At 33.9% G+C, this 71,683-nt stretch overlaps 4 protein-coding genes and 2 long non-coding RNA genes across 10 annotated transcripts; 5 read left to right on the plus strand and 1 right to left on the minus strand.

Annotated features, from left to right (window-relative positions):
- The first annotated feature begins 16,846 nt into the window (after positions 1–16,846).
- LOC131637664 (lysine-specific demethylase JMJ17-like) lies at positions 16,847–38,995 on the plus strand. Of its 3 annotated transcripts, XM_058908267.1 has the most exons (33): positions 16,847–18,397; positions 19,667–19,724; positions 20,949–21,071; positions 21,749–21,806; positions 21,888–22,024; positions 22,937–23,098; positions 23,175–23,261; positions 24,277–24,450; positions 24,681–24,833; positions 24,922–25,113; positions 25,199–25,264; positions 25,839–25,934; positions 26,566–26,652; positions 27,680–27,796; positions 27,875–28,082; positions 28,177–28,241; positions 28,412–28,470; positions 28,562–28,693; positions 28,791–28,938; positions 29,025–29,360; positions 30,069–30,242; positions 30,890–30,951; positions 31,315–31,393; positions 32,182–32,331; positions 32,415–32,548; positions 33,287–33,404; positions 33,497–33,567; positions 36,280–36,424; positions 36,534–36,683; positions 36,834–36,929; positions 37,008–37,103; positions 37,483–37,667; positions 38,636–38,995. In XM_058908267.1, the coding sequence occupies exons 1-33, from the start codon at positions 17,034–17,036 to the stop codon at positions 38,883–38,885; spliced, it is 5,532 nt and encodes a 1,843-aa protein (XP_058764250.1). In that variant the 5' UTR covers positions 16,847–17,033; the 3' UTR covers positions 38,886–38,995. The 3 variants fall into 3 exon arrangements, 2 of the variants coding, with proteins under 2 accessions (XP_058764250.1, XP_058764251.1); XM_058908268.1 differs by lacking the exons at positions 36,834–36,929; positions 37,008–37,103; positions 37,483–37,667; positions 38,636–38,995 and having other exon boundaries at positions 36,280–36,428; positions 36,534–36,661; XR_009294386.1 differs by lacking the exons at positions 36,280–36,424; positions 36,534–36,683; positions 36,834–36,929; ... (1 more) ...; positions 37,483–37,667; positions 38,636–38,995 and having other exon boundaries at positions 32,415–32,538.
- An 11,917-nt stretch (positions 38,996–50,912) lies between these two features.
- On the minus strand, positions 50,913–52,413 carry LOC131637659 (protein MAINTENANCE OF MERISTEMS-like). The gene is made up of 4 exons (XM_058908265.1): positions 52,080–52,413; positions 51,851–52,002; positions 51,460–51,739; positions 50,913–51,247 (listed from the first exon to the last, which is right to left on the minus strand). Exons 1-4 carry the CDS (start codon positions 52,411–52,413, stop codon positions 50,913–50,915), a joined length of 1,101 nt encoding a protein of 366 aa, XP_058764248.1.
- Positions 52,414–53,743: 1,330 nt separating this feature from the next.
- Positions 53,744–56,328, plus strand: LOC131637627 (uncharacterized). 3 transcript variants are annotated; one of them, XM_058908237.1, is made up of 8 exons: positions 53,744–53,899; positions 54,072–54,253; positions 54,330–54,387; positions 54,469–54,537; positions 54,623–54,718; positions 54,936–55,028; positions 55,751–55,837; positions 55,934–56,328. In XM_058908237.1, exons 2-7 carry the CDS (start codon positions 54,105–54,107, stop codon positions 55,799–55,801), a joined length of 516 nt encoding a protein of 171 aa, XP_058764220.1. In that variant the 5' UTR covers positions 53,744–53,899; positions 54,072–54,104; the 3' UTR covers positions 55,802–55,837; positions 55,934–56,328. The 3 variants fall into 3 exon arrangements, with proteins under 3 accessions (XP_058764220.1, XP_058764218.1, XP_058764219.1); XM_058908235.1 differs by having other exon boundaries at positions 55,751–55,815; XM_058908236.1 differs by having other exon boundaries at positions 55,751–55,797.
- Positions 56,329–58,792: 2,464 nt separating this feature from the next.
- LOC131637650 (uncharacterized) lies at positions 58,793–60,938 on the plus strand. Its single transcript, XR_009294385.1, has 4 exons — positions 58,793–59,234; positions 59,484–59,776; positions 59,884–59,957; positions 60,399–60,938. It is a non-coding gene; the product is annotated as an uncharacterized LOC131637650 (long non-coding RNA).
- A 4,363-nt stretch (positions 60,939–65,301) lies between these two features.
- Positions 65,302–67,113, plus strand: LOC131637638 (uncharacterized). Its single transcript, XR_009294378.1, has 2 exons — positions 65,302–66,239; positions 66,410–67,113. It is a non-coding gene; the product is annotated as an uncharacterized LOC131637638 (long non-coding RNA).
- A 1,663-nt stretch (positions 67,114–68,776) lies between these two features.
- On the plus strand, positions 68,777–71,636 carry LOC131637666 (AT-hook motif nuclear-localized protein 5-like). Its single transcript, XM_058908270.1, has 5 exons — positions 68,777–69,825; positions 70,446–70,513; positions 70,609–70,740; positions 70,931–71,089; positions 71,206–71,636. Exons 1-5 carry the CDS (start codon positions 69,390–69,392, stop codon positions 71,434–71,436), a joined length of 1,026 nt encoding a protein of 341 aa, XP_058764253.1. The 5' UTR covers positions 68,777–69,389; the 3' UTR covers positions 71,437–71,636.
- The last annotated feature ends 47 nt before the right edge of the window (positions 71,637–71,683 follow it).

Below are 71,683 nucleotides of genomic sequence, written 5' to 3' on the forward strand. Positions count from 1 at the left end.
TGGAAGATCTCCAAGAACAATTCAATAAGATACAGCTAGAAGTCAAAGCTATTCGTGGGAAAGATTTGTTTGGAAAGAATGCCCAGGAGCTATGTTTAGTTCCCAGTGTACAAATACCTGCTAAATTCAAGGTCCCTGACTTTGAGAAGTACAAAGGTAGTTCTTGTCCACAAAGCCATCTCGTGATGTATGCTAGGAAGATGTCTACTTATGCAGATAATCATCAGTTGCTTATCCATTACTTTCAAGACAGTTTGACTGGTGCCGCACTGAAGTGGTACACAGGATTGGATAACACTAACATTCGAACTTTCAACGACCTAGGTGAGGCCTTTGTCCGACAATACAAATACAACTCGGATATGGCTCCAGACAGAGATCGGCTTCGATCCATGGCTCAGAAAGACCATGAAGCTTTCAAAGAGTATGCCCAACGATGGAGAGAAACTGCTGCTCAGATTAATCCACTTTTAAAAGAGAAAGAGATGACAAAGATCTTCTTGAATACTCTTGGCCCGTTTTATTATGAATGCATGATTGCTAGTGCTCCAAGTGATTTCACCGAAATGGTAAACATGGGGATGCGTCTAGAAGAAGGAGTCCGAACCGGACGTCTAACTAAAGAAGGTGGATCTTCAAGCGGAACCAAAAAGTTTGGAAGTGGTTTCCCAAAGAAGAAAGAACAAAGTGTTGACATGGTATCCCAAGGGAGGCCAAGAGGAAATGTCAATCGTCAACGACAGACTGTTGCTATCACGCCAACCGTTAATACAACACCTAATCCGGGATTTACCCCGCAGTTTCAACAACAACAGCCTCGACAACAGGCTCAGCAGTTTAACAACAATCAGAATCGTGTACAAAGAGCTCCACAGTTTGATCCAATTCCAATGACCTACACAGAATTATACCCTGTTTTGATTGAAAGAGGTTTTGTTCAAACTAAAGCACCACCACCAGTACCTGAGAAACTTCCATGGTGGTACAAAGCTGAGGTCTCATGCCCTTATCATCAAGGAGCACCTGGCCATGATCTCGAGCATTGCATAGCTTTGAAATATGAAGTTCAGAGGTTGGTTAGATCTAATCTTCTCTCTTTCAGAAATTTGAATCCTAATGTGCAAGCAAATCCGCTGCCCAATCATGGAGGGCGTGTTGTAAACATGGTGTATGGATGTCCTGGTCCATATCGAGTCTATAACATCAATTTCTCAAGAGCAAATTTGGTACAAATGCACGCTACTCTCTGTCAAGGGCAGAATTTTCGCCAGCATCACTACGGTTCCTGTAGCATATGTTGTGTAGATCCTCATGGATGTTCGATTGTGAGAAGAGATCTCCAAGTTCTGTTGGATAATGGTACTATTCAGATCTACAGAAATAGGAATGAAGATACGATTTTTCCCGCGACATAGGGGAAATTCAAAAAGCCACCCAAATGAAAATAACACTCCTTTTACCGCATGCATCTCTCAGAATGTCAGTTTCCTTCTATATCTTCATCTCCATATTGCCTCCTTCTCATCTCTCTTTCCTTTCCCAAACCCTAACTCGCCGCAACCCCTTTCTCCAGTCTATATACTACCATCACCACCTTCGATTGAGAAAACAAACTCATATTAGTTATCCCTATCTCAAGATCTTCCTAATAAACCGATTTGATTATTTTTTTCGACGAACCTTGCTGTTTAGTTAATACTGTAAATTTCAAAGAAAAGGTTAACCATGAAAATATGTTCCCAATTGAAAGTGACACTGATATTACTGTCTTTAATTCTTTTGATCTGAGGGCATTTCTTACACGACATAAGATGGAAAATGGATAATACTAGACCAATGGATTTTGTGAATTATGTGGCTATGTCAAAAGAAGATGTTGCATCCCATGTTTATGATACTGAACCCATCCCAACATCACCCTTTGTATTCTTAAGAGGTGTTATCTTGAGCTTTTTGTGGAATGACTCAACCATGATGTTGGTTGATGTAATAAATACATTGTTGACTTGGGTACTTGGAGGACTTTATTCAAGCGATGTGTTTTTTAATGTTACCCATGTTTGATTTTGATCCATTGAAATCGTACAATTTTTTTCTTGGTTTTTTCCTGATTTTTTTTCAAACAGTTGGTGATGCTTTTGTTGATAACACTGTTTAATTCAATATGTTAATTTTTAGGTGTTCGTGGGGGATTTGATAACAATGATGTTGAATATGGAGAAACTCATAATATAGTTATATTACCTGACTATGTTTCTCTTTCATTTACTTATATGGAATTGTCGGAGAAGTTATTTGTTAACTGGTGTTCTCGGTTCTTTTTTGTTTATTGATAGCGGGATTTGATTCGTAGAGATAGTCTTGTGATGTGGAGAAGTTTAATATCTGTATATCATTTGTTGGAAAAAATTCAGGTAAGGTTAGCTGCTGATGCTTTATTGCGGGATGCGAGTGCTGAACGGAAGGAGCAAGTCTCAACATGGGTTTTAAAAAGTAGCGTCGAAGGGTGGTGGACAAAAGAAAATCGTGGCCTGAGGTAGTGGTTGTAATATTCAATTGATTGGATTTGTTACGTGTCTTAAACTTTCAGGGCTTAGCAAACGTACTACAACGGAATGACTGCGAGAAAAGTTTCAAAAGTTTGGTGAAGTGGTTGATGGTTTGTTCTTCATCCCTTATTTCATTTTAACATTTTATTTGTTCAATGGTTCATGATTTATTGTTTATTGTCTCTGACTTTGGATCGGGTAAAGACTTTTGAGACAATTATGCCAGCACGACATGTATCATAGTTGACAGACATGAAGCTATATGAGTATGAGGAGATAACACTTCATAATGTCAACATGGAAGAAAAGAACAGAAGGAAGCAACAAGCTCAGCAAGATATTCGCGGTGTTGTTGTGAAACTATAGCCTACCGGTATCCAATTTTAGTGAGTTATCTAATTGAAACTGAAATTATTAAAACTACATTGCCTCAGTTGATTTTTCATCACAGTTTTTGTACTCTATCAACCATCTAAGGATGCTTTTGTACAAAATGTTTTCCTTTTGAATGAAAGTTGAACTGAACATATGTGAAATCACAATGGCCTTATTAACATTTTATGCAATTCATATAGCACGCCAGGCGGGAAAAACCAATGTTTAACGGCTCTATAGACTGATAGAGCCTAAATTTTAGTAGTTGTGTTTGGTTCTAGGTTCCTCATCTAAGGCTCTCTTTATAACCATATGTGTGTGATCTTTGTGTTGAAATTTTAAAAGGGTCAATTTCTAATTTGTTGCTTCATGTGTTTGAGGTTTTAGAGGTGGTGAAAGTGTTGAAGGTAAAGAAGCATGGAAAGAGTAAGAAGACACAAGAAGATGCAGTGTTGTTAGAAAAGAAAGGTTCTAGTTATGAGACAAAGAAAGGAGAGGCATCAAACCGAGGAAACACATATTAGGTGTATCTCATATTCTATAATATAAATAGTCCTTTTCTTCCATGAATAATAATATAATAAGAAGTTGTTTTTTCAATCTGTATAAATTGTGAATCCATTCAAAAAATTGATTTTTCTACCAACTCTTATGATCTCACATGGCACATGGTCTGTAAGGGATGTGAACCATGGTAGATGTATCTCATATTGATACCAATATGATATGCAATTATTGTCATCCTTATCTAAGTAATGGTTTTTGGTCATGAATTTCATGAAACTCTAGCCAAATGGTTATAAATTGCAACTGCAATTTAACTGGTTATTTATAAGCTATTTATGTAAGTGGTTATTTATAAGTTATTTCTATAACAAAAGATAAAGGATATTCAAACTGTTTTCACTTAATAAGTTATTATGATAAGCTACCCGGAGTGCTTATTAAAATAAGTTGAAAACAACTTATGAACAATTAACATGTCGTACCTGTTTAAAGTCCAAAAATGATTATGTCACTATTGAACTATTGATGCTAAAGTACATAATGAATTACAGGGAGGTAGAGCAAAGAGACACAAGCAAAGATGAGGGTCTACAAATCCTGTTGTTGTACAGAGGTCAAAATTTGGGCACCCCTATTTACAAAGCATCACAGAGTCACCAAAAGTTCAATAATGAAAATAATTGTTGGAACATTATGCATATATTCCAATATAGTGAGATGAATTGAAAAAGTTCATTAAGTCAAGTCCCACATTGTATGTTAGTTGTAAAAAACTCCTTAGTCCCACATTGCTTAGATTATAAGTCTTGGCTAGTTTATTTCATTATATAAGGAAGTCACTTGTTTCTTTCCAAAATACACCAAAAACTTATTTTGAGTTTTCCCTTCCTCATTCTCATAACTCTGCGTCTTTCGAATTGTCCAAGCGCCAACTTCTCCCCCTTTCTTTCTACTCGTTGAATTTTCCGAGTATTTTCTTGAATTCTCCTTAGAGAATAATGTTAATTTCTCCTCGTTTGAGTTGAGAAATTTTCAAGTATAACTTTTCTTGGATTCTCTTTAGAGAATTATTGAGATTTCTCTTGGTTTGAGAAATTACTACGACTGGTCAAACCAGATACTAAGATGGTATTTTCGTATAGTATAGAACTGGGTTGTTTTATCCTGGAGGCGTCGTGGTTATTAAGAGCTGCTTTGCATAATTTGGGCAGTACTGCAAAACGTCTTAAAGAAAGTGTACCGATCTGCGACTCGACCCGGTAATTTCTTCGGTGGCAAACTTTTTAGAACCGTGATCCAACAATTTTAAGACGTTTTAAATTGCCATGGCTACTGAAGAAATTATTGGTACTTTTGCGGATACTTTCTTTGAAAAACTGTTGATGTTTGAGAAATGTCACTTCAAATGTTAGCAAAACAAATGATGATTTTCTTCATAATGTTGAAAAATATAGCTAACATTCTGACCGAGGACATTTTGTTGCTCCTTGTGGATCAACCGAACGAACTAACTGTAAGAATCTGAGCATTCAAAAAGAACACGTAATAGTGTTGAAGTTGAGTTTGTTGCACAGATTAAAGCGAACAATTTATAGCTTAGGAAAGAAATCACCTTATAGAAAGAATGATTATAATATTCTGAATGGAATCACAAATGATCTGTATGACTATTACAGTAACTGCGATACTTCAAAATATGTTTAAGAGGCTCTGAAAAACAAGTATGACATTGAAGAAGCTGGAGAACAGAAGAATGATTTTAGCAACTACGTGAAGTATCAGATTGTAGTTGAAAGGTCCATAGAAACTCAAAGTCACGAACTTCAAAAGATTGCTCATAAGGTATGTATTTATAAGCAATTAGAATTTCTTTTATTATTGACAAACTGCCCCTAGTTTGAAAGTTTTTAAGAATTATGTTTTGTTACAAAATAAAATTATTTTTTTAGAGACTGATTATTCTCATTAAAGAAGAATATCACAGACATGATTAAATAGAAAAGTCTTGGTTGTTTTAAACAACAAAAAGAAATTCGGTGTGGTTCTGAAGTCATATGGCAAATCATTAAAGAATTAGAACCACAATATTGTGAACCGAATTAAGAATGGGAACCCTTTTATGTCCCTAGTTGCTCCAACTAGATAACAACCACCACCTCAAAGAAATGACGTTGTTTTCCTTTTGTTTCAACTGTGGAAAACTAAGTCATGGCTAAGAAATGTATCTTGTAATGCTTGAACTTGGTGTAGCCCGTAATGCACGAGTTAACCGGGCTAATGGAAAACTTATTCATATGATCATTGAAATCAACACGGTTGATAGATTTGATGGTTGGTGGATAAACACAGGCGTCTCTCGTCGTGTTTGTTATGATCGTGTTATGTTTAAAACATACACGAATACTAAATATAAGAAAGTGTTGTTGGGAGATGCCCACAACACTAATGTTGTCGATATTGGAGAAGTGGAACATGGTCCACCTATGAAAAGACTTTAATCTTTAAGAATGTCATGTATACTTATGATATTATAAAGAATCATGTTTATGTTTTGTCTTCTTCTTATAAATAAGGAAATATTTAGTCAATTTATTGGGGTAGATTTGTACGCCATCATCATAAAGAATGATATTTTTGTGAATGAAATTGATAAGTTTAAAAACTTTGTAAAGAATTTGAAAATGATTTAGTAAGAATTTGTAGTGATAGGTAATATGTATGATTCTAGTTTATTTAATAATTTTTATAAACAACATTGAATTGTACATGAAACGACTGCTCCATATTCCCCTGAAATAAATGGTAAAGCAGAAACAAAGAATAGAACTCTTACTGAATTTTTTGTTGCAATTATGATGTATTCTGGTGCTGCACCTCACTAGTGGGGGGAAATTTTATTAACTGTTTGTTATGTCCTGAATAGAGTTCCCAAGTCAAAGAGTAATATATCTCCTTATGATATATTAAAGAAAATACAACCAATCTTGTCTTATTTGAGAACTTGGGGATGTCTGGCTTATGTCAGAAATCCGGATCCGAAACGAGTTAAACTCGCTAGTAGAGCATATGAATATGTATTCATTAGATATGCAGCAAACAGTAAGGCATATAGGTTTTATGACCTAAATGCAAAAGCGATCATAGAATCAAATGATGTTGATTTCTATGAATACGAATTTCCCTTCAAATTGAGAAATAGTGGGGGCACTCAATCGAGTCACATTCTTGTGATAAGAAGCACAGAAAGCAACAAAAATGTTGAAATAGAACTTCAACGAAGTAAAAGAGTAAGAGTTTCTAAAGATTATGGGCCCGATTATGCGGCTTATAATGTAGAAGAAGATCCAATAAATCTTCAAGAAGTCTTGTCATCTCTAGATGTAGATTTATGGCAAGAAACTATTAATGATGAGGTAGAATCTCTAGAATCTAAAAATATCCGACACTTAGTAGACTTGCCTCCTTGTTGCAAACCAATCAGTTGTAAATGAGTTTTTGAAAAATAAACTAAAACCCGATGGAATTATTGTGAATACAAGGCTCGCCTTGTAGCCAAAGGTATTTAAACAAAAATATATATATATTTCTTTGACACCTTCTCTCTAGTCACCAGGTTTACATCCATTAGAGTACTTATTTCAATAACTGCTATTTATATCTCAATAGTATACCAAATGGATGTTAAAACAACCTTTCTAAATGGTGACTTAGAAGAGGAAATCTATATGGAACAACCGGAAGGTTTGTGATACACGGACAAGAAAACAAGGTCTGTAAGTTAGACAAGTCTCTGTATGGATTAAAACAAGCTCTTAAACAATGGCATGAAAAGTTTGATAACTTAATGACATCGAATGGGTATAAAGTGAATGAAAGTGACAAATGCGTTTATTACAAATTTAAGAATCGCATCTGCACTATCATATGTTTATTTGTAGACGATCTACTCATATTTGAATCAAACATTCAAGTCGTTAATGCTGTGAAATCATTGTTGTGCAACAACTTTGATATGAAAGACCTCGGAAAAACAAGTGTGATTCTTGGAATCAAGATCACGAGATCCGTGCAAGAAATTTCTTATGATCAATCATACTATGTGGAGAAGATCTTAAAGAAATGTAAATACTTTGCTTGTAAACCTATATGCACGCCATATGATCCAAGTGTGAAATTGTTTAAGAACACTTGTGAAAGTGTCAGACAAACAAAGTATACGAGCATCATTGGCAGTCTTAAGTATGCCACTGATTGTACTAGATCCGACATTGCATATGTCGTAGAATTGATATGCAGATTTACGAGTAGACCGAGTAACGAGCAATGTCAAGCTATTGAGCGAGTCATGAGGTAACTTAAAAGGACCATAAATATCAGCCTACTTTATCAGAGATTTCCTGCTGTACTTGAAGGATACAGTGATGCATATTGGAATACCTTGTCAGGTGATTCCAAAGCTACTAGTGGCTATGTATTCAACATAGTTGGAGGAACTATATCTTGGAAATCAAAGAAGCAGACTATCCTGGCTCAGTCCACGATGGAGTCTGAAATGATCGCATTAGCAAATGCTAGTGAAGAAGCAAGTTGGTTAAGATGCTTGCTAGCTGAGATTCCTTTATGGGAAAAACCTATGTCAGTTGTATTGATCCACTGCGATAGTACCGCGGCTATTGCAAAAATTGAGAACCATTATTATAATGGTAAAAGATGTCAAATAAGAAGAAAGCACAACGCCTTTAGAGATTGTATCTCTAAAGGAGCTGTAAGAGTGGATCATGTACGCACTGATGAAAACTTAGCAGATCCTTTGACGAAAGAATTAGCTAGAGAGAAAGTCCATAATACATCCAAAAAGATGGGTCTAATGCCTATACATAAATGAGTTGCTCATGATGGTAACCCGACCTAAATGACTGGAGATCCCAAGAAATAAGTTCAATGGGTAATAACAAGTTGTGAGTAATATGAGGCGATCATGCTAGAATAAATAAAAGAAGTATGAATCCTGAAGTAATAAGAGGATGAGATAATAGAAACTCTTAATGAGATCTATACTCTGTATGAGGGAGTACCTAGGCTACAGGAGTACTCTTGATAGACTCACCTATGTGATTGTGGAACTGAGGCCGGTTCCTGTGGAGTTTCGAGGCAGAATTCCTAGAGCCTTCGCTAAACCGGGATACACGTGCAGGGCCATTAAAAGCACGGGCTATTAAGAATACACCTTAAGAAAAGGTTGTGTGCGAGTCTGATGTCTGAGATATAGTTCAAGACAATAGTGTCACTCTTAGTGAATCGGATTCCTACTTGCTACGCAAAGGTTCAAGTCGTAGACACCTCTGCTTATGCACAATCTTAGAAACGTCTGGCGTTATTTCTGAAACACTATTTTAAATTCAAGTGGGGGATTGTTGGAACATTATGCATATATTCCAATATAGTGAGATGAATTGAAAAAGTTCATTAAGTCAAGTCCCACATTGTATGTTAGTTGCAAAAAACTCCTTAGTCCCACATTGCTTAGATTATAAGTCTTGGCTAGTTTATTTCATTATATAAGGAAGTCACTTGTTTCTTTCCAAAATACACCAAAAACTTATTTTGAGTTTTTCCTTCCTCATTCTCATAACTCAGCGTCTTTCGAATTGTCGAAGGGCCAACTTCTCCCCCTTTCTTTCTACTCGTTGAATTTTCCGAGTATTTTCTTGAATTCTCCTTAGAGAATAATGTTAATTTCTCCTCGTTTGAGTTGAGAAATTTTCAAGTATAATTTTTCTTGGATTCTCTTTAGAGAATTATTGAGATTTCTCTTGGTTTGAGAAATTACTACGACTGGTCAAACCAGATACTAAGATGGTATTTATACCATAATTGAATGGTTTTAGTACCATCTGAGGGTGTATTTCTAGACCGATTATCTACCGTGCAAGTAGTAATCGTATAGTATAGAACTTGGTTGTTTTATCCTAGAGGCGTCGTGGTTATTAAGAGCTGCTTTGCATAATTTGGGTAGTACTGCGAAACGTCTTAAAGAAAGCGTACCGATCCGCGACTCGACCCAGTAATTTCTTTGGTGGCAAACTTTTTAGAACCGTGATCCAACAATAATTGATATGGATAATGACAGATATAGCATTAATTAACTTCTTCTATAATGTTTTGAAGTAGATTTCATAAAATTTCTACATTTTTTGTTCAACATATACAAGACTATTAAATAATAGGTGTTGGACTACATTATTCTTCAAATTGTGTGCTAAACTTATGTTTGTTTCCCTACATGTTTCCTTCATATACATTTGATATTATGATATTGGTATTTTTTAGTTTTACATGTCTTTCTACCTGGATTATATACATCTTTAAAGAAGTGCAAAATATGTTGGTAAAACAATGTTACAGTTTCACCATTCACTATATTCCCTGTTTATACACTTAATAGTGAAAACCATAAGTGTTACTGGTTGAGACTTTGACTATATATTTGAAATTCATTTGTTTAATGTTGTCAAGATTGATTCTAACAAATCAACATGATAAATACGAATGTATTTTTTTGATTTAAACTGTAGGATTTCCTTCAAAAGAAAATCAGTTAGAACTTGTGATAATTTACTTGAGAATGTACTTATCATACATACCTCACGGCTTCATATTAGCTGGTTTTGGTGTCACACGAAGGTATGTACTTATCATGAGCAATGGTGGAAAATAGTTTGTGAACAAAATATTAAGCCAAAATGTTAGTCAAATGTTGTTATTATTAGAATTATGTAAACACATGTTTTGCTTGCTTGTGTAAGTTTATTGAGTTTTATAAATTTTGCATATGAATTTTTGTACAGGACTGGATTACATTTGCACTGTGGTCTGTTAGTCATTTTCACATAAGTAATACATTTTGTAACTTTATATGTGTATCTATTCTGCAGAATTTTTTTGCAGAAGTTCTTCAAACAACTGAAGTTGATGAAAGAAAGTATAACTTAGTTGGTATCACTAGTAAAAGTAATACTGCTGGTGTAGTTATGCATGCCATGGATATTGTTGTTGCCACTTGTAGGACTATGACAACAACAAGTGAATTGACAATGACATGTTGTATTCAATGATTTTTATGTATGAATCTATTTTAGTTAATTTTATAATGTAAAAATAGTTTTGCTTTTTAAAACTTGAGCAGAGTTACATATCAGTTATTACGGATGTTTAGCATACCGATTTTTTATCTGTTAAAAAGACGACTATATTACCTTTTTTATATGGAAAAACCATTATCTTACTTATAGTGTATAAAGTATGTTTTCTAAGGTATGGATAGTAGTTATGTATCATTATATGTAATGTTTTTTTTTTTATGGCATTATATGTAATGTAATTGTAAAGTCAATGAGACAAATATGTATGATGTAATCAATCTTTTTTATATGTGTATAAACTCAAACTTATTGTCATCTGAATCTTAACTTTATTTTTCTTCTTGTTTTCGGAAGTTGTCCTCAATTCACACAAATAAGTATGCAGACTCGTACCCGTGTACGAGGAATCCATAAGTAGTAACGACCGGTCTACCTAGGCTGCACCACACACCCTCGGTGAGTCAGTCGCCAAGTGCCTGTCGTCAAACAGACTCGCACAAGACCATCGCTAGATGAATCAGATGAGTCCTATATGGAATTTCATCTGTGACGAGTTACAACGGTGTCATTGCCTATGTGGTGTCACGACCCCATCATCATCCATATGCAATATGGTTTCCGCAAGTGAGAAGACGCCTAATTGACTGTACAAGCCCATTCGGATAGAAGCCTATTGATGTAGCCTACGTGGCACCACTAGAGGTGAGTTATCCATGTGATATCGCCTAAGTGGCATCACTACTCCACCATACCAAGAACGCCAAGTGTATTCCGCAAGTGAGACACGCCATAAAGACTCTCACAAGTACACTTGCAATGATAGCTCAGGTGTGTTTATCATACCAAGAACGCCTGATGTATTGCGCAAGTGAGACACGCCCTATAGACTCTCACAAGTACATCCAGAATGGTATCTTTGGAAACCAGTCCACCGATAATGGCGCCTTACCACCTAGTAGTTTGGCCTACTTCGATTCAAGCATACATCACACCATGCCATACGCATTAGCACACATAGGGGTGTTATAGGATCTGCAAAACCGAGAACCGGTAGACCTGTACCAATGGACCGACCGAAATAAAATTGGACCAGTACTGGATAAAAAAATTATTCGTTGCCCGAAGCAAGAACCGGAACGTTTATCCAACGAGTACCCGGTAGCTACTCCTATTTAAAGTTATTTTCATTCATTTTGTCAAATTTTTCTCTCACTCCCTTTCAGTCACTCTCTACACTCTCTCGTCTTTCCCCCTCTCTCCCACTTCCTTATCCATCTGTCTCCTTTCCTAACCGGCTAACCCTATATGATTTTACATTGTTGATTGTTATTACTTAGTGTTTCTTTGTTAGAAACTTTGATTCTTAGGTTGAATCATTGAACTTGAAGCCATTCATGTAATGTATTCTAAAATTCCTTCCATTTTATTTCTGTATTTGTATGTATATTTATTTTGCTTGCATGTTTATATCTTACTGAGATTATATGTTTGCTTGCATGTTTGATATACAAATCAATGTTTCAATTTTGACCTAAATGGAAGAGTTCAAGGAATTTGACCTATATTTTGCCCTAATTTTTGTTGCGATAACAATAATTCTCTTGTTGCGATTTGAGATTGTTCTGTGTTGCTAAGGATTTTGATTTTGATCTAGGGTTTTTGAGTAATTGATTTTGAACATTATTTTGATTTGATTCAATTATTCTTATCGAAGAGGTTGTATACTTGAACATGATTTTGATTTGATTCTTAGTAAATACTTTGGATTCTTTTATGTTGCTGAGGTTGTCTTTGACCTGTTATTAATTTTGTTGCTGAGATTATTGTATTGTTTGATTGATATTTTATTTTATGCCATGTCTTTTCAAGATTCTTCACTGACTCCTCCTCAAACCATGGCTGATCTTATTGATGTTAATATGTTGCTTGATTTGGATGGGGAAGAGGAGACCATAGGGGCAACCCCTCCAGTTGACCTAGAACAGAATTCTCAGAGTCATTTAAATTATGCTGGTAAGGCCCCTCGTCCCAAGAAATCTGTTGTTCATACTGAAATGGTTCTTGTTGAAATGCCAGATGGTGCCAAGAAGTGGAAATGCAGATGGTGTGGCAAGTTGTACACCTATGATGCGAGATGGAAAAGCACTTATAATGGTAAGAAGCACTAGAGGCTTGTGTCCAAAGAAAGCTGAGGTTGAAAGGTAGTATTGATAAAGACGTGGTACAATTTAGGTTAAATATAGGTGGTAGTAGTGATGATAGTACACCTAGTATTGCAACTTGGACTTATAATCATGCTAGGGTTAGAGAAGTTGCTGCACATATGATTTTAGGTCATGAATTTCCTTTTTCTGTTATGGATGGTGTTATCTTTAATGAGTTTCTTAGAGAAATTTACCATTGGTATAAAAAGATCACTAGACAACGGGTGAAATTTGACTGTGAGACATTTTATGAGGCTGACAGAGCTAAGATGAAAAAGTCTGTCTTTGATTAATAGAATTAGTCTTACAACTGACCTTTGGTGGTCTGGTGAGCAGAAAATTGGATACATAACTGTGACTGGTCATTTTATTGATTCAAAATGGCAGCTTCACAGAAGAGTTTTGTCTTTTAAGAATGTGCCACCACCACATTCTGAGGAGGTTCTTTGTAGGGAGTTGATTAATGTGATGGATGTAACACCCCCTAAAAATAAAAGGCGCACGTCCCTCTCTGTTGAGCCGCCCATCCCTAAGTAAATGTGGGTTCTCCCATTCACACATTTGGGACGTCCGTCCCCGCCACTTGGGGGCCCCGTCTCCTAATCTTTTCTTCCAGTTTCTAGTTTTACGTATTAATACGATTATTTTTCCAGTTTCATCCAACAAATTTAATCGTTATCAACACAAAATTTATAACCCATCACATACATAATTTCATAACATTAGCGATCATTCCAAATCAAACAATTTCGGCATCACAAATTTAACATAGTAAATCATGCAAATTTTTTCAAACATAACATTGAATTCAATCGAAAACATATAGACAATTAAAATTTCCCAAACCCACATACAATCCATCATGTCCCTATTTATAGAGCAAGAACCCCACCCTTACTTTTGGATCGAAGGTTACTCTAAATCGTCCCGACCGAAAATCCCCAAAATCTCTTCCTCATATACTGCTATGTTCTCCTAATTTTCCTCTTCTGCTAGTTTGCTCTCTCTCAATTTTGTGTTATGCACTGAATGTTTCTAAACCCTATAGTATTACCTCACTAAATCCACACTTGGGCCATAACTCTATCACACAAGCAACACTCTTACAGTAAGCCCAAATAAATTTTATTTTATTAAAACTCCCTATTTACTTATCACCTCATATTTTACGGTCTAATTTAATTTGTTATGAAAATTCCCAAAATAATACATGACACTCTAATAATATTTCTAATACTAAAAATATTAAAAGTCTCAATTAGTCATCGATCCGCTATCCCGAACTAATACCGACTAAATCATCCCAAAATATGGAAATTTCCCTAAACACTCCAAACATCTAGATTAAGCGAGTAGTCAAATTTCCGGGCGTTACAATGGATGATTGGGGAATAAGGGATAAAGTTGTATCAATTTCTATTGATAATGCTAGTGCAAATGATAATTGTATTGCTAGGTTGAAGAGATATTATTTATGGTAGGAGAAATCTACCACTGAATGGAAAGTTGTTTCATGTGAGATGTTGTGCACACATCTTGAATTTGCTGGTTCAAGATGGTCTTGATATGATTAAGGAGACTGTTGATAAAATAAGAAATGGTGTCAAATACTTATTAAATTCTGAAACTAGATGCAAAGCTTTCAAGAAATTCATTGATGAGTTGCAACTTGAAGGCAGAAAATAGGTGTTGGATACTAAGACTAGGTGAAACTCCACTTGGTTGATGTTGTCCACTTCATACCATTGCAGAGATGTCTGGCCTAGATATGTTGAAGAAAATAATGCATTTCTAAATTTTTTGCCTGATGCAAATGATTGGGAAGATGTTTATGATATTTGCAAGTTTTTGGAAGTTTTTGCTGATGTTACTTCTATTATTAGTGGCACATCTTACCCTACTGCTAACTTGTTTTTGGCTGAGCAGTACAGGGTTAAGGTTTTACTTGATAAACCTGCAAGTATATCTAATAATTCTCAGCTACACGCTCTTGCTAATGAGATGAAGGTGAAATATGACAAATATTGGTCCGAGTCTAACACATTGATTTCTATTGGTGCTATTCTAGATCCAAGGTATGATGATTTCTATTGGTGCCTGTCTCTGTCTGTGATGAATTTTGAGGCAATTAGGTTGCTTAATTATGTTGCTTAATTATGTTGTTTAATTAGGTTGCTTAATTATCTTGCTTAATTAGGTAGCCTAATTAGGTTACAACTTTATGTGATGATTTATGAGGCCAATTTTGTGTGACTGAATTGTGTCTTGATTCAATTCTGATGCCTGTCTGCCTATGATGATTTATGAGGCAAATTTTGTGTGACTGAATTGTTTCTGATTCAATTATTTTGCCTGTCTTCCTGTGATGATTTATGAGGCCAATTCTGTGTGACTGAATTGTGTCTGATTCAATTCTGATGCCTGTCTGCCTACGATGATTTTCTGAGGCCAATTTAATGTGACTCAATTGTTTCTGATTCAATTATTTTGCATGTCTTCCTGTGATGATTTATGAGGCCAGTTTGCTGTGACTCAATTGTATCTTGACTCAATTATGTTGCCTGTCTGCCTGTGATGATTTCTGAGGCTTATTTTGTGTGACTGACAACTAAATATAAACAAGAGTTGGCAACTAACTTGAATTCTCTCTTCAAATTGTATCATGATACCTATGGAATAACATATGATATATCCCCTGTATCTGGAACCCTTGAAGTAGGTTCTAGTTATGGGTTGAAAAGGAGGAGCTTTGAGATGATTTTAGAAACCATTGTGAGTAGTAATTCAAAATCGGATCTGGAATTGTATCTTGAGGAGCCTCCATTGAAAGTTCCACAAAAATCAAAGTTTGATGCATTAACTTGGTGGATGGGGAATGAAGCCAAGTATCCTGTTCTTAGTAAATTGGCAAAGGATATCCTAACTGTTCCAGTGACCACTGTTTCTTCTGAAGCAACTTTTAATGCTGGTAAGAGGATTATTGATCCTAAACGATCTTCGATGAAAACTAAGACGGTTGAAATGGTAGTTTGTGGGGGTGATTGGGTGAAAGAGAGGTATGGAATCAAAAAGGGTTGCACTGCTAGTATTCTTGAAGAACCACAAGACGAACCTTTATTGTATCATTTGGGTGAAGATCCGAATGTCGCTGCTTCTACAACTGCAGCTTGAAAATATTTGATGCCAATGATGACATTGTTCTGAGGCAAGAAAAAATGTAATCTTATTTTGTAGTTCTTTTAAAAATAATGCTCGAAGAATATTTGTGGGTGGCAAATTTTATTTTGAACAATATTCTGTAATCCTTTTTTGAACATCTTATTTTGAAGTGTAATGTTAATATGCTATGTTATTTATTTGGTATGTATTCAGTATTTTATTTTGCAACATTATTATATTAAAACTAAAAGTGAATATAATTTAAGAAAAATTGGAATTACGGAAATATTTAAAAAATTCAATTATTTCGGGTGGACTGGGTATCCATCCGATTAAAATCGGTTCGGTCTCGGTTCCACAAGACTTTCATCCAATAATTCGTTCCGATTTCGGTCTACCCGAATGATTCGGTCCGATTTCGGTTCCTTTTTTTGGACCATCACTGTTATGGTCCGGTCCCGGTTTACCCGATAAGGATTTCGGTACGACTCTCGGGACCCTTGATATCCGAACCGGCCCAGACCGATAACAGCCCTAGTGGTGACGACAGTGGACCGTGTTTCCAAACACACAATTAATTCTACTTGAAGCTAGAATTTGTAACTTTTGCCTTCAGAATTGATCCTGGATGATTTTTATATCATAATTTATTATTCAAATTCCTTTTACATAAAATGTATCCAAACATAAATCAATTCTAGTATACTCAATTCTGATAAAATTAATTATACCATAGTCAATTCTCTATACAACCAATCCAAACACACCGTTACACTAACTATTAAACTCTATTATAATATTATTATTATTTTCTTTTCCATGAAGCTTTCTCACACGAAGTCTTCATTTTCTTTTTTTGACAAAAAATAAAAAAAAGTCGTTTTAGTATTAGCATTTTCCGTTTATTAATAGAAAAGAAGTTGAGAGTTTACTACTACTCCAAAATATCCACATATCCATCTTCTCCACCCTCATTGACTCATCCTCGTGCCACGGAAAGGTAACAAACTCCAATATCTCTCTCTGCTATTTACTTCCATGCTTTACCATTTCCCTCACATCCATGATTTCGCTTTAGAATTCTACTAGTAACAGTTATGGGAAAGGGTAAACCTAGGGCTGTTGAAAAAGGCGTAGTAGGTCCAAATTTGAGTGTTTCATCCACTACTATACCACCCGCTCCCGTGTTTTACCCAACCGAAGATGAATTCAAAGATCCTCTGGAGTTTATTTACAAGATTAGACCCGTAGCTGAACCGTTTGGGATTTGTAGAATCGTTCCTCCTAGCAACTGGAAACCCCCTTTTGCATTGGATCTAGATTCTTTCACTTTTCCGACTAAGACACAGGCTATTCATAAGCTTCAGGTTCGTCCTGCTGCTTCTGATTCCAAGACTTTTGAGTTGGAGTATTCTAGGTTTTTGAAGGATCATTGTAGTAAGAAGCTTAAGAAGAAGATTGTGTTTGAAGGGGAGGATTTGGATTTGTGTAAGCTTTTTAATGGTGTGAAGAGGTTTGGGGGGTATGATAAGGTTGTGGATGGAAAGAAATGGGGTGAGGTTGCTAGGTTTGTGAAATCTTCGGGGAAGATTTCGGATTGTGCTAAGCATGTCTTGTGTCAGTTGTATAGGGAGCATCTTTATGATTATGAAATTTATTGTAACCGGATTAATAAAGGAATGACCGCCAGCACTTGTAAGACAAGTGTGGAGGTGGAGGAAGATTGTAAGAGTGATCACGGGGTACAGGTACAGGTACAAGCTTCGGTGTCGAAGAAGCATCACGGAGTTGTAGATGGTTTGAAAGTTAAGGATCGGAAAGTAAAGGAAGAAAATCGGAAAGTAAAGGAAGTAAACCGTGATCAGAGTTGTGAGCAATGTAAAAGTGGGTTGCATGGAGATGTGATGCTTTTGTGTGATAGGTGTGATAAAGGGTGGCATATTTATTGTCTTTCACCGCCGTTGAAGCAAATCCCTCTTGGAAACTGGTATTGTTTCAACTGCTTGAGTTCTGATAGGGACAGTTTTGGTTTTGTGCCCGGGAAGCAATATTCGTTGGAAACTTTTAAACGCATTGCGGATAGGTCGAGGAGGAGATGGTTTGGACAGGGACCTGTTTCCAGGGTGCAAATAGAGAAAAAATTCTGGGAGATAGTGGAAGGTTCAGTTGGTGAGGTCGAGGTCATGTATGGAAATGATTTGGATACATCTATCTATGGGAGTGGTTTCCCAAATGAAACTAATCAGAAACCGCAATCTATTGATGATAAGTTATGGGAAGAATACTCTACTAATCCATGGAATCTTAATAACTTGCCTAAGTTGAAAGGCTCAATGCTTCGAGCTGTTCATCACAATATCACTGGTGTTATGGTACCCTGGCTGTATATAGGAATGCTATTCTCATCCTTTTGCTGGCATTTTGAGGATCACTGCTTTTATTCGATGAATTATCTACACTGGTATGCTCTAATTTTATTTTATCCTTGTTTCAATTTTTAATTCATTTTATTTTCTGTCATACGTATTCATTATGAACACCATCAATTCATACTTTTGTTTTAGCAAAACCTTTTTTGCCTGGAATTATGTCTGTTTTTATTGTATGTAAATAGGAAAAATTGAAGGGATGTAGTAGTGGAATCCCAACTATTAATGAAGTGGACATATTCAATTATAATAACATGATCACAGGAGTTAGATTTGTTTGTCTTTCCAAAAAATTTACTGTGTTAAACTTGTTGGTCCCCGTGTACTTCTGATGTACAATCTGAACTTGTTGATTCAATAGCATAAATATTAGGTACCCAACTGGTTAATGAACTTCAGCTCAGGTCGAATCGTTCGGGGTGGTACTGTAGTGTAATCCTTTGCTGGGGCAATTCTTGTCAAGTCTTTCCTTACCTTCCTACTGAACCCCATATTAATTTGGGCCCCTTTCCCTCGAGGAACTGAAGGGTTAATACAAAAGACTAGCATAAGTATTAGGCAAAGAAGCACAAGGTCTGAAATATCTATGAGATACTCTCCATCTAAGAAGACAAAAGCTTACCTTGCAAAACTGGGAGCCAAAAAATACCCTTGATATTTGATATCACTATGAAATTAAAAAGGCAGTAGCAGTCCTCCTAATTTCCCCCGACCCTTTCCACTCAGTCTTGGTTTTGAAGCTATGCTGTAATATTTACACTTTTTAAGCATGAATCATTTCATATAAAAATATCTAATCATCAACTGAAACTTTTATTGAGGTTACATTGATGTCTAGTTTCTATGAAGCCAAAATAGAAAGAAAGAAGCAAATGATTTCTTATGACATCCTTATATCCCCTTTAATTTCAAATTGTGTTGGAACTTGGAAGGTTTTCTCCTCCCTCAGAAATATACTATTCTGGTTTTGGTTTGTATTGCTTCTACTGTTCTACATTTTGATGGCAAATTCTAATTATTGAGCGACCATTTGGTTAAGATTTTGGCCTCCGCAAATGTAAATATTTATTTCTCCATGGCACATTTTTAAAAAGAGTCTGTGACCCATAATATTATTTTTGCACATCTCAATTTTCACTAATTTTTGTCTTCTCTGCGTTTCTTTAAATTTGCTTATCCTTGGGACATAATGTGGAAATAAACTTTTTTAGGATTTTCTGAAATATATTCAGATTCTAGATTGCTACTGCCACGCCATTTTATCTGCCTTGTAATGTTGATTCTAATTTCTTTTGTTCTAGGGGAGAGCCAAAGTGCTGGTACAGTGTTCCTGGTAGTCAAGCCAGGGCATTTGAGAAGGTAGGTCTTGGGTTCTTGTTCTATCTTTACACCAATACTTTTTCTAATTTATTTCCCCACCCAATAGCATGTAATTTTCTCTTAATTTTGTTTGTTTTTCAACCTCGTACTTTTCGGAATAAAGATTTACGTAGTAACCATCCAAACTTATTTTATATAGAACCCCAGCTAGTGTCTTTTTGAACAGACATGTGTATTCACTCAGTAGCCGTGGGTGCACATGATGGATGTTCATGACAAGGAAAGTAAGTGAAGTAGTTAAGATAGAAAGGTAATTTTATCCAATGGATTATACTCATCCATTAAAATCATTTAATTTTTTATGTAGAACAAAACAAGAGGTGGAATAACCATGACATGCACCTTTTTCCCTAATAACAATGAATATAGCTAGTAGTTATACACAGTATAGGGGATTTTTTAAATTTAAAATAATTGTATTCAGGTGAGAATCAAAAGTGTTGTCAATTTTCCTCCATGGCATCATGGCTTGGCAGATTATGTGCCATCCCTTGCTGATACGTCATTTAATCTTACCTAACTTTACAATGATATTAAAATTACAGATGTACAATTACAAGCAAGCTTATACAGATATTCAATTGAAATTATTTAAATTTGGACAGTTGCATTTTGCCAAAAATTATTTATATCTAGCCTGTCCTGTAAAATAAAATATATTGCTAAATGTGAAACTATTTTAGCTTACATGTTTATAGAAAATGAATCTTTTGATTATCATTGCTTGAAATTACGAGGACATCATAATTAGTACTGCCCACATTTCATTTTATGTGAACTAGTTCCTTTATTGTGTCTTATATGTAAAATCTCCCACTTTAAATTCCAAAATGTGGAAAACAATCTCAGGGATTTATATAATGCTCATATGCTGCTGGGTTTGTCTGTTTTATTTGAGAAAACATTTTTTCTTTCCATTTCTAATTACAAATCTCCAACCTTGTTTTCATTTTGGTTCCTGAAGTGAACCATTTTCATTTCTGTTTTTGCTGTTTCCTATAAAAATTTTAAACAGAAAGTAAAGTGAAAGGTATCACTTTTCTAATTAAATTATATTTATTTAAAAAAAAAATCAATTTTTTTGAAACCAAACAGGCCCTGAATTTTCAATTTTAATTTAAGGACATGTTAGTTAATGTTTGTACATGTTTGAGTGGACACATATATGTTGACCGTGTCATAAAATAATCAATTTCCTTGCAGGTGATGAGAAGAAGCCTTCCTGACCTTTTCGATGCACAACCTGATCTGCTTTTTCAGCTTGTTACCATGTTAAACCCATCTGTCTTGCAAGAAAATGGTGTTCCTGTCTACAGCGTACTTCAGGTTTCATATACCTAGCTTATCATCGTTGAATCTATAGTTTGCTGTTGTAAATACGTGATTCCATTCAAATGATATAATTAGAAGAAACATGCATTACATTGATGTGAATTATTCCCTACCCGGTCCTTTTTTACAAGAAGCAATTGAGCTATTTACTTTGTCCTAATTATAAGAAACAGAGACAAATTTTCTAGAGTATTTATTGTTGGAATTACTTTTATGCCCTATGTCTTGTTAACTAAAAATCCCCTTATTTCCTGTGTTAGTGGATGCAATTAATAAGCACTGTGGGTATTTTTCGAAAAACATTTAATATGAACTCTTTCAAATACCATTCTTTTCTCATGATCATTTGGTTTTTTGTTCTTCATGAAAAAAGACTTGAGGTAGTATTATGTTGTATGGAATATAATTATAAACAAGTACTTCACAGCTAGTTGAAGTTTATAATTTAATCTGTGGGACTATTATGAGTTGCTATTTAGTTACTATGCATTAAAATTTCAACTAAAACAGACGCTATGATAGCTCATTTTCGGTAAAAACTTATGATAGCTCATTATGTACCTTGTTGCATGTTTTCCAGGAAATCTACACTGCAGAATTACTGCTTTTGTTTATCACTGTCTTCTCTATGTATGTATTAAAATCTTTAACCCATTTCTTTTACTTGCCAGGAGCCTGGAAATTTTGTCATTACTTTCCCCAGATCTTACCATGGTGGTTTCAATCTTGGTATGTGGTTACATTCTACCAGCATCCAAAATTGCCAGCTTAAATACAATCTAAAGCATGCCAATTGTATTGTGTTCTCAGGTCTAAATTGTGCAGAGGCAGTCAATTTTGCTCCAGCTGACTGGCTACCATACGGTGCATTTGGAGCTGATCTCTATAAGCGGTATCACAAAACAGCTGTCTTGTCTCACGAGGAGCTTCTTTGTGTAGTAGCCCAGGTTTACACATGTTTTTAGTATGTTGCATTTTTTGAAATAATAATATCTTAATGAGACTTAAAAAACAGAGACGGTCTGCAGTATGTATTCATTATGATCACTAAAATGCTGTTTTGCTATCCTTTCTCCAATATTTTCTGAAGTTTTCGTTTCCACATTTCCTTCCACAATTTGGGAAACATGTTCCATTTTTATAATTTATAGTTATAATGAAATCATACTAGAAAACTAACCTACTCCCAGCATAAGTCTGTTCAATGTCTTTTTGCTCATGTAAAGGAATAACTGTGACAGATCACTGCAACCAGCGCTGTGCATGTTTTTGTGAAAATGTGTTTAAAGGGGATTTCTTACCTCCTCCGACCAATACTTAGACAGAGTGCACTAATACTTTCATATTATTATTATTATTATTATTATTATTATTATTATTATTATTATTATTATTATTATTATTGTTAGGGTCTTGCTAACTTGTGTCCTAAGGGAAGAAGTTAGGAAATCTAAAAGTAAAACTTTACCATTGAAAAAACAATATTTTGACTTCAAAAAATTGAATGCTCGACTTGTAAGAATATTACAATGTTGAGTTGCTTAGCTTGTGCTCTAAGGGAACAAGATAGCTTTCTCCTCCTCATTATTATTGTTATTATTATTATTATTATTATTATTATTATTATTATTGTTGTTGTTGTTGTTGTTGTTGTTGTTATTGTTATTGTTATTGTTATTGTTATTGTTATTGTTGGTGTTGTTGTTCTTGTTTTTATTATTATTATTATTATTATTATTATTATTATTATTATTATTATTATTATTATTATTATTATTATTATTATTATTATTATTATTATGAATAGTTTAGTTTTGGTCAATGTTGCAGACTCTAATGTGTTGATTTTTAATGTTCAGTATGGTGATGTTGACAGCAGAGGGTCATCTTATTTGAAAATTGAATTGCTGAAAATACTCGATAGAGAAAAATCCTGGAGGGAGAAACTTTGGAAAAATGGTATTGTTAAATCTTCTCGTTTAGCTCCTCGGAAGTGTCCCCAATATGTAGGAACTGAAGAGGTACTGATTGTTTAAACATGCAAGAATAATTCATGATTTTGATCATTTTGGTCTTATTTACTGGTGTCTTTTACAGGATCCAGCATGCATCATTTGCCAGCAATATCTCTATCTCTCTGCAGTTGTATGCAGTTGCAGGCCATCATCTTTTGTGTGTCTGGAGGTGAATGAATGTGATTTTGAGGTTATTGATATTGTGTTTGATTGCCGTGAAGCATTCATCTTCCTCTATTGACACCAATGTCAGGATTTTGGGAAACTTTTTTACATACGAATTGGCATATAAAATGTGTGTCTATCCATTTTTGCTGTTCAGTATTCACATTAGCAGTTTCAACTTGTCATTGGAGGATGAAATAGATATTTTAGCACCTTTATGAGGGTGCTCAACTGCAGCGTTTTCTCTTTAATATTCTGCCTTATGTGAGCTGCTAACGTATCAGAAAACTGATATCTATCCAGGAAAGAGGTTGTGGTTGTGTGTTCACATCTCATGTAAATGAAGATGATTGTTATTTAGTGCTTGTATTTTTTTCAAATTTGAAAGTCATGCTGATTAGCACTAATACATCATAAGAATTCATGGAGTCGGTTGGTTAGCGTAGCCGGCCTACCCAGCACGAGAATGCTTGACTGGTGTTGTTGAACTAGTGCCGATCAGGGATAAGATTACCAATACGAGGATCCCTATTATTTTTCTGGATTAGCGTAATTAGGAACCTTGTAGTTCTTAATTTGGCTTTACAAACACATATATCTTTGTAATTCCCAATTAGTTAAATTTTCAAGTAAAATTAAGAGTTTTAAGCAGATAAATTTTTTTTTTCTGATAAGCTTTTTCTAATTGTTTCATTAGAAGAGCGTGTGATCTAAAATAATAAACAGAATATTCTAAAAAATGAAACTACCCTTGTCAATTTCTCCAATTATGATCAACGGTTCCTTCCATAAATACAAAATAAGACTGAATTTAATCTCTTAGTGATGTGTATTAATCTCATATGTACAAGGAAATATACTGTTACTGGTATTCTGAGAAAAGTATTTGAAATGTTGATATTGTAATGTCTGGAAGTCATTTGGACAGATTAAGATATCTAGGATTTGAATAATCTTGGTTTTTTCACTTACAGATGTTTTTTTGTTTTATATGCTGAATTCAGTTTTCTCTTGTGCAGCATTGGGAACACCTTTGTGAGTGCAAAACTGCTAAACTCCGTCTTCTCTATCGTCATTCACTTGGTGAATTGAATGACTTGGCATTTTCAATTGACAAATATATTTCTGAAGAAAAAGCTGAGAGTAGAAGTGCAAAAAAGCAGTCTTCATGTCTGAGTGCTTTGACAAAAAAGGTCATATATTTCTTTCACCCCCACCAAATTACAATATTGTTTCCAATACTTAAGTTTGCTTATCTTTCTTAAATCAACTTCTATATTTTGCCTGTGCTGCTCTCCTAGTAGTGGTTTGCTGTGTTACATTTTATGGAATAATATAATATAATGCTGGTATTGTTATGGATATACTTTGTATTTATTTAAAACATGTAATATAGTCTTCTGAGACTCCTGGTTGTGTATAGGTGAAAGGTAGCTCCATTACGTTCACTCAACTTGCTACAGAATGGCTTCTGCAATCTAGTACTATTCTTCAGAATGTTTTTGTGACTGATGCATCTGTTATCGCACTAAGGAAAGCTGAACAGTTTCTTTGGGCTGGTTCTGAGATGGATTCTGTGAGTTCTAGTTGTGTCTTTTAAATGTGTTTGAACAAAAACATTCTGCACTTCACTCAACTAAATTCTACTTTGTTTTGGGATTTAGGTTCGGGATATGGTAAGGAGTTTGACTGAAGCTCAGAAATGGGCAGAAGGGATAAAAGATTGTGTCACAAAAATTGAATTGAAGTTGAGTCATCAAGACTCAAGTTTCAAGAAAATTCATATAGATTATGTTAATGAGTTACTGACATTTAACCCTGTACCATGCAACGAGCCTCATTATCATAAGTTGAAGGTGCTTTGACAACAAAATGTTATATTGTTTTTGGTGGTTGCGATTTACTGCCATTAAATTATCGTGTTAACTTGTTCTGATGCAGGAATATGCAAAAGAAGCAAGGTTGTTAGTTCAAGACATTGAGACTGCTTTGTCAACATGTTCCAATGTACTTTCTTGGAGGCTCTTCACATGTCTTTTCTTCATATCTTGAGGACACATTTGTTTTATAAAATTTGATTTTATGATATAATTTTTGTCAAAGAAAGCATCTTTGAGTGGTTTCTATTTTTAGCCTATGAGAAAAACATTAAACAACTTTATTTTCTTTCATTTTTTTCTTTCCCCTCCTCAAAAGTCTAACTGGTTGGCTATTTTCAGAGGCTATATTAACTTTAGGAAAATTTTATCAAGTATTTTTTTTTTTAATGACAAGTCACTTTGGTCTAATTGTTTTTAGAGCTTCTTACAGAGGCTGCAATTTTAGCCTATGAGAAAAGCTTTGAAACAGTTTTTTTTTTGGTTTGGCTTTTCCCCCATATAATTCTTATAAACTTTTTAAAAGCTTATTTTAACCAAAAAGCTATATTTCTAAAAAAAGGAAAAGAATTGGGCCCTTATATTATATCTTTTGTAAATATGATAATCAATTTTTGTTGCTACCACAATGAAATTTAATGATAACATGATATCTTGATTCTTCTTTCCAGTCCATTCAATTTGATTGATATTGTTTGTTTCAGTTGTCTGAGTTGGAACTTCTATACTCTAGAGCTTGTGGAATACCCATCTACGTGAAAGGGACTAAAAAATTAAAAAGGAAGATTTCTTCAACCAAGGTAGATGTTAACGGTTATAATAGTTTGATATTTTTTTTACCCTTATAATTCTATGACTAATCTATTGTTTAATTTTTTTTATGTTTAAAGTCACTTATATCTTTCTCTCAAAATGTGTTTTTTTTTTTTAAATTAAGAATGTGTTTCAAATCACAGTGCCAAACCCTTCGCCACAAAATGCATAACCTCCCGTAGGCATAACTTTGATTGAACCACATAGTGACACCGTGATGTTCTAAGTTTCCAAATACAGAGCTTTGAGTGAACCACACGGTGACCCTGATATTCTAAGTTTCCAAACACACACTTAGAAGGTTAGGAGTTTGTTGATACATTTTTTTTTTTTATAAATGTAAGGACAGCTTTCCATTCTCCATAAATGGGTTAACCATTGAAAAAATTCAAATGGACATTCTATCCTACCAAAGATGAGTGGATCCATTAAGCGACTAAGAAAGAATTTATCTGGTTTGTATATATATATATATATATTAAGGCTTGAATTATGTTCTAAACTTCCTCAGTTTTTGTACTTGGGAAGTTGCTTACTATAGGGTCTACGCTTGCTGATTAAGTCACTGTATTACTTTTATATATTGCTCATGTGATTTTTTTGTTTGAGATCAACCAGGCGTGGATGGATAGTGTCAGAAGCTGCATTTCAGTTAGAGATCCTGCTGAATTAGATGTTGATGTTCTTTACAAGTTAAAATCAGAGGTAATAAAAACTCTGGAAATTGTATACATTTAAACAGGCCTTCTTAATTTCACAAGATTACAAATGTCAGAGCAAAAAATTAAGTTCATGTGTGACAACTGGAGTTCCCGGCCCGGAGCGGTTTCTATCCCGTTATCCTTTTCCACATTGAAAACCGAAATTATCCCTTCAATTTAAACTGTTTTAAGGGTATTTTTGGGTTTTTCAATCAAATTTGGGTTGAGGCTCAACCGTAACCTTCCTTCACCGACATTTCTGCACCTCAGCCGTACTAAAGAAAAATACTCGTTCTTCCCTATGCACTTCATATGTTTATCATTATTAATGTAATTTGTCCAAAAAAATGATCAAAATCACAAGTTTCTCCCTCTCGTTCTTCCCTTTGCACTTCATATGTTTATAATTATTATTGTTGTAATTTTTCCAAAAAATGATCAAATAGCGGCCATCCCGTTATATCCTATTCCGCTATCCCATTTTTGGGGTCGGCCACTCAGCACTGCTATCTGTGATTGATTATAAAAAATCAGTGTCATCTCCTTAAGCTTTCCAATTATAAGCTTCTAAAGTATGCGAGCTCTGATGGGCAAACCAATAGCCGATGCCATCGCTTAATATTATGCTTCTGCACTTGATCTTGCAACAATTTATTTCTTTTGTACTTTTCTATGATATAAGGTTTGGTTGCTCCCAATATACAATCCCCAAAAATGGGTCTCTTCATCTCTTACGGTATATAAGGAAATAGGAAAATTAATCGTTAGGGGCAAACTAAGTTACCCTAAATTACTCTTATGATACAATTTTGATATTTTTCATATATTCTAATTGTGACATGATATTAATATAATTATCTGCACCAATCATGCATTACTGAACGAGTTTGACATTCATTTAATCCTAATGTCTTTCTATTGCATGAAATAATTACTCCGTGTGTGTAATGTACATAATTCTCAGATATGCTCACTTATCATGCACTAAATAAATTACCTAAGGAATAACGTGATATTCATGGTTTCAATAGATTGCGGATCTTCAAGTTCAACTCCCAGAGATAGATGCGCTTCAGAATCTATTAAATCAGGCAGAATCTTGTAGTTCTCAATCTCGTAGCATGTTAGAAGGTCCTATGAATCTCAAGGTTTGCATCTGTATCTTCATCTCGGTTTGTTTTCTGTGAGTTAAAAAGCATAGCTTGATTAACTAAGGAAATATGCAGAATGTTGGTTTGCTGCTTAAGGAATGGGACAGTTTTACAGTTGATGTACCAGAGTTGAGGTTACTAAGGAATTACCATTCAGATGCTGTGTCGTGGGTTTCTCACTTTAATGATGTTTTAGGGAGAGTTCACAGACAGGGCGATCATCATAATGCAGTTGATGAATTGAAAAGCATTCTTGATAAAGGTTTCTCTTTGAAAATTCAAGGTATTGTGGATTATTGCAGCTTTATGATAGTTTGGATCTTTTGTTTATTTTCTGGTCAATTTACAGTGCCAAGGTTTTTGTTTATGTTTTACAGTTGATGAGTTGCCTCTAGTTGAGATTGAGCTCAAGAAGGCTATTTGCCGACAAAAAGCTTCCAAGGTAAATTATTGTTCTTACCAGTGCTTTTCTTTCACTCTCTCTTTCGTTATAAAAAGATATTGGAAGATGACAGCTTTCTTAGTATACAGGGGCTAACCTGCTTTGTATTAAATGCTCAAGCAATTCTTACAGCATCAAAAACTGATTAAAATCACGTGGAATTGATACAGGCACATGATTCTAAGATGCACCTCGAATTCATTCAGCAACTGCTGAAGGAGGCCACTATGTAACTTTTTATTACTATTCCTTGTTTTAATTGGCACATTGTTACATTTATTTTTTTATTCAACTTCTTGCTTTTGTTATTGATTCTTAAGGCTGGGAATTGAGGGAGAGAAGCAATTCGTCAGTTTATCACGTGTGCTTGGTGTTGCCATGCGTTGGGAGGAAAGAGCTGAAGAGATTCTTTCATCTGAGGCTTCTATTTCTGATTTTGAGGACATGCTAAGGTTCTCAAATTCTTGAGATGTTTGTTCTATCTTTAGTAACCGTGACAATCTTATTTTGGCTGATACCATTTTTTTTGCATATGCTGGTCTTTTGCAGAGCTTCAGAAAATATTTTTGTTAATCTTGCCTTACTTAATGATGTCAAAGAAGCGTTATCGGAAGCTAATTCTTGGTTAAGGAATGCAAAGCCATATTTAGCATCATCTAATTGTGTGTCAAACTCTGTAAATGTCGGGGACTTGCAAGTTCGTATTTTGTCCTGTTTATTTTAGTTTTTTCCTTTGCTGCAAATATATACAGTAAATATAACACTTTGATTCTTTTCTTTTAGTTGTTGGTTTCTCAATCAAAGCATCTTAAAGTACATTTAGAAGAAAGAAGGACGCTTGAATTAGTTTTGAATAACTGCAAAAAATGGGAGTGTGAAGCACATTCTCTACTTGATGATGCTCAGCGCTTATTTGAATTGGATAATACTGTTCATGGAATAAGCAGTGGTTTATTGTTTAAAATGGAAGATTTGATTACAAGAATTCAGTCTGCCATAGCATCTGGTGCATCTCTTGGTTTTGACTTCAGTGATATTTCAAAGCTTCAAGCATCTTGTTCTACACTGCAGTGGTGCAAAAGAGCCCTATGTTTCTGCAATCATTCTCCTTCTTTAAAGGTTACTGTTTCTCTGAAGTCATAATTTATGCTCCTAAGTATTGTATTTGCACAGAGCTGCGGTTCTACCCACTCGTTTTCTGGTTGACTATGCTGCTTGCACTTTCTTATTCCAATTATATTACTCAACACTGGTTATATCGCTTCATTAATTTGAGTGCTTTATAGAATACCTGGTATCAGTGTACCTTGTTGCAATTCAATGAAAAGAGTGACATAATTCAAATAGTTATAAGTTATAACTTATAACTATACTGTGTAGCTATGATCTCAGTTTCGTTTTTACATTCAATCATTGCTTCATGGATTTCTTTTCCTTCTGGAAGTTTTTTTTTTCAAATACTTTTTATTTATTAATTTTTTATCCCTCCCCTCTCTCTCTCTCTCTCTCCCCTAAAATATATATAGCAAGTAAAATGTCTTATTTGTGATTAGATTAGGTATCAGGCATCTATTTGCCGTATAGCACATGTGCTATATACTGGGGTTTCATTAACAGGTATATTCCAAGTGAATTGTTGATCTTCTTTGTTCCATTCCATTTAACTTCTGTACTGTATTGGTTAATTTCTGCTTTAATCTTTAATCAGCTAGATTCCTTATCTATATAATTTTTCTCTTCATCTAACTGAATTTCTTCTTTTTTAAAGAAAGGGATATATTCTTCTTCATAATCATTATTGATAAGAGGTGGTTGCCATTTCTGTAGGATGTTTTGGAAGTTGCGGAAGGCCTCTCTCATTCCGCTGTTTCTGGTGCTCTTTTGAAAGTTCTAGTTAATGGGGTTGAATGGCTTAGGAGAGCGTTAGAGGGGATATCTAAACCTTGCAATTCTATAAGATGTAAATTAACTGATATTCAAGATATTCTTACCGATTATCAGGTACTTGTTTGTGTAATTTTCTGTTGTCTATATTATTTTAAAGATCTATAGCTCCTTTTGTTCAATTTATTCGTTCCCAGAAGTGGAATAACACCCGTGTGATAATTTTTTTAAACTTGTAATTTGTAATATATCACATATTTGATCCTTTTTTGCGGGATAATATTGTAAGACTAAGGAGAAATGTTGTTTTAGTTTTTCAGTTGGTTTTGGAAAAAACTTATGATGACATGAGTTGGGTTTTCCTAAATCGAATTATTGACAAAATAGTATGGTTGCCAGGGCCTAGATGTAGGTGTACTTCTTGCTGTATCTCAACTGACGTTTTACTAGGCTTAGTTTTTTTGGAATGCTGTGATTTGTATGGTCTTTGCTTACAATTAATTGTAAAAAAGTGGAACCAAAATTAAAATTTGTAACCAAATGTTTGTGTAGAAGTTTCACATAGCTTATATCAATGAGCATCATCCTCAATTAAATTTACAACTACTTCTATTGATACATTAACAACCATGCTGAATAATTAATTTAGAGGCTTTTGGGGGGCAAAAGGGTCAAGAGATAACTTCTTAGCATGTTCTTAATTACAGTACTTTATTAAAACTGTTTTGCTATCAACAGCTTACATCTACAACTTATATCTGCAGATTATTAAAATGACCTTTACGGATGTAAATTGTCAACTTGAAGAAGCCATTGGAAAGCATATGTAAGTCCTATTTGTTGGTTGTAGAATTAAGATAATATGTGATGTTAGTGTAGTTAGTTTTAGTCTTCTAAATGTCAATTCATACTTCTTTTGGCGTTCTTTAGACGCTTCTTCTTCTATCCATGTAAGGGCTTCTTTCATCATTATGGGTTTCAGTCAAATTCCTGTTTACACTTTTACATATTTTTGTAACCTATTACTGAGGCCATGTTCTAATTGATTCAAGGCCTTCTAATAGTTCTTTCTGATGTTTGTTTAGTACGCTATCTAAGCCATACTATCGATTGAGTCAATGGAGACTTGTGCTTTTCTAATTTCTGTGTTTTAAACATTTGACATACCTATGTAATGTATTTTATTTAGGTTGTGGCAAGAGCAAGTGCATCAATTTTTTCGTCTAAGTTCTAGGGAACGAACTTGGTCATCATTATTGCAGCTCAAGGTATAGTTTCTAAATGCATCAATTGGAAGCCTTATGCATCAATAGATTGATTATAGGGTGCATCACATCTCCATAACTTATTTTCTGAGTTGTTATGTTGCTATGCCATTTCTAAAAAGCGGTAGTCATCGCAAAGAGCTTCCTTCTATCTTGATATGAATTTTTAGAGTTGCTGTTTTCTTTCTTCACATTATCTCATTTGTGAATTACTTTAAGCTTTAAGAATTGCACTATTAAGTTCCTTCAAAACTCTTCCTTTTTATTTTACACTTTTTGTTGTGTAAGAGTTTCATTTTATTCTTAATTTACTAAATGTTGTTAATGAGCCCCACGTCGGATGAGATATGGCCTTGAACATATGTTTATTGGTGAGGGCAATCCTCACCTTACAAGTCAGTTTTGTAAGGGTGAATTAAGCTCAACCACAATTCTAACATGGCGTCAAAGTCTGTCCAAGATCCGTTGGGCCACATGTTATCAGGTTTTTGCTATCAGGCCACACTCTAAGCCCAGTAGTGCTGGGCATGAGGGTGTGTGTCAAAAAATCCCACATAGGATGGGAGTGGGGGCAACCTCACCTTACAAACCGGTTTTGTTAGTTTGAGTTAGGCCCAACCATAGTTCTAAGAGTTATCTTTGGGATATCAGGCTTATTTGTTAGTCAGTTAGTTATGTGGAATTCAAATATTAAAAGTGAAAACTTTCACAACTGTCATGACACTATGCTAGTAGGACATGGCATATCACTGGCTCATATGCATGTTTGACATTTATTTGCTTAAATTCAGGAACTTGGAGATTCTGTTGCCTTTAGTTGTTCAGAACTTGACTCAATATTATCTGAAGTTGAGAAGGTGGAAAATTGGAAGAAAAGATGCATTGACAATATTGGAGCTTTATTCCAAAATGAAAAATCGCTGCTTCATGCACTGCTGAAGGTTTGATCTTGACATTTTTTTCCCTTTCTGTAATCCATTTGCATATTAAGTACTCTTAGGAGACTTTGCATGATATTTTTCAGATAAAACAGACTCTAGATAGATCGCTATACATATATGGCAAGTTGCAAAATCAGAAGGAACCAAACCTATGCAACTGCTGCTTTGTTGATTCTCAAGACCAGGACTTTCTTACTTGTTCCACTTGTATGGACCGGTAACGTACTTATTGCCTTGTTTGTAGTAATGGCAGTTGAGTAGCTCTGAAAAATATATCAGGCAATAATATCTAGAGAATTTCTATGGTACCCTTCAAATTTTAAGAGTTTTCTACCATTATTTTGTCATAAGTTGACTGAGCTATCATTTATTAAAGACATGTAAACAGTTTGTGCTCATCTCTGTAAATTAGTTAGTTCAGGTTCGTTTGAATATTCAGCTGCACTTATTTATCTAAACAGTTTGTGCTCAATATAACTTAAATTTTGATATAATCATATTAGTTTAATATAAAAACTTGTAATAATCAATTTCAGATTATTATTATTATTAGTTTACTTTAATTATGAATTAAAAATATTTCAAAGTCAATGATTAAATTGTAATATGTGAAAGTTTCAATAATAGGTAAAAAATCAAATGACGCAGCTTCATTAAATGATAATCATTCACTTATTACTATTAGTAAAAGAAAACCAGCAGGACTAAAAACTTTTAAGCATAGAAGCTCCCTAACATTTAGTCTTCACATAGATGGATGCTTTTATTATTTTGGTGTTTCTGTAAAGAACAAAATGAAGATTGAGTCCTACTCTTTATTTGCAATCTCATAAAAAGTTCATTGTTGTTTTTGTACCTTTGTTGCTTTATGCTTTCTGAATGATTTGCTTTACATTATGTATTCTCTACTTCATTATCTTGTGAGTGGATTTTGATTTATCTTGCTTATGAACAGCTATCACTTGCGGTGCATTGGACTAACAGAAACAGATGCTGGCCTTGGCGACTACAAGTGCTCTTACTGTGAAATTTTGAAGGGTAAATCCCAATATTCAAATGGAAGTTCCCTCCTGGTAGGGTATTATGTCTCATTTTAATTGTAGTTTAATAGTTTCTTTACTTTCGTGGAAACTCAATTGTCTTAATATTCATTTGCTTTATGCAGAGGTTCGAGAAACATATTGAATTGAACATCCTTGTCGAACTTCTGTCTGATGCTGAATGTTTTTCTCTGTGGTAATATGATTCTCTTAAAATCTTATTTTGCTTCTGGGACGATTGACTTATTGGCATTAGTTTTCTTCAAAAAAATTTATTAAAGCACAATAGGTAGATGTTTTTTTTTTTTTAAAGCTATTGGCTTGTAGATGTAATAAGTTGCGCATCTCTTTTCCTAAAATACGTATTAGCTATAGTAAGACCAAAAGGCGACGAAAGCTCTAGGATGTATTTACCCTCCTCCACATTTACCTCCCTGAGACCATACTCCATGCACGCCCTCAAAACCTCTTGCTACGCTCCCTACGTATCTATTTAGACCCCCTCCTGTAAAATCTTCTCTCCTTAGGGTATATCCTAAAATAAGTCTTTTAAATCCTCCCAAAATTTTACTTTAAGGTGCTAATCCAGCCGGAGGTTGTTTTATTTTCTACTTTGTATAGTTTAGCCAATGTCTGAAAATCAGGAAATCTCCCTAACCTCTGGAGTTGGCGGTTCAAAGAGAACTCCCTGTAGTTTTTGCATGAAATTGATTAGTGGAGGAATAGCAAGAACCAAAGACCATCTAATGGGAAAGAAGGGCAATGTTCTAGCTTGCACAAAATTGTTGAGAAGTGTTTTAAGTTATTAAGTCTTTATTGTTCTGTTTTATAATGTCTTTTATGAATTGAATGTTTTGAGGTACTTAAAGACATGTCCCATCTATTTTATTTACCTTACAATGTCTATTTGAAGATTTTGATTATTTGATATATGAATTTCTAGTTTCCTCCATATATAATTCTGTTTTGTAAGTTTTATGCTCTGTTTTTGGTTTTTTGGTGATGTTACTGTTTTTTTGAGTATATAATAGTTTTTTGTCATGCTTCTGCAATTTTCCGTTCTGCCATATATGGTGGATTTTTAGCTTCCGTTATTTTCCGCAATTTGCCATAGATAACTGTGAGTGGTGTTAGAACTAGAAATAATAATGATATTGAGAGCGAAACTGCTGTTTTATTAGAAAGTGAAAGCAGGCTTATATAGCCTTTACAACAGGAACTAGTCAAAAGCCAGTAGTGCATTGCAATAAAATAGGAATAATAGAAACTAATCCTAAAATATAGGACTTCCTCCTAAAGAATCTAACTTCCCTTAGGACTAGGCTTTATTAGTAAAAACGTGGACTGACTTAAAAATAAATAGACTTTAACTAACATTCCCTCCCTTAAGCTAATGCCTCTGTGATTAGCTTACTTCTGTAATCTTTATTACTCCAAGCATGCTTCGAAGCTTCTCAAACTGCTCGAGCTTCAATGGCTTCGTCATTATATCTGCAACTTGTTCTTCAGAGCAGCAAAAACTCAGTCTCACCACTTCATCATTTACCAAGTCTCTGAGAAAATGAAACCTTACTGCAATATGTTTACTTCTGCCATGAAAAACTGGATTTTTGGACAATTGAATAGTGGAACTGTTGTCACATAAAATCACAGTTTCTTCCTTTTCTTCAGCTCCAAGTTGCTCCAAGATTCTTCTAAGCCAAATACATTGACAAGCACAAAGTGCTGCAGCAATATATTCCGCCTCAGTGGTGGATAGGCTCACAACAGGTTGTTTTTTCGAAGCCCATGAAACAGCTCCAGACCCCATCATAAACACTAAACCAGAAGTGCTTCTTCGATCATCTAAATCTCCTGCGTAATTGCTGTCAGAATAAGCTATAAGACCTGTTTTTCTTCCTTCATTCTTGTAGAATATACCGTGCTCTGCGGTTCCTTTTAGATATCTTAAGAGTCTTTTTGTTGCAGCCCAATGTGATTCTTTTGGATTCGCCATGAACCTGCTCATCAAACTCACTCCGAACATCAAATCCGGTCGAGTTACCGTTAGATACATGAGACTTCCAATGACTTGTTTGAACATTGTAGCATCTACTTCAGTGCCATCCTCGTCTTTTGATAAATTTGTTCCTGGAACAATTGGATTTCTTACTGAATTGCTGCTTCCCATGTTGAACCTTGCTAGAACTTCTTGAGCATATCTTCTTTGACAAATAAAAATCCCAGCTTCACATTGTATCACTTCTATTCCAAGAAAATGTCTCATCTTTCCCAAGTCAGTCATGTCAAAATCTAATTTCATTGACCTTTTAAATTCATCACACATGCTTCTATTGTTTCCCGTAAAAATCAAATCATCAACATAAAGACTAACTATCAAAATGTTACCTTCCTTTTTCTTGGTGAACAAAGTGTGTTCACTGGAGCACCTTTCAAATTTCTCTTTTGCAAAGTATGCCTCAATTTTGCTGTACCAAGCTCTCGGTGCTTGTTTAAGGCCATATAATGCTTTCTTCAACCTGTAAACTTTGTCTTCTTCTCCTTTCTTGACAAATCCTTCGGGCTGCTGTACAGAGCAATTCTCACCTTACAAGTCGGCTAAGCCGGCTTTGTCATGTTGAGTTAGGCCCAACCACAAATCTTAAGAGTCTCATAGATTTGGTAGATTTTGCTTTTATAAAAATAAAACCATCAAAAGCTATAGCATTACCAAACAACGCTTAGATGCACTTCATTTTGGGTAAACAAACCTCTGTTCTTTACAGTGATAGTTGGTCATGTTTGCTCAACTCAGTTGTCTCTAGTCTGCTCTTATGTTCCAGTTTTTTTGTTGATTTTTTCTTGTGGGCGATTAATTTATAACATTCTGAAACCTGCAATTCATTTGTTTGTGTATCTTGTATGTCAGGATTGACGAAAAAGATTTTCTGAACCAACTTATTGAGAAAGCCTTTGCATGCAAATCTGGCTTGACAGAAATAGTGAACCATTCATCAACTTATGTCGACAAAGATATTACCATCATCTCTAAAAAATTGATCACTGCGATAAAGGCAGGTTATTTATTTATATTTAACAAAGTCTATTTTCCTAAACAATTTTAATCACCCTGCAATAATATTTGTGTTGGTTTTGCTTATTGAATATGTTTCATATATATAGGCTAGCAAAGTGGCTGTTGTCCATGATCAGGGTGATAGTTGTGACCTTGAGTTGGCTTTAGCAAAATACTTATGGAAGGTTCAAGTCGATATATTGTTAAGTGGTGCAGTTAAGCCCACTATTGAAGAGATTCAGAAACATCTGAAAGAGGTATGCGCTGCTGGCCAGGTTTTTATGTTTTTTGCATGGCAAGAACATGATATAGCCTGTCTCCTTATTTTATTTCAAGTACTTGCTCTCACGTTATTTCTTTTATTAAATTTATTGCCCATAAATCTGAATCGTAAAAATACATGACAGGGAATGTCTATGGAAATATCACCCAAAGATCACTATATGCTGAAACTTACAAATGTGAAGTGCTTGGGCTTGCACTGGGTAGAACTAGCCAAAAAGGTTCTGAACGTATTGTCATAGTCCTTGACCTATCTCTCTCTTGAGGCTAGATTTTAACTATTTATATATTATTGACAGATATCAAATGATTCTGGAGCACTCGGCCTAGATAAAGTATATGAACTTATATTGGAAGGTGAAAACTTGCCTGTTGATGTAAATGAGGAACTCAAGGTAAGGGGGTTATCATATCTATTAGGTGCAAGTGAGTTTGAATTGACCACCAAATCTGGTCAACCTTATGATGTGAAGTTAAAAATTAGTTTGGTTCCGGTAGTTGGTTAATTTCAAGAGAAACAAGGATGAGCCCGATTTAGGTTGAATCAATTTAAATCCCTCTCATTTGACATAACATAATTTTTTTTATAGCTTTTCAAATTAAATTTGTTATGACCCAATCCAAAATTTTCTAAATGGATCTCAACCCATTTTCTCCCAAACCAAACCCAGCCTGATAATGATGAGTCTGAATCCTTTCTGTATTATTGAAATGTCATTTTATTTACATGTATTTAACATGATATTGATCAAGTAGTGTTTTTATTCATAACAGATGTTAAGAGCTCGATGCATGCTTTATTGTATTTGTCGAAAGCCCTTTGATCCCGGAAGGATGATTGCATGTTATCGATGTAGTGAGTGGTATCACTTTGATTGTATGAAATTATCATGCACGCAAGATATCTACATTTGCCCTGCATGCAACCCGTGTACAGGATTGCCTACTAACCATGACAGGTCAGATTATTGTAATTTTTTGTTGTAGCTTTAAAATTTGTCTTGCTTGAGATTTACATTGCCTTGCCTTTTAGCAACCCATGGAGTACTAAGTCAAACTTTTTATATTTTCATTTTCTAAAATACAACAATGAGAAAAGACTCTTGTGTGAATAATCGTTTTTCTTTTCTGGATACAATAAAAATGTTGAAATAGCTATTTTTCATGATTTCCTAAAATGTATATCTTTAAGTAGCTCTTTATCTTCTATATATCACAATAACTCACTAAAAGTCTCTTTTCAACTTGTTAATAAGTAAAACCAGTGGCGGAGCCAGAAATTTTAGGGAGTCTGGGCAAAAATTTTACACTTTATTTTTACTAATTTTATACCCTGTTTTTACTAATTTTGCCTTTGATTTTGTCTAAAAAATTTGCCATTGATTTTGTCTAAAAATTTTGCCCCCTATTTTTACTAATTTTGCCCTATATTTTGTCTAAAAATTATTAATTTTTCCCCTGGTATTGTCTAAAAATTGACTATTAGGTGGGGGAGTATACAACGAAAGGAGGGGTTGAGCCCGGGCGCATGCCCGGGCTGGCTGGGCTATAGATCCGCCCCTGAGTAAAACTAAGAGTTTAGGAAATGGAAATTGAAAATGTTTTCAAAGTAAACAGGGCCCTAGTTTTCAAGTTCGAATTACCAACAGAAAGACTCCGTCCCATCAGAGAAATGAGGAACAAATTTTTAGTAAATTTGTACTTATCAACAGGTGTACCTTATATGCCACTATATATAGTGGTGAATGCTGTCCAGCAGCAGTTCAATTAGTTTTTATGTATGTACACCCGTTCCCTGGTTAATAAATGAACATGGAGTCCGAAATAATCTTTCTATCTTATTTTGACCATCTACTAAAGCTCCATTTATGGCATCAATTTGTTTACTTTTTTGTACTTTTTATTGAATATTTTTTATGCTTTGCAGATTAACTACTGGGAAACTAGAGGAGCCTAAAACCCCTTCTCCCAGGCATAATAACCCCATAAAGAAACGGAAGAGAGATGTGCCCAGTGACACTTGCAAGGTACATGCACCCAGGAATGAAGATGATAGTAATTTTAGGTTAGATGGGATAGAATGTCTAAGGTGGAAAATTCGCAAGTCATTTAGAAGAGTAACTAAAAGACGTGTTGATCTTCAAAGTCTCTCTCCATTTATATGGATAAAACCATAACAATGCATAGTAGGTAGTCAGTCATTGGTCATTAAATTGATTAAATTGATTCTAGTGTTGTTGTCTCAGGCATTTTTAATCCATCTTAATGTGAAATTTATTTTCATCTTTGATCCTTGTTATAGTAAGCCGTTTATTTGCATGTCACTCCATCTTTAATTAATTAGGATGAAGATGGAGTCAATTAACACAGTCAAGTTTAATTTTATAAAGGTTGAGAGAATTTTGGTAAACCACAGCACACTCTGACCATTCACTCCTTGCAAGTTCTATCCCAATTGAATTTTAGCCAATTTCTCCAAAGGATGCTTCCCTTAAAAATAACACAAACAATAATACTTTGGAGGCTTTTAAGGATGTAAGGGAAGGGTTTTTTTATTTTTATTTTTAAAATTTTTAAATTAAGAACATGATTGTCGACAACATTGTAAAGAAATGAAATGAATGTTTTATAAAAAAACGCAGTGGTTCAAAAATAATATGTAAAGTTTTTCTTAATTAAAAAATAAGTTTAGAATATCATTTTTTACACTTAGTATCAACACTGAAATTTGAATACATTTAAAACATTCCCAATCTTATCAACATGATTTCTTTCACAATACAACAATTTTCTCAAAATACTACTGATCAACTTCATCCTCATTTTTTAAACATTAAAACAAGTCTATTTTAATGTGTCTGGATTTACGTTGAACATAGTTAATTAATTTTAATAGATTTGAGTTCAGCAATAGGTGTTGTTTCTGTCCCAACAATTCCATCTGATTGTTTTCTTTAGTCGTAAAATGTGCTTCTTCTTCTTATGTCTGAGAATTATTTGCTAGCTATTACAAAAGCAATAAACTCATTGGATATAGTTTTGAGATTCATTACAAACTTAGTAAAATAAAATTTCAAATGTTTGTTAACACAGAACATTCAGACCCCAGGGGAACAAAGATGGTTAAATAAACCTAGAAAGGAAAATAAGGTTGCAGATATTGTGCCACTATAAATTCTCCGTTTATCTAATGTTTTTATTTGGCCAAGAATGTATTTAGATGTGAAGAACTTCATCGATAATTAAGCTACTTTGAACTTCATCGATATGGCCTCTTCCTCCATATAAATTCTCCGTTTATCTGATGTTTTCATAGTACCCATGCTCGATATGGCCTCCTGCAACCATTAAGCTATTTTGAACTATGAGCTTTTTTTAATTAAGTTTAGAACATTATGTATGGAGGAATGTAAATTTTTAAAATTTAATGGATTTTATGTCCGCTGCGATATGTTTCCTTCTGTTCTGTTGATTTAAAATAAATATTAAGGATCATAGAAAGAGAAACCAATTCAGTCCATTAAAATCAACAAATTATATATATATATATATATATATATATATATATATATATATATATATATATATATATATATATATTGTTTTATATATACTCAAATATATTTTTTATTTTTGAAGTTTTTTTGGAAAAACTTTATAAATTTTTTAACAGAATTTTTTAATTTATTTTTTGTTAATTTTTTTTAAAAATTAATTAAACTAGTTGTTTGTTTTTTGAAAATTTTAAACATATATTCAAAACTTTTTATTTAAAAGTTATTTATTTATTTTGTTTTTTAAAATTAAGTTTTTTATCTTATTTGAAGCCTTATAGTCCTCTTTCAAATTTTGGAGCCTTTTAAGATTGGACCCTATGTATTTGAGGGCTTACTATTTTAAAATTATTTTAGGCCCTCTTATTATAGGGGTTAGAGCCTAAATTAATTGCCCCCTTAAATTGACAACAGATACAAAATATTCATCAGCATATTTTGAAAGGAATTATTGAAAGCTTTCTGAATAATATTTGCCTTAAGTAGTTCATTCCACCCCCAAACAAATGACTAAACAGAAGTCTCAATTGTTGTCTTGAAACATAACACTGTTATTTTGTCAATGAAGAACCTCAACATTGAACTTGTTTTCTTTCTCTATTTGAGTTTGGTACAATTCATCTTATCATCCCACACTATTGAGATGACTCTGTTTGAGGAACTTTACGGTCGTCCTCCATCATCCCTCAATTCCTATGTGACATGTGTCCTCCAAAATTGGATCACTCGATGAAAATTTAATAAAAAAGAATGAGGCGATGCAGTTGCTCAAACATAATTTAGAAATAGAAATTTATCGCATGATCCAACAACTGAATTCAAAGAGAAGAGACAAAGAGGTAAACAATTTGTATAATTAGTTGTCTAATGCATTTAGTAAAATACATGTTGATGCTGTAAATGCTTTTAAAAAAATTTCTCTTCTAAGAAAAATGATTTTAAAAGTTGATAAAGATATTTCAAATCTATACACCGCTCTAGAGCCTTTGAAAGAGAAATATGCATCTCCATTGAATGATAATTTGTGTATTTACGATGCTTTAGAAGAAACAATCGATATAGCATAATGTAGTAATTGTCCTATTTTAAAAACTGAAATTGAAAAATTGAAAGGGCAACTAACACATGTCACTAATAACTATTTTGGTGGTCTATGTCAAAGTTCTCAACGGTCAAATGACATGGACTCTTAAATATCTTACTACTAATTATACTAATTATGGTAATCAAAATTGGATTTGGATCGAATCGGTCAGTTTAATCGGAAATCAGAATCATAATCAGACTGTTTAGACCTGAAATTGGCCTGCAGAAGAACCGGAATTTAAATCGGAAAATCGGTCAAAAACCAGTTAAAAATTAGAAAATCGGCGGTTTAGACGATTTTTTGAGTCGGACCGGATATCGCTTTTGATTTATAAAAATGTGATAAAAAATTTTGTTTAAATCAAAATAATGCATGATTTAATTTTCTTCTTTCTTCCCCAATCACTCTAATACACATTATCTTAAAAAAAATTTAAAAAAAAACTATTTTAAATTCTTTTGTTATTCTCTATTCTTTTGATGAATAAAAGTAGATTTTGTGTAATAATATATAATAGATAAATATAATATAATACAATTCACCGTATAGGAAATGATCGGACAATACTTTAAACAAATAATTAATAAAGTTATTAAATTATTTATTATTATTATTATTATTATTATTATTATTATTATTATTATATTAAAAGAAATTTTTTGACTTATCTATCTAACCTATTAAATATATAAAAAACTATAAAATTTTTAAAAACTTTTAAGTATTAATTATTTAGAAATTATCAATAATTTTTTTATTATTTAAAAAATATAATTATTTTTGTGCATTATTATTTTTATATATAACAAAAAAATATTTATATATATAACCGGTTAGGTTCAACTCTGATCAAATTTTAAGACCTTGAATCCATAGGTACACCAGTTTGATATCCGATCCGATTTTAATTATCTTGATACTAACCTAGGATTAGAGGTGACAAAACGGGTCCCGTCCGCGGGGAAAGCCCGTTTTGCCCGCACTTTTACGCGGAGCGGGACAAGATTTTAGGCCCACTCCCTTTAATGTGTCCGCCCGTCTTTTTTTATGGGCTTTAGCGGGCATTAGCTTTTTCATACAATTTTATTATTTTTAGGCCTAAAAGGTTCAATGCCCGCGGACTTTCACCGTCCTCACTTTTTTGCGGGGCGGGACAAAGTTTTAGACCCGGGCAATCAAATATGCTCGCCCCGCCCACCCCGTCCTGTTATTTTGCGGGCTTTTGCGCGACGGGCCTAAATGGAGTGAGCATCCCCGTTTGCTACCCGTACCTAGGATCCAATGTGTGCGGGAGACTTAATTTCCTTGTTGATCTCTATCGGACCGACCCAACAATTTAGAATGCTCAAATCCTTAAAAAGACTTCTGAAAATAAAATACAAAAAACTTAAAAAGAATTTTTTTTCTATTTTAAATTGTAAATAACATTATAAATTAATAAATATTTCAACTGAAACCCTATAAATATTATTTTGATATTTTTTTTCTTATAAAATTTGTTCACTAGATTAATCTTAATGTGTGCAAATAATTATATTTACAATTTTAAATTTGAAAAATAATTTGACAATTATGAGACTCTCAAAATTTTAAGAAATCGTATGATTAAACTTGTACATTCAGACTTGATACTCACTGCTAACATATATTTTTAAGGGTTAAATGGTATTCTCCCCCCTGCCAATAGGGCGTGTTTCAGATTTCCCCCCCTGAATATTTTTTTTAAAGATCACACCCTCATAAAAATAAAAAACCAATTTAACCACACCCTCTTACCACCATTGCTGACTGGGCAAAGACCAATTGCTGACTGTGTGTTGTATTGATTTCTAGGGTTCTATTTCTTCCCCATTTCCCCATTTGTACGAGATTCAATTGCATTGTTCTTCCTCACCCTGTTCTTCTTCCTCGTCCGTTCAAATCGTTCTCGCAGGCCATGGTTTGAAGCAGTTCACGCGCGAGCGCGGTTGGATCAATATCATCGCATGATTTGCCCAGATGTGGGTGTGGTAACACGATGAAGATGTGGAGAGCCAACACAGTGCAAAATCCCAACCGGAAATTCTGGAAATGTCGAAGCTCTGGGGTGAGTATGTCTATGTCATGGATATAATATTGATCTTTCTTATGCTAATTCAGTTTCCATATCCTTTTGTGTAGACTGTTAACAGCTGTGAACTATTTCTATGGGATGATGAAATACTTCATTTCAGCAAAGGAGAAGCTGTAACTTCACCATTTTGTAAGAAGTGTGATATTCTACAATTGAAATTGGAATCAGTGTCAACCAAATTGGAGAAAGCGAAGATGAAGGTTGAAGTTCAGAAAAGGAAAAACATGCAGCTTAGGATAGTTCTTATTGTGTGTTGTATGATTGTTGTATGTATTTACAATTTCTACTAATCTGTCTAATTTGGTTAAGTTTGATTGATGTAATTTTCAATGATGTGTAATATACTTGGAAACATCTTTTTAATGGAAGGAGGTTCATGTATTTTTTGAGAGTTTAGTTTGCTGTCAAAAAGGAATAACAGATGCATAATTGAATTGATACCAAAAGCACATTTGTGCATAATTCAGATCATATTTAAATAACAGATGCATAACTGAGTTGATACCAAAAGCACCTTATGTGCATAATTAGTTCATTACTGAAATGCATTAAAAGCACAAATGTGCATAATTCTGTTTACAAGACAAAAGGCACCAACATGTGCAACTCAGTCAATACACAAAGACAAAATAAACAGTCATTACAAAAGGCACCAAAATGTGCAATTCACTCAATACACAAAGACATAGTGCAAGACTTAGTAGTTACAAAAGGCACCAACATGTGCAACAGACAAAATAAACAGACATAATAAACTACAAGTCATTGATAGACTTCTTTTTAGGGGTCTTCTTCATAGTCTTCTTCCTTTGTGAGTCATTGCCATCACCCTCATCTGTTATCAAAAATGGTTGTTCTGGTGCAGACCCAGGGCCTGTGAAAGGTTTTGGTTTTTTAAACCAATTTTCCTTAATTCTCCCACTGACCCTCTTTCTTACTGGTTTCACTTGAGCTTTTCCCTTTCTTTTGGCATTTTCTTCAGCTGGTGTTGCTTTGGCTTGACTAGTTTTCACTGCTTTTGCCTTGCCCTGACTTGGAATTCCCTCACTAGCACTGGCTTGACTGGTTTTCACTGCTTTTGCCTTGGCCTGACTTGGAATGCCCTCACTAGCACTGGCTTGAGTGGTTTTCACTGCTACAGGATTGCCTTGACTTGCAATGCCCTCACTAGCACTGGCTTCAGTTGGATTGGCCTCATTTGGATTGGCCTCACATGTGTCAACACTTGCATTATTAGCAGCCCTCAATTGTCCTTTTTTCTGCAACATAAGAATGTAAAGCACACAATGTCAGTAGAAGAATGTAAAGCACACAACATTATCAAAATCAATTAAGATTGTACCTTTCTTTTCAAGGCACTTGGATCCTGCACCTTGCTCTTGCATGACTTGATATTATGCCCAATCTTGTCACATCTAGTGCACCTGTAAGACACACCAGGTAGCCTCCTCCTAGCACCTTCCTCTCCAGTTTCCCTAATCCTCAATTTCCTTGGTCTACCAGGACCCTTTTTAAAGTCAGGAGGCAATAGATCTTCACTTTCAACATTAGGCCACATGTCCTGTCCATTTATAGGACTAATAGGAGAACCATAGCACAAAGCATATTTCTCCCTACTATAGCATTCATTAATAAACCACTCTGGATTTTGCTGTCTAAATCCTAGGGCAGCTACAACATGCCTACAGGGTATACCAACTAGCTGCCAAAAATTACATGAACATGATCTTTTAGCTATGTCAACTATAAACTCTTGACTATTATAAGCATGTGTGACTTGAAATTTTTCCCCCATGGCCCATGTTGGTAACCACTGACCACTCATAGCAACCTCTGCATCTAGTCTCCTCCTAGGGATTGGCATGATTTTGTGTGGCCACTTATCAAGTTTCAAAGTAGCTTGGCTACACCTATTCATTAGATATTTCCTAATCCACTCACACATTGTCAATATTGGTTTATCCCTTGCACATAAGATTGTTGCATTAAATGATTCAGATATGTTATTCATTAAAACATCACAGCTAGGATAATAGCTAAAAGCATGCTTACACCAAGATTTAGTAGGCACTCCCATTAGCCATTCCCAAGCATGTGGATCTACAGCCTTTAATGCAGTCATCTTCTGCAAGAATGCTTGATGGTATGTGGCCTTGGCTGCTCCCATCATTAGATCTCTTATAAGTGCTCCTCCACCAAACTTTTTCTTAAAATTTGCATACAAATGCCTCAAGCAAAGTCTGTGCTCAATCCTTTCAAACATTTCCTCAAAAACAGCCACCAAACCCTGCATACAAGGATAAATAACATTGTAATTACAAAACCAAATTAAAACTACATGATCAATTGTTAGAGGCAATACCTTTTGCTGGTCTGAGATGAATACATATCTCTTCTCTATTCCAATATATTCCATTAACAGCTGTATAAACCACTTCCAAGATTCTTTTGTTTCTGTTTCAACAACCCCAAATGCCAATGGAAAATATTGATCATTGGGGTCCCTTCCCACTGCTATCAACAACTGCCCTCCATACTTAGTCTTCAAATGACAGCCATCAACCCCAATAAAAGGTCTACAACCATGTATGAACCCTTGTTTACATCCCTCAAAACAGAAATAGAATGAACCAAATCTTGGTTGGATGGAAGGTGATGGCCTCTCAATGTTGATCTTTACAGTGTTTCCAGCACTCACCCTGTGTAACTCAGCTGCATACCTCCACAAGTTTGAATATTGTTTGTCTGCATCCCCTTCTATCATTTGTCTTGCTATCATTTTTGCTTTCCATGCCCTGCCCACAGTGATCCCCACTCCATAATTTTGCCTCATATCTTGAATAATATCACTTATCCTCAAATTTTCACAGGTTTGCATTTTCTTAACAACTGCCTTGGCCACCCACTTTGAATTTGCAGTTTTGTTATCCAAAACCCTAGCACATGTGTGGGTGTCCTTTATAGTCTTAATTGCATAAGTGTGCTTGTGGCCCACTTTGGAACATAGCATTAAAAAACCACACTTTGCTTTACATTCAACTCTCACCCTATACCCCTCATTTTTAACAAATGTTATTTCCCTACCATTTAAAACTGTCCACTCACGTATAGCCTCCCTAAAGTCATCTAGGGAAGTGAACTCCATGCCCCACTTAAACTTAAAGTCCTTTGTAAGTTGTTCCTTCTTGAACTTTTCAAACTTTGGTTTTTTTTCATCTTCTGAGTTATCAGGGTCAGAACTATTAAGCTCTTCACTAAGGTATTCCTCTTCATCCTCATCATCACATTTCTTCTTCTTTGGACATGGTAACAGGCCTACAATGACTGGACCCTCCCTAATTGGTACAGTTACATCAACACCATCAACATCATCAAACCCATCAACAATGGCAGTTGTCCTTTCATCCTCACTATCATTAAAACCTTCAATAACTTCTTCATCACTAACATCTAAATCAGACACATACTTAGGGATGACATTCCCAACTACACTCGTATCATGTTCAACAAAAATTTCCCCATCCACTTGCATCGCACAACAATATGCAGCAAAATCATAGGCATCCCCATCATTTGTAATCTGAAAGTAATTAGGGTCTATGTCAACTATCTTGGTCCACAGCCTAAAACAACCTTCTACGTACCCCCACCCAGTTACTAAGTTAAGAATATGATGAATTGTCCACTCATCTATATGTTCCCCCGAAACTAAAGTAGAGACGCCACCCCTATAGATCGTTTCACCATTATTATCAATAAACTCTCCTCCATGTCGAAACAGAGCATTAAACAGAACATTGGGCTGAAATGTAAAACGTAATGTGAGATAGAAGAATGCAAACCATGATACAAGCAAGTTACAGACTTCGATTAATGAAACTAACCTCTGAACATTCACCGTTGCCGTCCATTGCTTCGTCTTTCTCCGCTTCCTTCTGCTTCCGGTTCGTCTTCTCCAGCTCTAACAGTGAACCCTAGATTTTCAATTTCACGGGGGGGGGGGGGGACTTAAAGAAAGTTTAAGGAATTTTATTTTTAAAATGTGGTCTTTGCCATGTCACCAAATAATCAACTGCCCAGTCAGCAATGGTGGTAAGAGGGTGTGGTTAAATTGGTTTTTTATTTTTATGAGGGTGTGATCTTTAAAAAAAATATTCAGGGGGGGAAATCTGAAACACACCCTATTGGCAGGGGGGAGAATACCATTTAACCCTATTTTTAATAACATAATAATATTTCTCATCTAAAAAATACTTTTGGATTATATTAAGAGTTAAAGTAATAACAGAAAGATAATATAAAATGAATTCAATATTTTATTTTTTTAAAAATAATTTATATTTCTATAAAAGATAATAATATAATAAGAGTTTAATCGACCTGCACTGGTAATATAAAATATATCATTATGTCATGTTATACAAGTTATTTAAAATTTTTAATTTGACTTGGCAGAATACATAGTCGTTATTAGTTGGCAGTGTAAAATTATTTTACATTGTCAGTGCATATTGTTTTTTCATATAATAGATGAATTAATATTTAATTATAATTAAAAAAATCATCTACAATTTAAAAAAAAAAAAGAAAAATAACAAGGATCTTTGATCTCAAAGATGTAAAATGGTGGATAGAGAAAAAATTCCATGTAATGATCTCGATTGATAAGAGTAAACCAATCAAATATATTAAGAGAAAACATATATATTATATGAAAAACTGTTTTCATTACATTGCATAAAAGTTAACGTTGAAAAATAGGGAATTAAAAAAATGCTTTCAGTGTATAACCAACGACCTAGCTACTTTCAGAATACTTTTACCACTTTTCTAAATCTAATCAACTTACATTACCTTGAGAAAACATTATATAACGTTTAATATATTAAAAAATTATTAATATGATGCCCCATGATTTGTGAGGCCTTTTGTTGTGGCACCGTTTGAAAAGGCAAATGACATAGCCCGATCTGTATGTAAAAATGTGTAGCTATCACATAAATGATATGATTCGTTGATAATGGTTGCTCAAGATATATAACAAGTGATGTTTTTTTAAGTATTAGGTGAAAATGTTGTGGAAAATCCCTCCACAATCACCATAGATGGTCTTTAGTTAAGTGATTTAAACACAATCTTTTAAGCGTTAGTCAATTATGAGATAAAGGTTACTTAATTATGTATGATACATTGAGTTGATTATTTGGACATAAGGCTAAGATAGAGTTAGTGTTTAAGGGTTTTATAGTTGATAATATCAATGTGCCTAGCCTAAATAATGTTTCAAAGAGAAATATTAAATGTCTTGTCACCCAGAATGAAGATTCCTCGTTGTGGCATGGTGCGCACTTTGATTAATAAGATAATAGCAAAAGAATTAGTAGTCATTTTACCAAAAATCAAAATTTCTAAAGAAAATTCATGTGATGCTTGTCAAATGGAAAAACAAACAAGGACATCTTTTAAACCAATAAATTATGTTTATGCATATAAATCTCTTGAGCTTCTCCATCTATACCTCTTTGGCCCCCTCAATGACAGTATCTAAACGATAATTATTACAACTTTTTTATTGTAGATTATTTTACTCGATTCACCTGGACACTTTTTTTAACTCATAAGAAAGATACTTTTTAACTTTTATTTGATTTGTTAAGCTTCTCCAAAATCAATTGTCTTTGAAAATTATTTCACTAAGAAGTGATCGTGATTGTGAATATATTTTAACCATAAATTTAAAACTTTTGCGGTGAAAATGGAATAACCTATAACTTTTCATGTCCACACACTCTACAACAAAATGGCGTTGCAGAATATAAAAAAAATGTGTTTTAGAAGAATTGACACAAACCATTATAAGTGAAATGGACATACCAAAGTTTTTGAGAGCATGAGATTGATAATGCATGAAACATCTCATACATGGTGGTCATTCAATCCATCATAGAAAAGAACTTATATCCTAGTATTTTCTATATTTGCATTTTTATCTGTAAATGTTTTTTTTCCAAACAATGGCAAAAACAAGTTAGGCAAGTTTGATACTAAGGATGACGATGGGCTCTTTCTAGGGTATTCCTTGCCAAGTAAGTTTGATACATTTTTCTTGACTTGGCTTATGAAGGTTGACTCATTTCTATGCAAGAAGATCTCAAATAGTTTGAAATAAGTGACGTATGAGATCATATGAGCCTTTAGGAACAAGCTTGATGAACACGGCATAATTACCATAAATAAAAAAGACTAGCGACATAGATATGCATCTAGGCTTAAGGGATTGATTATGACGAAACATATGCTCTCGTAGCCTGTCTCGAAGTGATTCGACTACTTTAGACATTCACATGCTGCCTGATTTTAAATTGTGTCAGATGGCTTTATAAATGAAGAAGCGTACGTCTCTCAACCACCTGATTTTGAGGACCATGAAAATCTTGACTTTGTTTTCAAACTTATATGGTCTCAAACAAACTTCTAGAGCTTAGTATTGGCGCCTTAGTGGGTTTTTAATTGAGATAGAATTCATTCGTAGTACTAATGACACTACACTGTTTATAAAACATAAGGAATCATATATTTTATTAGTTTAGATATATGTTGAGGATATTATTTTTGATTTTATTAACAAAGATACGTGTATAGAATTTTCTAATATCATGTCATGACAGTTTGAGATGTCTCTCGTGAAAACTTAACTACTTCTTAGAGTTGTAAATCAAGCAAACTAAGAAAGAAATTTTCATAAGTAGACAAAATATTGCTAAAGAAATATAATACAAGGAATTCAAAGACAATATCTACTCCTATGACATCAATCATGAAAGTGGATTTGAAGTGGAGATCACAAAAATAACGAGTTACAATATATTCTCTTATTATTTAAAAACAAGTAATTTTGATATTATGTTTAGTATGTTTATGTATGCTTGATTCCAAGCTTTACATAGGAAACTCACTTTAAAATCACAAATTTTTTTGAGGTATTTTATTAAGAAAGTTTCTCAACCCACCCCATAGGTATCTTACACACCACACAAATTTTCATTTTTGTCTCCTGCTTCCGTAGATGCACATTCAGAAGCACCCAATTTAAAAAAAAATAGATTCCTTCCGTAGATGCATCTACGGAAGCGTATAAAATAAAAGAAAACACAGTTAACTCCACCTTATTTTCATTTTTATAATACTTCCGTAGATGCATTTACGGAAAGAGGTGAAATATAGTGTTCCGTAGGTGCATTTACGAAATAATCTGTTTTTTTTTAATTCATGTCATTTTCATGACGAAAATCCATGTTTAAAGACACACATTTTTAGATTCAATAATGCAATTTAAATGCAACAGCATGTAGACCAATAAAAATACAATATATAAATAATGTCGGTCAAAGTGTCAAGTACATCATGAAATACAAACAAAAATAAAATGTAAATACATCATCAAATAAAACTACTGAGTATGTCGGGCGTCCTCCTGCGTACCAAGATGCGCATCCCTTTCGAATCCATGAAGCGATCTGCTAGCTCTACCCCTAGCATCAAGCATCCCACGGGTCGTGACACGATGTCGACGATACAGAAATGCACTCTCTACCATTTTGATCATATCATCCAACACACACCTAGAAGCAGTACCCTCAGGGAATAAACCCTCTGCAATGGCTCCGATGTCCTTGTCAGCTATCTGACGACACAGAGGAAGAAGATCCTCAATGTGGTCCAACTGAGCCTGATTCGCACGGAGTATCTCCTCGTGTGCTGGTCTAGGAGAACCTCCCTCCACATCTGGAACATGTATGGATGTGAGACTCTATAATACCATGTGATGTACCTTTTGGAACAGGTCCAGTCTTACTCTGCTAGCGTCGCCCGTGCCTCCTCAAGGACTATGTGATGCTCCCAATCTGCAAAGATCTCATATAACTGCCTGCGGGTCATGGCGATGGGATTTGAAACATGAGGATCGCGAGGTATCGTCTTCTCATATCCAAACTGACGCATGACGCGCTCCGGAAGGTAGCGTATGACATTGGTCGAGATGGCGGCCAACCATCCAGAATACAAACATATCTCGTCAAACAGAACCGCCTCCCGGTGCTCATCATATAAGCAGTACCCGATGACCTCAGCGGCCATGCGGTCAAGAGAGCGCCTGTAAGGATCCGACACCTGGTTCCCTCTAAGGGGGGTGAAAGCACTGGCACGTGGCATGACCTCTGTGTACTCTTCTACCTCTCCCCAGCCAACAATATCTGGGAAGTGTTGTAGTATCCAACCCTAAAAAAAATACGGTTATTTTCAAGTACAATAAATAAACTATAAAAAAAAAGTAGAAAAGTGTAAGATTGTTACCAACAAAAGAGTACAGCTGCCCGCAATTGTCCTTGCCTTCCACAAGCATCCCTTTCTAAGTCTATGATAACTGTACACCAATACAGCTGCTCCCCAGTTGTACTCATAGATACATGCTATATCCGATAAGTACGTCAGGTAGACGACGTCTGTGTACGTCGAGCTCGTGTCCACAAAGAGCTGAGTCCCTATCAAATATAAGAAGTAGCATCTCAGCGCCCGTTCTCTGTGTGTAGCCTTCTCCAACTCATCCCCCTCAACCTACAGTGCCGCAGTGAGCTCCGCATTATACTATCTCTGCAGCAATCTAAACCTGATGTGGGCCCCTCGTGTCCTCTCCACCTCCTCAAGGGCCTCATCGAGATTAGCCCCTTCTCAACAATAAACATCTTCAGAGCTTCCGTCTTTGTTAGCCTATTGTGACAAAGGAGGGTACCCCTGATAGGAAGATGAAGTAGGCATGCCACATCATCTAGGGTGATGGTAATCTCACTGTGGGGTAGATGAGAAGAGGATGTCTCAAGATGCCATCTCTCCGCAAAGGCCGCAAGCATACCATTTTGTGTAGTATCATAGCCGAGCATGCAGAGGTTGCTCATGCCTGAAGCTGCCGGTACCTCCTGAAACCATGGCTCGCCAAGCTGTGCAAGGTCTTTAATCTTCTGCCCATGGTTGTACATCAGATACTGCATTCAGAGTAGAAGTAGAAGTAGTGCCATGACGATGTCTGCGGGGTGGTGGCATATTTGAGGAACCCTCAGGATCATCCCGAGGCCTCCGTGGTGCAGTAATAGAGGGGGCAGGAGATGGTGAAGCTCTGACAGGTGAAAGAGCAGGCCTAGCTGAAGCGGGTGATGGAAAAGGTATAGCTGAGGCGGGTGTATGAGATGCTGTAGGTGAATAAGGTGGAACATCTGCTCCATCAGTGACCTGAGATACTATACGAGTTCGTTCTCGTCGGACGGATGCGTGTTGTGCGGTCCTCCCATGAGTGTCTCTATCCGGACCGTGGGTCGTGATGTCTATATTATGATACAAAAAAGCTCGATTTAAATACTGTGTATTTATAAATAAACATCAAAATAAAAACAGAAAATGACTCTTCCGTAGATGCATCTACGGAAGTATGATATTTACAAAACACTGAATTTTTCCGTAGATGCATCTTTGGAAGTGTGATATTTACAAAACACTGAATTTTTCCGTAGATGCATCTACGGAAGTACCTTTGTTTTAAAACATTGGGTGCTTTCGTAGATGCATCTACGGAATGCCCCAAACGTTCATCTCTTCCGTAGATGGATCTACGGAAACAACTGAAACTCAGAAACGCAACAATGACACCTGAGTCAGTCCAACCACTACAAAACCTATTTTTGGTGGCTTGATCACCCGTTTAAAACGTCAAACAAACCCTACATTGTCTCTAAACACTATTGCTAAACCTATCAATTCATTTCTACACCTACATATCACATTCCAATTCAATTTTAAAACTACTCTAAATAAATTAAAAATTCGAAAAACTTACCGATTAAAATTGATGTTGATGTTGCTAAACCTTGTTTGAAGTTGGTGTTGATAAGAAATTTGAAGTAGAACTTGAAAGAGATTTGAGGTTGAACTTGAAAGAGATTTGAAGTTGAGAGAGTATGAGGAGAGTTTGTGTTTGTGTTTGAGTTTAAAATGAAGAAAATGAGTTATATATAATACCAAACTTTTTCGTAGATCCACTTACGGAAGACTTCTGTAGATGCTTCTACATAACAAAACAACGTTTAAACAAAAAAAGTGAGATGCCATCTACGGAAGCACGAGAACAAAATAGACAAGGTGCGTAAGAGGCCATGACATTTATAAATAAGTTAAGAACTAGCAATTAATTAAAACTAAGATCAATTACTTATTTTATTTTTTAATATTTTTCCTTATTAAATTATTTTATTTCAATGTGGCACGCTGTAGCTTTGGTTTTCACTCCACTTGGACGGCGAAGACGGTTAAGGCTCAATCCCACTGACACCGGCGCTCCAAATCTACAATCTCCCGTACTCACCGCCGGCACCGACGATTCTACCATAACAGGTTCTCTCTCCTCTCAATTCTCTTTTATATTTTGCTTTGATCCATAACCCATATTAGCTAAAATTTTGAAATTGAAAACTACGAAATTGAAAACCCTAAGCATTGTTCAGAGTAACTCTAACTATTCTCTAACTTAGGGTTTTATTTTCAAATGCCATTTTCAATTTTGCAGCATTGCATTGGATTATTTATTGGTAGAGAGTAGATGAAGCAGGTGAAGCCGTTGCAGTTGTTTCATAATTTGGTGAAAACAACACAGAATGAACGTGGAAGGTTGATGGGTTTAGATGTTGGTGATAAATATGTCGGTCTCGCTCTTTCCGACTTTGATAACAAAATTGCTTCACCTTTCAGGTATATCAAATCAACTACCATCATTTATTATATCTAACTAACTTTACCTCATAACTAAATATTGCTTCAATGCCAGTGTTCTCGTCCGCAAGAAATCAAACGTTAAATTAATGGCTTCTGATTTTAACTGTCTGGTGAGATTCTTATGCCTCTTGCATTCGAATTAATTACGCTTGTATTTGTTAAATGTATCAAATCCATCTGTTTTCATGCAGATCTCTAAGTATTCCTTGAAAGGCTTTGTTATTGGCCTCCCTTTTGATAGACATCTGGTGTCTTCTGATGTATGTTTCATTTCTTTGACCATCCGTGTACACCGTTTACTACTACTGTTTTCTGTACCGATTCACTTATTCTACGTTTTATCAGGCTGTGCAAATGAAGGTCTTCATTGATAACCTTCGTAGAACAAACATGCTTCAAGATGTAGACTATACCTTTTGGAATGAGTGCTTCACGTCAAAGGTAGATTTACAGAATTGCTATTCTCAATATATAAGAATATTTGAATATTTCCGACGTGACTGTAACCTCTTCTTGGTTGGTAACTACTACTATAGGGAAATAATTTAATATTTTACAGTGTGAAAATATTTAAAGATAACATACTTCATCCCGTTTAGTTTATAAATAGACTTTCCCCAGTTTGATAACCCTCATTGCCATAAAATTGTGTTTGCAGAATGTAGAATTATTGTTAAAGCCTTTGAACTTGAAACATCCTGTTCATTCCAAAACTATGCTAGACAAGTTTGCTGCTGTAGGAATACTTCAAGTAAGTTCTTTGATCCGCTCCTTTTTTATTTATTTATTTAAAGCTGTTGATTTATAAGTATCAACTACTTGTTTACATTAGTACATTATGAGAAAATACAAAAAAATGTTGCTGTCAGGGGTTGAACCTTTTGATCCGCTCCTGTACTTAATCTTGTAGTCTACGGTTGTGTACTTATCATGTACAAGGCATAGTCTCCACTCTTGACATTCTCAATTCTGCCGAAATCATAATAAGAATATATTTAACTTGTGACGTCTTTATTTGCTGTCTATGCAATTTTTTCCCTTGATGTAGTAATCTTTTAAATTAATTTGTAAGAAATCATTATGAGGAATTGGTATGACAATGAAAAGCCCTGAAGTATTTGTTTTAAAATAAGTCACTTCCATGACTATAATCATTTGGCTACAACCTCAACTACATGGCTATCCATTTTATACTCTACAACAGTGTTTTCTGTATGCATATTTATGGCTCGATTTGGAGATAGACTTAATAGAAAGGAAAATTGTTGGCAGGACCCTGATAAAAACTTAGTTTTCTTAAGTTTATTAAGAAGACCCTCCTTTATCTGCAAGGAATTGAAATATATTGTGAACTACAACTACAACAACAACATGCCCCAATGCCTACGAAGAGGCTCCCGCCTATAGAATCATAATTTTTTATATTCTAGGCTGTGTTTAAATAGATCTAACTTATGTGTTGGTAATTTCTAGGGGTACCTGGACTATGTCAACAGAAAAGCAAAGCTAATAACACCAGAGTAAGACTTCTTAATAGTGTAAGTTCACAGGCATGCTAATGTTAGTCTAAAACTTTATTTCTTTTTACACGATCGCCACTTCTCAAAACTTTATTTATTTTTCTGCCTGTCTCATTAATTAGTGCTCTTTCTACAGATAGAGGCACACCATAAATCACCTACAGATACAACTGAATTTAAAGGTAGTATGGTGGACATTGCTGGAATGAAAATATTATTGTCATTTCTTTGTCTGATATATGCCCCGCTTTAATACCTTAGTGAGAAGTGTTAAGCAAGAATTAGTAAATGCTTCATTGTTATTTCGTAAGAGCTGCCCGACAACTTAGCACTTATACCTTCCTTTTTAATTCCAGTATATTAACTAAAAACAGTGGTTTGTAATGCAATGTATACAACCCCTTTCCCCAAAAACAAGGAACAAAAAAAACAGTAGACTGCATAAATTCTTGAGATTGAATTTGTTGCATTTTTCTTGTACTACACAATTATATCATATATAAAATCCGCTGTTCTATATTATTGATTGAACTGACTGGTAAAACATACACTTATTTGTACCTGTGATTATCTTTTGACAAAATGGATATTTTTAACTTTCATCACTGTTCTCTGGACTGGAATCATTACTGTTTTCTGTATTTGGTGATGTTGAAGATCAAGAAATACCTGAGTAAGGGAAGAGAACAGTTAACTTAGAGGAAGATCAAGCTTAAAATCTCACCACCACATGCATATTTTGAAGACTTGAGTTCCATTGTTGACAGAACATTTTTTATCAAACAATGAGAGGCGTGGGAAAAGTCTTACAATAAGCATGATGGTTTTGTAAAAGACTTTGAAGTAGCAGATACTTAATTTTAACTGTTTCATCAAAATACAGTAATATATTTTGATAGGGTCTTAGTTAATTTTTCCAAAGTTTTTGTGTTCCTTACAATTTTCCTTGTATGTTTATGAGTCTTAACGGGGACCCTAGCTACTGGATATCACAGTAAAATTTTACTGTTATAAAATGACAATTTTCAACAAAAATGTTGAAAAATATAATAATTATCCAAGACGACTTGCCCTTATTGTTGCATAAGTTCACGTAGCATAGATGTGAATGAAAGATAATGGGAATTGATCTCACTTAGCTTGAAGGAACTATGCAGCCTTGTAGATCTTGCATCCTCTTCATTTTTCTTGCATTTTTTCTCCTTATTCTCTATCTCTTTTAATTTCACTTTCTTCTTTATTATATTTAAAGAGCGATAGAGTAAAGGAGAGATAATGACAAAAAAATGAAGGAGAAAATCTGTAAGGTGGAGGAACCAAACAACTTGTTGGTATTAGAGTTTAATCCTCATATTTCCCTAACAGTGTTTCAAAACCAATACAACGAGGGTCAATGTTTCAAAATCAAATTACCTATGGGTTAAGTTAGTGTCTCCCATCAATTTACAAGTGACCTAGGTTCAAAATGGGAGTCCAAAACTAGGGGTATAACGGTTTGGTTTAGATAATATTTTTATTCAAACATTTGTTTAAATCAATTAAACCTACATCATTTTGGTTTAGTTTAGTTTTGAATATTTTTCTAGAAATGAAACTGAGCCAAACTAATCTATTTGGTTAGGTTGGTCGGTTTAAATCATTTTTTCTAATACAAATCTATTTCGTGCTATTATCTTTTATTCAACCAATCATCTTAAATCAAACTATTCCATGGTTTTTATTTTTCAAACAGGCTAAATAAACTCATACAACATATTCAAATTAAATAATTTTTATGAAAGTTTATCATCAAATACAAATACATCTATTTTAAAATTAAATAAATTCATAACATACTTAAAATAATGATAATTCACCATCGAACAAATAATTTTTTTTCGCTACCAAAATTTATGTTAGATTGATAGTGGGCGACTCTTGAAGCGATGATGTTGGTCTATGATATAGTGACACGAGGTGGACCTGCAAAGTTAACACTCCAATACCTAAGTTAGTTACCGAGTTTAAGATGGCTGAAGTGAAAAATGGATATCACAAAAATGTACATTCAATTTCATGTGTCCACATTATATACGTTGGATAATTTTGATTAGGCTGAATATTTGGATTTCAGTCACGTTGAACCTTTGGTTGACCTACAACAATTTCCCCAAAGGCTTGCTGGGTGCTTACTAGGAGTGGCAAACGGGCATGCCCTCCCGTTTAGGCCTGCCTCGTAAAAGCCCACAAGAAAATGGGGCAGAGCGGGGACGGTCATAGTTGAGGGTGCAAGCCTAAAACCTTGGTCCGCACCGCAAAAAAGTGAGGGCGGGTAGGCTAATCCCACAGACACTATATATTTTTAACCTAAAAATGTAAAATTTATTTTAATGTTCGTGCCCGCAAAAACCCGCATAAAAAACGGGGCGAGACAGTCACACTAGAGGGTGAACGCCTAAAACCTTGGTCCGTCCCGCACAAAAGTGCAGACAAAACAGGCATGCCCAACAGGCCGAACCCATTTTGCCACCCTTAGTGCTTATCATCCGGGAAGTCCTTTAAAGTGATGTGTGATGTCTCGCTATTACATCCGACCATAACGAGAAGTGGGAAGGCAATGGAGCAATTACATAAGTAACGGGGAGTAAGCACATTAAATGCTTCTTCATGATTGAGACGTTTTGTCAATTTTTCGGGGGACGTGGCTTTAGGCTTGCAAGTTAGACACATTTCTCTATGGCATTCGAGAGCACTCGAGTTCAAGTCATGCTCCAGATGGGTCTGAATGCAATACTGGTACATAATCTAAACCTTGACACAACTCTACTTAGGCTTATAATCTATCACCATCATCTAAGAACATCTACAATATAAGAAAGTTAGATGTTCTGGAAAAGACCTAACTGCCCTTTTGCTTTGTTAGTAAGCCACGTGGCTACCTCCTTTGTATTTCTTTGCTTCTTGCTTTTCCTATCTGTCTTCAACGTCTCAATCTTTGCTTTTTGGAACAAACCAAAATCTTTTGTCATTGTTATCTTTCTTGAAAACACAACTATGTTGTTTCCTTTACTCAACATGTCTAATCATTTTATTACCTAAAATCTCAAACAACTCTCTGATGTGTCTAATCAAACCACAGAGCTTGGTTTTACAATCCAAGCCTTCTCCCTACTCTTTCTCTTTCATTTCTTCACACTATTCCTTCTTATTTCTTTATCTCTCTCTTTCTTCTTTCAACTTCTTCTTTGAACCCAAATCTTACTCTCATCTCTTTACCAAACAAAAATCAAAAGCATGGTTCAAATTGAAATCAATAAGGAGCAAAGGGGTACCAATCGAAATAGGGGAGACAACAAAGACTACGACATTTCCAGCGGTGTTCAGTTTCACTATGGTAGATCTGTGATGGAGGCAACGCTTTTTCGACAACGATTTGGGTGATGGTCGGATTCAAAATGGTGGATATGACTTTTTTTAGTTTTTGTGCAAGCTTCTGTTTTATGACTTTTTTGTAGGTTTTTTCTTATATTTTACATCAATGATTTTATAACTTTGGAATTTTTATGTTTTTATGAAGTTTTGATCTTGATGGATGAAGATGAGGACTTCATTGCAAAGCTTTCAGATTTTTGACAGTTGGTGTTCTATAAAGAGAGTCATTTTATTTTAATAATAACCATTATTGATGTATTTATATTTATTTACAGATATCTCATTTTGAGAACAACAACTATGGTGTTTCCGGCGGTGTACAGTTTCACAATGGTATATCTTCTTCCTTCTCTACCTCTTTCCCTATCTCTTTTGTTATTTCGGTATCACACCGAAACAAGATGGTGTTCGAATTGGTTTACGTTTGTCGTTGTTTTCAATGTCTTTACTTCATTCCTGATTTATGTGATGTTCCAGACAAGTTGTAACTTATCTCTTATTTGTGTTTTTGGAGGATTCATGAGATTAAGTCTGGATCGAGTTTTATCGCTATGGTGAAGCTAACAAGGTATGGCTTTAAGTGACTTTGTTGATGTAATTTCAGAATTTTTTTTAAATAAAAAGATGAACAATAATTCAATGGTGTTTATCTTTTTCTTGTCTCAAATTTTTCAGACACCACAGAAGGCTTGAGCTTAGAAGTTATTGAATCCAAAATCTTGAAGTGACCGCAGAAACTACCTTTTTATGTGAGTGCATTATAGTTTATCACCTTTTCTATATCTGATGTGTGTAATTTGATGTCCTAATATACAGTTTGAACTCTAATATCTTAAAACTGAATTGGAGTGCATCCTTTCATATTCATAAACCATAAGCGTTGTTATTAACTTTGGGTCAGACGATCACGAAATTATGATATTTAGTCGCCTTTGCATTTCACTTAACGGAAGAGAAATGGGCATTTTGTAATTTCATATTCAGGTTCTCGAGCGTCTGTTCCCTACCAATGACTTTAATCTAGTCGCGATTGCTGAGTGGATTTTGCCTATTGATCTGCATGAAATTTACATTTGAATCACATGTGATGTGTTAGCCTGTTGACAGGAATCTTAAATTTTAAAAAACCAATGTATAATACAAAAGAAGTTGGTGCTCACTAAGTTACTGTATCATTGGTTTTCCTGCAGATTTTTTTTCCATGAATGCAGTTAGACAATGGTGATATCATATGCTTTCATAAAGCTTCTGCAATGGGTAACGGGAGGAATTAAATATACTGTTAAAGCTTCATTGGTTACAGGATTGGTCAAAACTTTCTCGATGTTTGCATAGGTTCAAGTGATGAAATTGTTTTTGTATGAGAGGTTTTCAGATTAGTCATAATTTGGCTTGGGGATCAAAGACATAAGACCAGCAGAGAAAATGATCTCTTTATCTGATGTTGTGAAGGAGCATTGGACAACCTATGGTAGAAATTTAAATGCTTAGGCTATTGTTGGCCTGGGTTGGAAGTTAAAAGATATTCTGATACTGAAAACTGTTTTTACAACACTCATTTATAGCTTATTTTGAAAATGGTGTTCTAGAGGTTTGCCTTGAAGCAACTTGTGGTGGGCAGCTTGAAAGTGAGATGGAAGATAAATAAAACCATGATACATTATGTAAGTATAACTTATTAAAAATTAATTCATTTTTAGTCTTTTGGTACTATAAGAATTGAATGTTATAACGTGTCTACAAAAGAAATAACATATTTTTATAATATGCCAATTTATTTGGCCAATTTATATTTTCTTAGTGTAGTTATTTTTATAATATGTCAATTTATTTGGGCAATTTCTATTCTCTTAGTGTAGGACCAATCAATTTATTGGGACAATTTTATTTTCTTAGTGTAGTCAACAAAGACCAATCAATATATTTGATCTATTTTATTATTATTTTATTTCTTATCATTAAACATCATAAGAGTCTTTTAATTCATAGAATTGAAATCTTTTAATTTCTCTTTAATATATTGTTTTTGATTTGATAATAATATGTTATTTTTTACATTCAATATTATAATAATCATCCAACTTTTTTACTCTTCAACGATCACTTTGCCATTTCAATTACCATCTTCAAATTTTTTCAAATGAAACAAGATAAAGGTTAACATCTAATTTCAATTAATATTAGAAAATATAAAAATTATATTCATTGTTTTTTTGTTAAAAACAATTAATGTCAGATGACTCGCTTTTTAATTTTTATGTCTATTTAAAGTATTAATGGAGTTATTATGTCTATTTAAAGTATTAATGGAGTGTTATTATGTTAATTAAATAATTGTTAATGTAAAATCGTCAACATATTATTTAAAGTTTGTATGTTTTTTTATAATAACTCAAAATATAAACTATCTAAAATAAATATATTTTTTTTGACAAAAAAATAAATATATATTTAATACATAATATAAGTATTTTCATCGTTAACCTATGTCATATATATTTAATGTCATTAAATAAGAAACACAAGACACGTAATATTTTTAATAACAATATAATATTTTTGATGATGTTTATTATCATTATACTTAATGAAAGTTTCAAATTTAAATGATATTATGAATTTAAAGCAGAAGACATAATTCCTTATAAATAAGAATTTAAAGATTTTATTTCAACTCAAATAAATAAACATACATATTTATTTTATTTTTAATTTAAATTATTTTAAAATAATTGATATAGTATGAATTTGACTATTTAAAAATCACTATAGTTATAAATTATTAAACCTCTATGAATTAATTATAGACCAAATTATGATTTATCATTTTTTTAAACCACAGCAAATAAAGACGGTTATTTTAAAAAAAAAAAACACCAATGAAATTATTATTTTTAAGATATACCAAATATAGATTAGATATAGATCAATAAAATAGTATATCTAAGTTACTTATTTATGGACAAAAAATAGGAGTACAAATTTAACATCTTTGTTTAATTCTTTACAGACTATAATGTGAAATGACAACACCATTATTTCTAATGATTCACTTTTTATATGCATTTAAAATATTAATGGAGTTATTATATTTATTAAATTATTATTAAGGTAAAATATTCATCCCTTTAAAAAGTTATTATTTCTAATGATTCACTTTTTATAGCATTGATTATATTAGCCTATAAAATCTTTTTCTAAATGACAATTAAGTTATATTTGTGAATATAATTAATAGATATATTATTTTGTAACAAAAAAATATTTAAATTCATAAAAATGAAGAAGTGTTTATGGACCAAAAATAGGAGTACAAATTTAACATCTTTATTCAATTCTTTATAAAGTATAATGTGAAATGACAACACCATTATTTCTAATGATTCACTTTTTATATGTATTTAAAATATTAATGGAGTTATTATATTTATTAAATTATTATTAAGGTAAAATATTCACCCGTTTAAAAAGTTATTATTTCTAATGATTCACATTTTATAATATTGATTATATTAGCCTATAAAATCTTTTTTAAAATGACAATTAAGTTATATTTGTGAATTTAATTAATAGATATATTATTTTGTAACAAAAAAAATATTTAAATTCATATTTATAACTAGAATAGATAATTATGATACTAATTAATCTACAATTATAAAAGATAAAAATATTTTTTTATTATACAAAATAAAAGAATACACACAAACTTGACTTTGACTTGAGGAATGTTTTTTTATCATTTATGATCTCTTTGAATTGTTTTTCTCTTCTCTTCTTTCTTAATATTTTATAACAAATTTCTAATTTTTAATTAATGAATAAATTTGAATATAAAATAATTTTTTATCATAACGGAAACAAAAGTAATGATTCAACTACCATATTTATATAATTAAAATATATTTAATAAAAACTATATTTTACAACAAATCTATACAATTTTAAAAAGGTTATAACTACGAATAAATTATATATTTAAAGATATCTTTTGAAGAATTACAATTTCAAAAGTTTATATATCTAAAACAAATGCGCGTCTCATATCAGAACACGTACAAACGTAAACGCACGACTTTGTTACTATCTACAAATATATAAGAAAATAAATTGGTCTGGAAAGTTCCAATGCAGCTATTTTGTGCTGCCACGTGGCTTCAGCTCTAAACAACTCTTCCAACATTCTAATGTTCCAATGCATGCTGCTTTTTCTTCTCCTAATATACCTACTTTTTACTATTTAGATCTAAAAAATTATTATTTTTTCACGAGTATCAGACATTTTTCTAAACATTCAATTATTATTTTTTTACGGGTACCGAACATTTTTCTATATATTCAATTATTATTTTTTCACGGGTACTAGACATTTTTCTAAACATTCAATTATTATTTTCTTCACGGGTACCGGACATTTTTCTATATATTCAATTATTATTTTTTCACGGGTACCATACATTTTTTTTAAACATTCCATTATGTTTTTTTACGGGTATCAGACATTTTTTTTAAACATTCAATTATTATTTTTTTTACAGGTACCGAAATGTTTTTTATGCATTCAATTTTTTCAGAGGTACCTGACATTTTTCTATACATTCAATTATTATTTTTCACGAGTACCAGACATTTTTTTATACATTCAATTATTATTTTTTCACATGTACCAAATATTTTTCTAATAAAAAATATATATTTAAAACAAATACGCCTCCCGTACCAGAATCCGTGCAAACGCACAGATTTTAAATTTTCTTATATATAATACAATAACTTTTAAAATAATATATGAATAATTGAAATATCTATGTCATGTCTTTCTTTTAAAAATTGAAAGATTGTTACAATGTAGTTTTTATTTTAAAAAGATGTATTTCTTTTAAAAATAGTAAGCTACTCTGCTAAAAGTATTAGGTTTTTTTATTAACATTTTTATTATCTTTTGAAAGCAAAAGCATACGTGCCATACCAGTACCCGTGCGGACGCACGAGTATTCCACTAGTTGTGTATGTAACTCATTACTCATTGGTTAGAAATAAACCCTAAGAATAATTCATATAGAGTGATATTTTTCACTTTATAATCCGATTTTGTAGAGATGAGTTATACCATACTCTAATTCTAATGAAATCAAATGGAATAGAGCGAAATACAATTATTTATTTCATTCTTCTCTCTTCCTCTTCTCTCATAGACTGAATTAATTTTCTCTATTCCGTTATAAAATACAAACTTAATACCTTTTTTTATTATATTGGTCGATTAATGGTTCAAAATGGGTTACATTAATCATTTTCATTCATCATAGGTGTGAAAGATTTAACGATTAATATTTTTAGATTCTTTTATTATTAATATTATTATTAAACATTACTATTATCATTATTATTATTATTATTATTATTATTATTATTATTATTATTAAACATTACTATTATCATTATTATTATTATTATTATTATTATTATTATTATTATTGTTAAACATTACTATTATTATTTATTATCATTTATGGTTACTATTGTTATTATTATCACTAGCATATAAATCAAATATATACATATATCCATAAAATATATGATAAGTCTTCACCTAAGGATGTACATGTCATTTAGTTTGTAATAACGTCTAGTGATTAGTATGTCCTAAAGAGAAAAAAAATCAGTTAATGAAATAAAGAAGATTTTAGAACTAACTAGATAAGTTACATGTAAATTAAAATTGAGCACCTCATGCTTCATTTGGATGACTTGAAAATTATGTGGCATGCACAAAAATTGATTAGTGTAAAGTAAACTCATCACTTATTAATTTTTTATTCACTTTGGAAGTAGTATAAGTAGGGGGGTTTACCACGGCCCATTATCTTCAACGAGTATCTTTTGAAACATGTTAGAATTTTTTTATAATGTTATAAGTTTTGCCTAATATAAAAGTATAGCGAGATTTCAGTGGTAATTTCTTCGTTACCGGTAAGCTGTTATAATATATAATATTTAATTTTAATATTTATTTTAACTATTATTTTATTAATATTATAATATTTAAATATTTATATTTATTCAAAATGCTATTAGGTTTATGCATTTGATAAATTTTAAAATTATGCAAATATAGACGAAGGTATTGTCTAACTAGTATTTGTATTTGAATAAATATATTTAAGATTATTATGATGAAGTAATAATTAAATTTATTATAAATTATTTTCTAATTTTTTTCTTATTTGACGGTCGACGGAAATTAGGTTTTGTCAAGATTTAACACAACGCTCGAGATAGTTGTCGTCACATATTTAACAAAAAAATAGATGAGATAAATAAGTAAGGAAAGCATATTCTCGAATAGTAATTTTCACGAATCACTAAACGAGGTTACACCGACTTTAACTATTTATCACATGAGTGAGCTATGATAAATAAAATTTGTATTGTGGTTGTATTATTCGATTAATTGCCAAAATGTAACGACAACATCGTGAGCTATTAAGTTTAAGATCCCCAGTCACAAAAGGGAAGTGTCGTACATTGAATAGCTGTATTTGGTAGGGTTCTGGCTAAGGAAAAATTTGGTAAACTATGTCCTTTACAGTTGCCTATCTTTTTTGGGAAGTCAACCATACATTGTTTACTGTACAAGCTGAACTTACCGTGAGGTTTGTGTGAGGTGAGAATTAAAATAATGTATTTTTGGAGATTAAAGTACTACCAAGCAGGTTTTCAGGATCTGAATGGCAGTCCATATATATTTGCATTTAGGGATGTATAATTCCACCGCCGTGTGTATGGCGCACGAGGTTGATCAACTACCTGAATCCTGACGAGGATTATTACCTTGCACTTAGCAAGATAAAAAAATCTTGTCCTATTTTTTTAAGGGCGATCAGGATTATTACCTTGCACTTAGCAAGATAAAGAAATCTTGTCCTGTTTTTTTAAGGGCGATCGACTTATAACACTTACATTCCATGTGAAGTCAGGTGCCATTTGCTCTTGGTAAATGGAAGAACGTTGATGGCAGGTGGTCTCAGGTAGACCTTAATTTAGTAGTAAATAAAGGGAAATAACATGCTTGATTAATTATTTATGTTGACATATATATATTTCTATTTTACACTCAATCCCAATTTTTTTATTACTTATACGAAAACCTTAGTCCTTTTCTTTCTATGTTGTGTGTATTTGTCTTATAAACTTACAGATGGACGGACAGTTCTTAACCCTTTTCAGGATAGCAGCGGGTCAAAGAGTATGGGGCACACTTTAGATTCAGTACCACGATGGCGACAAGGACGAAGGAAGATGGAGAATAGATGCTACTACTAATACTCTCACTCTTACGGGCCTAGTGACTTATATCTACTGAAGTCCTGGGATGTTTGATGCTTTCTTTACTGCTCTTGTCCAAATAACTCAGACATTACCATTCCACTGTATTTGGGAGAGCCATCACCACTTTAATGAGCCGACGCCACAGAACCTAGGAAGAAGACATGTATGTCGGGATGCTCGTGCTTACCGTCGTCTATTTGGCCAGGTTTACCGTGGGCGAGGCTGTGGACTTGGATTCAGACAAGTGCCAAGAGATCAACCGGCTTCGATCGAGGATTCAACTATTTCATCTTATCACCTAGGTGACCCCTAGACATTTGTCTCGATGGAGGTAGAATGACGACTCTTTTGGATAGGGAAACATTTTGTTTGTACAGCCAGTATAGTGTCTATCTTTTTGTTTGGCCGATCGTCGCCATCTTTTGTGGATACTCTTGGATTAGTCTGGGAGCTTTAGTTTGTTTTTTTGGTGTGGCGCTGCCACAGTAAACTATATCATGACTATATACATAGGTTATATGTATATGTATGAAGTATGTTTGCTTTTATGTTACCTTTTTGTTTTAAATTTGATTTTTTTTTTTTTTACATTTTCTTACTACAAAATTTAGAATTCCACCAATGAGACATAGGTTGTCTCATTTTCTTTAAATTAAAGAGGTAACATAAAACCAAACTTCATATATATTCATATCACCTTTGTACATAATCATGACATAGTTAACTATGGCACTGCCACACCAAAAAAAAAACTAAAGCCCCAAGGCTCATCCAAGAGTATCCACAAAAGATGACGACGATCAGCTAAACAAAAAGACATACACTGGTTGTACAAATAAAATGTTTCCCTGTCCAAAAGAGTCACCATTCTACGTCTATCGAGACAAATGTCTAGAGATCACCTGGGTGATAAGATGAAATAGCTGAATCCTCGGTCGAGGTCGGTTGATCCCTTGGCACTAGTTTGAATCCAAGTCCACGGCCTCGCCCGCGGTAAACCTGGCTAAACCAACAACAATAAGCACAAACATCCCCATCTACACGTCTTCTTCCCAAGTTTTGTGGCGCGGGCTCATGAAAGTGGTGATGCCTCTCCCATATACGGTGGAATGGTAATGTCTGAGTTATTTGGACATGAGCAATAAAAAAAGCATCAAACATTCCAGGACTTCGGTAGGTATAAGTCATTAGGCCTGTAAAAGTAAGAGTATTAGTAGTATCATCTATTCTCCATCTTCATCCGTCCTCGTTGCCGTTGTGGTACTGAATCTCAAGTGTGCTCCATACTCTTTAACCCGCTGCTATCCTAACATGGGTCGAAAACTGTCCGTCCATCTGTAAGTTTTTAAGATAAATACACAATATAGAAAGCAAAGGGCTAAGATTTTCGTACAAGTATCAGAAAATTTGGGATTGAGGGTAAAATAAGAATATTTATGTCAACACAAATAATCAATCAAGCATGCTATCTCCCTTTATTTACTACCCAAATGTCATATTTATGAAACTAAAATACCACATTGCCACACTTTGAAAAGAATTTGCCAAAGTGCCACCATTTCCCTTCCAATTCGTCCAAGTATTGGACGAGGAAATGGAATTTTTTTCCCCAGTTGATGTTTTGCCGACCCTTAATTGGTTTTTTTTCTTCCTTTTTTTGTTTTGAATTATTAAATAATTTTGTTTATTTTTAAATAATAATAATTGTTTATTTAAATTATTAAATGAATAAAATATAATATTTTATTATTAATTTAATTTTATAATAAAATAAATAAATAGTATACCAAGACTACACCATTCACATAAAAAAAGTCAAATTAATAATTAAAATAATTTAATTTTAAAAATTATTATTACTTTTGATATATGTGACTATTTATTTTTTATTATAGTATAAAATTAAATTAATAATTAAATATTATATTTTATTTATTTAATAATTTAAATAAACAATTATTATTATTAAAAAATAAAAAAAACATTTAATAATTTAAAAAAAATTCAGTTAAGGGTCGGCTAACCCATGACTAAACTCCTACTAAAGAAAATTAACTTTTCGTTCAACTCCTGATCGAACCACCAAATAAAAGGTGGTACTTTGACAATTTTTTTTTTAAAGTGTGATAATATGGTATTTTAGTTTCATAAATGTGGTATTTAGATAAAAAATCTCTATAAGACATCCAAACATATTAATCTTATCTAGTATAGAGACACACCTGTCCTTTTCTTTCATACAGACTTAGCTAACTTCAAATTTCAAAAGCTTAGTCCTTTTTTCTCTCTCTAAAAAAAACAACATTCAATTTTTGTTTCTCTTCTCCACACCCAACTGAAGTCATACTCTTTTCCTTTTCCATCATAATTACACTCTGCACTCTTCTCACATAACCCTAAATTTTCAAATCCATGCTTTTCTTTTCTTAATGCCTTACAGCTATCACTCTACAATTACCCACTGAACAACTCTTCAATCTAAGCTTCCCAGAACAACAATCTCTCATGGCTTTTCAATGTTGCTGTTTCACCTAAAAAGCCCTTTTTTTTTTCTCCTCTCAAATTTAAAATTCAAATCTCATTTATATTTTTGATTTTCTGGTGAAGCTCTTAGATTTTCTAGTTGAAGAACAAAAAAAAACGTTTTTTTTTTGCAACATTCACTTGACAAAACCTGTGGTCTTTTGAATTGAATATCTATAGCTACTAGGTTTTAGATCCCCTTTCTGTTTTCTCTGCATATTGTTAAAAATTTAGTCTTTTCATCAATATTTAGTTTTTTTATATGGAAAAATTAGTGTATTAGTGTATCTATCACAATTAAGATTTTTTTTAGTCTTAGTTAATGCATGGATGAAAGAGAAGCTATGGCATTCTCTGATGGGTCTGGTTCATATTACATGCATAGAGGAGGAGGGGTTGGTGGGTCTGGTGGTAATGGAGGAGTGTTCCAACAAACACCTTCTGGGTTTAGAGCTTTGTCTAACAATGCTCATGGTGGTTCTGATGGTTCTGCATTTTCAGTGGAGCCTCAGCATGATAGTTTTAGTCATGGTGGTGTTAGCAACAGCTTAGGTTCATCTCCTGGTCCTGTAGTGCCTTATTCAGGAGAGCAGTCTGTGAAAAAGAAAAGAGGGAGACCTAGGAAGTATGGTCCTGATGTACCTGTTTCTTTGAGGCTCTCTTCTCCTATGTCTGCCACTGATAATTCCATGTCTCCTTCGGAGAAACGGCCGAGAGGACGCCCACCTGGAAGTGGAAGGAAACAACAACTAGCTGTTCTAGGTAAGCATAGATACTTGATTGTATGTATTGTTTAAGGATTTGACATTGGAATTCGGCCTGTTCTTTTTAGAGGGAAAGTGTGATTAGTTATTTACGATTATCTGTTTATAAGAAGATGTGAAGATATGTTGCTTTTGTTACTGAAAGTTTTTGTCTATAAATTGGTCATTGAAGTTGTTCACTTGCTTAAAGTTTACTCTATTGAAATTATCGATTTACTAATAGATTAATTTCTTTAGAATTTAGATAGACTGTGACTTTTAGGGACGAAGCATCCTAAGTAGCACTTTCATGGAACTAAATCCTATCTCTATTCCAAGATAATTGACGGATGAGGGCAATGATAATTGATAAAATACATGTGCATGTATAATGAACTATGAGGTTGTTGAAATTTAGTGTTATGTTTATTTGGTGAAGTCCTCGTTCAAATTTCTGATATAGATTAAAGCTTCAGAATGAATACAAATTAGAAAACATGGAAAATTAAATGAAGTTTTTCACTCTTTCTTTTCCCTGTTTTGATGCTAAATTACTTTAGCAACAAAATATCTATATTTATCTATTTTGCTTTGAAGTGTATTAACTTCTGAGCTCTGACTTTTTTGTTTGTCCCTTAGGTGAATGGATGAACAGCTCTGCTGGCCAGGCCTTTTCACCCCATGTTATCACCATTGGAGTTGAGGAGGTAGTTATACTCCTCCATTTCGTACTTTATTTATCATTAAACCTTCAGGTTGTTATTCCAAGTTCCTTGAAAGGGGATGATTTTCTTTGTTTCAGGACATTGTAGCAAAGTTACAGGCATTTTCACAACTCAGACAACGCGCTTTATGCATCTTGTCAGGAACTGGGTCTGTATCTTCAGTCACTCTGCGCCAGCCTGCTTCTGCGACTATCAGTGTTGCATTCGAGGTTAGAGAACTAACACCAACTACCTTCACTACTAGCCATTTTATTTTAACATTACAAGTATCATCATTTCTATCTCCTTTTTATTGAATCCCCTCAATAGTTCTAGTTTAGTAGCAAGATAATAATGTGCAATGCATATACTGTAATCATCGTTATGCACTAGCAAGCATTTTATTTTTCATGTTTGCAGGGGCGATTCCAAATATTATGCTTATCTGGCTCTTACTTGGTTGCTGAAGATGGTGGACCTCAAAATCGAACTGGTGGCATTAGTGTTTCCCTTTCTAGTCCGGACGGTCATGTTATTGGCGGTGGCGTTGCTAGGCTTATTGCTGCAAGCCCTGTCCAGGTATATTTCTTTATCAGAATCTTATAACATTGGTGATTCTCGTTCACAATCATAAGATAGATACTTGAGATTCAATCCTTTCCCTCCCAAAACTAATGACACTTTGGTTGCTGCAGGTGGTAGTTTGCAGTTTCGTATATGGCGGCTCTAAGGCGAAGACTGCCACAAAAGAAGGTGATGGTTCAGAGCCTCAGAGTAGCGACCAGTTAGCTTCTCCAGGAAGTGAACCATCTAATCAAAACTACACAGCTTCTGGAACAGGAACAGGCACAATGTGGCTTGGATCAAGGCCAGTAGATGAGAAAAGTGAACATCCACACACTGGTATTGACTTGATGCATGGGTGAAAGTTATTCTCTATGTTGTAATTATATTTATCTGTTGTTGTAAATGTACTTAATTTGTGAGCATTGTGACTCACTTCGCATGATATTATTCCTATTGGTGTGTGTCACAAGTTAGCACTAACCTATGTTGTAACAGATGAAACATTTTAGGGTTAAGTAACAATCTTGACTTGTGCAGAGAAAAGAAAGTTTAGGTGAAATAGAGGCCATTTCTTTCTTACCTTTTACTAGTTTATTTATCAAACTA

Source organism: Vicia villosa, unplaced genomic scaffold (assembly GCF_029867415.1).
Source record: "Vicia villosa cultivar HV-30 ecotype Madison, WI unplaced genomic scaffold, Vvil1.0 ctg.002061F_1_1, whole genome shotgun sequence".
In the NCBI taxonomy this organism is placed as follows: Eukaryota; Viridiplantae; Streptophyta; class Magnoliopsida; order Fabales; family Fabaceae; genus Vicia; species Vicia villosa.

Bases quoted from the DNA above. Each gene is read 5' to 3' on its own strand.
- LOC131637664 (XM_058908267.1), top strand. From the start codon at position 17,034: ATGGGAAAGGGTAAACCTAGGGCTGTTGAAAAAGGCGTAGTAGGTCCA. The intron at 21,807-21,887 runs GTATGTGGTTAC...TTGTGTTCTCAG, and splicing joins CCATGGTGGTTTCAATCTTG to GTCTAAATTGTGCAGAGGCA. The intron at 23,262-24,276 runs GTGAATGAATGT...TCTCTTGTGCAG, and splicing joins CATCTTTTGTGTGTCTGGAG to CATTGGGAACACCTTTGTGA.
- LOC131637659 (XM_058908265.1), bottom strand. From the start codon at position 52,413: ATGAGCAACCTCTGCATGCTCGGCTATGATACTACACAAAATGGTATG. The intron at 52,003-52,079 runs GTAGGTTGAGGG...TATATTTGATAG, and splicing joins GCGGAGCTCACTGCGGCACT to GGACTCAGCTCTTTGTGGAC. The intron at 51,740-51,850 runs GCAAGGACAATT...TATTTTTTTTAG, and splicing joins GAAAGGGATGCTTGTGGAAG to GGTTGGATACTACAACACTT.
- LOC131637627 (XM_058908237.1), top strand. From the start codon at position 54,105: ATGAAGCAGGTGAAGCCGTTGCAGTTGTTTCATAATTTGGTGAAAACA. The intron at 54,254-54,329 runs GTATATCAAATC...CTTCAATGCCAG, and splicing joins AAAATTGCTTCACCTTTCAG to TGTTCTCGTCCGCAAGAAAT. The intron at 55,029-55,750 runs GTAAGTTCTTTG...GGTAATTTCTAG, and splicing joins CTGCTGTAGGAATACTTCAA to GGGTACCTGGACTATGTCAA.
- LOC131637666 (XM_058908270.1), top strand. From the start codon at position 69,390: ATGGATGAAAGAGAAGCTATGGCATTCTCTGATGGGTCTGGTTCATAT. The intron at 69,826-70,445 runs GTAAGCATAGAT...TTTGTCCCTTAG, and splicing joins ACAACAACTAGCTGTTCTAG to GTGAATGGATGAACAGCTCT. The intron at 70,514-70,608 runs GTAGTTATACTC...TCTTTGTTTCAG, and splicing joins TCACCATTGGAGTTGAGGAG to GACATTGTAGCAAAGTTACA.